Here is a 72,089-nt window from a genome sequence, read left to right on the forward strand (position 1 = left end):
AAGCTGAATGAAATAGCGTAAATTTTAAAATAATATCAATACAAAATATTATAAAAATAAAGGGGATATCAAAATAATTACGCTGGCAGTCTCAATGTGCTCCGAAATCCCAGCGGAGAACAAATGAATTGGTTTTACAAACGAAGCAGAAAGATAAGGCCGTTCAGAGACGAAGATTTCAACGAACTTTCGTACCCGCAGCAGTATTAGATTAATGAGCTTTTCAACTCGTGCATAGAAAATCATATAATAGAAGAAAATAGTTTACCCCTTTGACGCATGGTTTATAATAAGCTGAAAATATTTAATATAATATTTGATCATGCCATTGTGTTTCATGTATTTTTTTAAAGTGGAAGTCGAGCACGCTTCAACACGAATCGGGCCAGTTCGCACCGGAGAAGTACCACATTCAAACAGAAAACTGGCCTGAAATTATAGAATATTATGGTAAGTGAGAGAGCTAGAGGCCCGTTGTATTTTCTTCACCCTTCCCAATCTATTCCTCATTTCTAGTTGTCAATCCTTTCCTTATCCATTTTCTTTTAAAAGCGGGCAGCGCATTCGCAGAGGTACTAGCTCTTCGAATGATCGTGAGGGTGGTGATCGTCTACCATTAGGTGAATCACCAGCTCAGTTGCCTGCTTTTATTTTTATGCCACAGTCGGCAATGGAGCTGGTGGGACGCCTGATGGTAAGCGCTACCACCGCCCATGAACATTTATAGAGGCTTAAAATCGATTACAAACCTTACGCCTCTACAAAGGGATTGTTGACTTTAAATTGGGAAGGGATTAAGAAAGGATTGGCGAGAGGAATAAAGGAAAGGACTGGGAAGTGGAAGGAAAAGGATATGGGCCTCCGGCTCTCCCATTCACCGAACGAAACACAGCAGAATGCTATTTCACGCCGGTCTTCTCCGGGGTGTGGTACTTCCCCGGTGCGAGCTGGCCCAATTCGTGCCGAAGCGTGCTCGACTACCACATACAAAATTTATTAAATTAAACCGCAAACAGTGGCAATTATTGATAGAATTTATCTCAAATTGTTGCCCAACGCCGCTCCGCGAACAACCCGCCTATATTATCTCTCATTAGAGCGGACGGGTCGCTTGACCACAGCCGGTAATAGTTTCTGTGGTGTATTTCGCGCGTTTCTTGGTGTTGGATTTCTAAATTTATGCGGCTGTATGTATCTCGGATTATATGTATCCAAAATAAAGTCAAATGCAATTTAAAACGTTTTTGAAAATTTCATATTTAGACTATATTTATTCACACAGCAAGAATCATGAGGGTTTATGAAGCCATATTCCACCACGCTGGCCAAGTTTGAGTAAGTTAGTTAGATAGTGTCGTGAAACGTTTAATTCTTGGATATTTCGGTTTCTTCATGATGTTTTCTTTCTCCGTTTCGAGCAGTGGTGTAGGTGCATAATGTGCAGATAAATTGAAAAATCGATTTATTTTGTCACGTCTGGACTGGAACCCCCGACTTTTCGTTTAAAGTCCGAGGCCCTAGCCCCTGAGCCAGCATTGCTTTGAGAAATTGACTGTGAATACTCGATTTATAATTTATAATTATTCAGCAAACTAGTACGAATTTGAACTAAGAAAGGACTAATGTTTCAATTGAATATAAAAGAATAATAAACAAGTAACTAAAACAAAAATAATTTGCGTCAAACGAAATAAACCCTTAGCTTCCAATACAATTTAAATTAATTTGTTGTCTCACCAATAAAACGTTTATTTACACAGGAGTTTATGCCCCAATTAAACGCTGTAATAAACACAAAATAGTACCCGATAACACAATGGCAAATGTAATCTTATGTTGTTCGAGCATCCGCACATAAACAAATAAATTGATTTCATATATATAATGTAATATATGATGCTATATAGCTAGAATATGCCAGGACTGATTTAAATTGTAATGAATTTATTCGTTACAATTTAAACCAGTTTAATAAAAAGGCTTTAATAAAATGTTGCAAAAAATGTAAAAAATATATATTTTCAGAGCTTGTTACTTAAGGGGGTGGCTAGAAAATACAATAAATATAAAAAAGTGGTTGCCTGTAAAGTCGGTTTTACGGGCGAAGATTTTACATGACAACGTCTTTTTCTCGGTAGAATATTTATTTATATGAATATTACGCCAAGAACGCTCGAGAAAGACAGAGACAGAGACACAAGCACGCGCCGATTCAATGCGCCTAATACTCTAGTGCTGCGCGCGCGGCGGACCGATCATAGTTCGGTGACTCATCGTAACGTTACCGGGCGTTACACTTTTTCAAGAGTGTCTCCGAGCCGCAACCTAATTTAAGACGTTGTCACGTCAAAAAACCCGTGCAACTAGTGAAGTATGTTTTTATTGTAATACTGGCTGCACCCCGTGGTTTCACCCGCGTAAGTCCGTATCCCGTAGGAATGTCGGGATAAAAAGTTGCCTATATGTTATTCTAGTTGTTCAGCTGGCCACGTACAAAAATTATTTGCAATCGGTTCAGTAGTTTTTGCGTGAAAGAGTAGCAAACACACACACATCCTTAAAAACTTTCGCATTTATAATATTAGTAGGACTAGACGTCTATTTTTGATTTCATCGTTGACTTTGGCAGATAAAGTGTGTGATTTTACTATCACTCGTAAGTATAATACCCATGGCTATTTGACAAGCCGGTTTCTTAACAATGTTTTATTCCGTCGCTTTATGTAAAGGAACGTGGATACTGCAAAATTGTGAGGAATTTTTCAATGTAGTTGATTTTTTAATGTTTAAATTATCACGTTAGGCTAGCGTGTCTTTATTATGGTGTTATTTTACTGGTATACACTTACAATGTCTGTTTTTATGCAATTAAAAAATAGCGTGTGTGGTATGATTGAACATATTTTGGAAAGTTATATCTTAATTTATTTATTTATTCAGTTATATTTAAATTTTATTAAGTTCAATGAAAACGGTATATCTCTCAAATTTAATGTTACGCAAACAACAAACAATATTACTGATAAATTCGCGACGATCTTTTCCTCAATTTCAGTGTCATAAGACATAATAAATTGGCTTTCAAACCTTTTATTGGTATACATAAACGACACAACCTTTGCATGAATGTTGCCTGGCAATACGGCTTTGAGCCATAAGGCCGCCCTTAAATAATTTTTCTTTTATGTCTTAAGAGCTGCTTCTTTTACTGCTTTGTGATAAATTGTATAATCACCCTAATATTATAAATGTGAAAGTGTGTTATTGTGGGAGTCGAGCACGCTTCGGCACGAATTGGGCCAGCTCGCACCGGGGAAGTACCACACCCCCACAGAAAACCGGCGTGAAATAGTGGCATGCCACTGTGTTTCGTACGGTGAGTGGGGGAGCCGGAGGCCCGTTTCCTTTTCCTCACCCGAACCAGTCCTTCCTTCTTTCCAGTCGTTAATCCATTCCTTTTCCCTTACCCCAAAAAAGCGGGCAGCGCATTCGCAGAGGATCTACCTTTGCGAATGTTCATGGGCGGTGGTGATCGCTTACCATCAGGCGAACCACCAGCTCAGTTGCCCGCTATGACATAAAAAAAAAAGTTTATTTGTTTGGATGTTTGTCCGTCAATCGCGCTGAAACTACCGAACGGATTTTGATGAAATTTGTATACAGACAGGGTATGAGCTGAATTGGGTGCCCATGTTCCCTTGAGATAAAACAGGAATCTTGATATCCGGGTGGAGCCGGGACGAGCATCTAGTTAAGAATAAATAAATAAGTGAAACTACACAAAAGTAATTAAACAATGCCGCAGGTTTTCATAGTTCGTCTTCGCAAATGAGTCGTTTATATTCGCATGTAGTTATTGTGGGGGTCGGGGGGGATACGTACGTGACAGTACTGCAGCAGGCTAGTACTCAAGAATTATGCGTCATATAACATTCCCCGTCATAAATATGTGATAAAACCCACGCATTATATATTTATTGAAGTACGCAGCGTGCTCTTTTTAAGAATTCTCTCTCATTTAAAACGTGGCAAATAACCCAACTTTGTTGGCTGGTTAATTTTTTTATATCAATGTCGGCAATGGAGCTGATGACTCGCCTGACGGTAAACTACCACAACCCACGAACATTTAAAGAGGCGTAAGGTCTGCGACCTTTCACCTCTACAAATGGATTGCTGACTTAAATTGGAAAGGGATTAAGATGAATTGAGAGGAGTAAAAGAAAGGACTAAAAAGGAAAAGGATATGGGCCTCCGGCTCCCCCACTCACCGAACGAAACATAGGAGCATGCTATTATTTCACCCCGATCCTCTGTGGGGTGTGGTTCTTTCACGATGCGAGTCGAAAGAGATACATTACAAAATTAAATAATATTTTTGTGATCTTTAATAATGCTTTTGATTTATCATGCACTCCATATACACTATTGCAAAAAATAACAAAATATGAAGTAATAATATTTCATTATGAAAGATAAAAATTTGCCACTAAACAGCTGAATTTAACTATCATCGAATGATCAGTATTCTTTGTCCTGTCAATCCAAAACTTTAGAAGTCTCTATCAGAAATCGAACCCGAAACCACTTCAAGGTCAATTCTTTAACCACTGTCCCAAAAAGATTATCAAAACAGAGCAAACACTTTTTATGCAAATCTTCCTGGTATAAAATCTGTTAATTGAAGCTAGGCAAATAAGTGGTTGCAAAACACTTTTCCCTTATCTTTTGAAATATATTCTAGACTCTAGAAATACCAATTTTCCTTGGCTTGTTCATTTAGTTCACTTATTTAGGATTCAGAGCGTAAAGATTCCGTGATAGCTTTAATTATAAACCTTTGTTCTGGGAAGTAGGGACCGAGTTAGAAATATTACTTAGGTAATGAGGAAATCTGAGAGTTATTCAATGGCATGGCTTCTGTTAACTTTGTATAAAACGAAGAAAGAAAGAAAGAAAGAAAACACTTTTATTTATACTAGATAAGAATAAAAAATAAAATTAATTTTATTATAAAAACTATCTAATTAACCTAATATTAAACGTTTTGTGTATGAATATAATTAGATTTATAATAACAAAACTACAATTTTCTATTGATAGAATATTTAAGGTATTATTTCCTACTATTTATTATAATATTAAGTTTTTACAATTAAAATCTGTGAAAGGGAGTCCTATACTATAGTTTCACTGTCGGTGAAAAGACCATTTTCTATTATATTTTAACAACAGTTCAAATAAATTATGGATAATAATATAACATATAAAAATAAGAAAATTCCAAAAAGGAAAAGCTTGAGTATTTGTATTTTTAATCGCACTAACAAACTCAAAAAGGAATGGACCAATTTGAAAATTTATTCTACCAACATATAGCTACATTTCTCCTAAGCAACCTAATTTAATTCACTGTTTAATTTTCCTACTTACACCAAGGCAGAAGCGGATCGTATCGGAGAGTAGGATCGGGTAATGAGCGAAACACACAACGCACACATGATAAAACCTTCTTTCATAACACACACGCTGTTTGTGTATTAAACAACACTAATTGCATCATTTGCTTTCACACACCCGCCGTGTCACATCAATTCGTCATAGAAATAATCATTTAAAGCTACACAGAATGGTAATTTATAAAGCGTTTTATGAAAATGCATTAAAATTAAATTGGAATTTATAGCCATTAAGCAACTTCACGATAAGTGCTGTTTAGCTTGTGTCAGATAAAGTGTAAATAATTCATCAAATTAGAAGTCAACATTTAATTAAACTAACAGTGATTTAACAGTAAGTCGCATAACTAAATCTTATTGAATCATGTACGTATAACTTAATATTAAGCCAATTAGTGAGGAAATCTTTGACGGATTGAATACAACAGTCAGATCATTACTCGTTGCGACCGGCGCGTGCGCAGACGCAATGAAGACTGCTATCATCGTTTGTGCGATTTTATACTCTGTGGTCAGCAATGACGAGGATTGTGAGTGAACTTCTTTTTTTATTAATTTAATTATTATTCTTTATATCCTTTTTGTTTTTTAATGTAAAAATACATGAAATTATCAATCTGTTTACAACAAAATATATAATATCAATCTATTATAAATATATAAAGTAAACATTTTACTTAATGTGAAGTCCCTGTTTCACCGATCCATCCTTTATGGACAATTAGGTGACCAGGCCTCTGTGTTCTGCCTGACTGAGATATTTTTATATGAGTCTCAAGCGGGAGTCGAACCCAGGACCCCTAGGTTCTATACTAACGTGTTTACCACTCTACCAAGGAAGGGTCGATGTTTTATTTATGAGTGTCTTGAGTTTTGCATATGTACAGATTTATTTATGCCCCTACCGCCTGTAGCTGGGAGGAATACGATAATTATCACCGATATATATCAATGACTAGCGAACCCCCGTGTCCCCTAGTAGGGCATATGATGATACATCGTTTCTATCCAGTGTAGTATTACAATCACATAACCGTTACTGTCAAACAAACTACAACTAATTTACATCCAAACAGAACTATAGTATTACAAGCATGTACAAAATATTTTAATTGTTCCGTAACATTAACCGTATCCATGTCTTCATTTTTGAACGGATGTCGATGCCGTTTGCCATGATAATGTTAACCATTTTACCTGAATTGCAAACACACTTATCAGTAAATTTGTCGCCCTATAGTCTATGGGACAAGTTCCACCGCTTGATTATCGGACTAGACTACTTGATACTTACTAGTACTGGGTACCATACTGAGACATCTTTCTTTTCTCTACTCTGTTTTGAATACAGACTAAAATACTTACCGGCAAAAATATAATAGATATCAGTTTCACCGATCAACTTTTTTAACGCGCTAGTACTTACTAGTTTATTAACTAATCGGCTTTTGGTTCAGTATCGTGATATTTTTTTATTTCTTTTCTCTACCATGTCTTGATGCTACCTCACGAGTCTCTATGAAAGTACGAAGAAAAAAGGAGAATTCAAGAGTTTTATGAAATATTCAAACAAGCATATTATATATATTATATTTTTTTATTTAAGATTCAGAAGTTATTATTCATCATAAAGAAAAGTAAAGTTAACAGTTTATTATTGTTATTTTCTACATATATGTACCTACTACTTGCAAAACTATGCGAACAATACAACTCCAAACAGACGAGTTATCCCAATAAAGCAATTATTGACCGATGAACTGTACAGACAATTGAATAACGACTATAATCCTTATTAATGGATAAAGCAAGTACAGTCCAAGTACAGTCATAGACAGATCCATACATAAATGAGGCTTATTGTTAATTGTGCAGGGAAAAATAATTTTTAACTGACTTCAACACAGAATGAAACTGTAAACAATCATGTTTGTTACGTGAAAACTCTTAACTCAATGAATTGATTTTTATTATGATTTTTTATTTATTTCAAAGCTGCCATTAGAGATGTTTTTAGTAAGAATGTCACTCAGTGAAGTTGCAGCTGTCTAATGGCGATAGAATTTTTGAAATCGGTACTAAAATACAAATTTATGACGAACCGTGCATTAGAACACTATTTTGATAAAAATATTCCAAATGAATCATTCTTATTTCAGTTCGGATTATTGATTCCATAATTCAGGAAGGACCATGTTCGGCTGTGGGTGGAATTTGCACTGTTGCAGCCGACTGTCCCAAGGGCCATTTATCTGAGAAGTCTGACCTTTGCCCCACACAGCGAAAGCAGGGCGTGGAATGCTGCTTTGGATGTAAGTAACTGTGATGTGGTGGTCATGTTATGCACCATGTTGGCAAGAATTAAACATGCAACAATTAGAATCAATAGATTTTGTTTCTGCTCAAAATCTATTCGATTTTGCTGCAACTAACAACAGATAGGTTCAACTTTTTATTTTCTTAAAACATTAAATATGTATATTAAATCGAAACAAGGTAAATGGTACATGTGAATAAAAGTAGAGCTGGTGAACTGAGTGATCACTCGTTAGTACCTCTCGAACTAACGCGTGAGCGTAACCGAGGAGTCCTGGGTTCGAATTCTGTTGGGGACTCCCAAAAAATGTGTCGGCTTGGCTGAACATAAAAAGCTGGTACGCATTTGTCCATAAATATAATCGATTAGTGAAACAGATGTATATCATCTGCCCCATAGCAGGGGCCTTACTTTTAGTGAACTGATTGTTTTAATTTTGGAAATGTAAACCTATGAAATGCAGTTCCATCACGAGACAATATAAAGAATTAACCATGAACGAGGTTAACTATATGGAAGGTGTATAGAAAAAATATTATACTTGACAAAAATACTATAATATCGCCGGATTTTCAATGCCATTCAAAGTCAATCTCAGTATCCATATTGACTTCTACTTTCTACTTCAAAGATCTTCAAAAATGTACCCAAGTGTCACCCAATTCTTGAAGCACCTACTACAAAATAGAATAGACCTACTTGTTTATTATTCAAAAACGTACCCTGGGTACACACGTATAAGGTTCAATTTACCTTTCAGTGTCTCTCAAGGAAACTCGCTGTGAAAAACACGGTGGCACATGTAAGAAGCAATCTCAGTACTGCAACCCTCGACTTGTGTTTGACGCGACGGATTGTGGCTCGGATGAAAAGTGCTGTATCCTTATATAGTTGTTAAACAGTGACATTAATGGTCTTACTATGAAAATATAAATCTATAATAAAATAATAATAATAAAAAAATTATTGTCACCAAAAAGGATACATACATATATAAGTTGCTTAAAAATAAATGAGTTATACAATGTAAAAATTATCCGAAAATAGGTGAAAGCCTCTGCTGCCGCACTAAGCCAAGGCCTGTAATACAGCATGCAGCTCCGAAACCTCACAGACCATTTTATAATATAATATCTGTTGAATGTGTGCCTTAATAAATGTCAATAAAAAAGTGCTTTAAAAAGAGGCGCGATTTTTATGCAAATTCGAAATTTAATAGATTCGGAAATGATTTGTAAATTAATTAAGAAATAATAAACCGTGTAAATATCTGATTCAATAAAATAAAGTGGTGGAATTCATTGTTAATTATTATTAACCATGTTTAATTGATTTTTAAGCACGAACTGGTCAGATCATTAAATGTTTTATAAAAACTCATATTGTTTCTCTTTCTGCACAAACTTTGTAAAAAAGTGTCCATCTTTAGAAATATCTGATATATTATTATGCATTTTATGAAAAATAGGGAAGCACTTGACCATGAACTGGCCTGCTGGTTAACGGAGATGTGGTCTGAGATGAAGTCTTGACTTCTCAAAACGGTACCTATTCACACTGCGCTTGAAGATCCCTAGATTGTACTCTTCGGGGAACACAGTTTCAAGAACCATGTTTCAGTTTCTGACGGTGTGTTTAGCTTTTTTATTATTTTCTTTCATCTTCATTAATCATATTTTTGCCACAATTCTCTGTTGGCTGGCTCTCTCGCCAATTTATACACACATTGCAAAATATTTTTTTAAATGGTAGACAAACAATTGCAAAGATTTCAAATGTTATTTACAATTTAATTTGTCTGTTTCTTCGTAGCAGTGGTGGCATTGTGGGCAGGACTTCAGACTGCAATTAAAAAGTCGGGGGTCTGATACTAAGATTCTTTTTATTAATTTGCACATCAACCACATCACCGGTACTTGATTTCTTGAGAAAGCTCAATATCAACCTGAAGCTGGAATCTTCAAAAATCATGGATTCTCAAGGATTCTGAATAATATAGATTAAGAATGCCTATTTTCATTCACAATGAGGACGTGGACCAACAAATAGCTCGTCCCTAACTCCCCTGCGTATTAAAATAACCCAAAGACAACTCTTTCAATACCTGTACAATAAAACTGCTGACACACCAAGGACCAACCGAAACCTCTTAATCTATAACATTCAATAGACCTCAATATCAATTCATTCACGTGAAGCACATAGATACCGATATGATAAATGTTACAAGAATATAAAGACGCTTCTTTCCCACTATTCAGATAAATGACTTCCATTTTCCTTATTCGCATAGCTTTCTATAGCGTGTCGATGTATATTTGTATGACTAATTTAATGGATATTGTGATTGTAGGCATGATATTATCAAATTATTCAGTTCTTTTAATGTGGTCCTATTATTCGTGTATTTCATTGTAAAACGTGAGACTAGGTATATTTTATTGCATATTGTCTTATGGGCAATAAAAGTCCCAGGCTCTCACAACTGAGCCACTAAAGCTTAGCACACAAACCATAGTGCTTTGGTGTATAGGACACATACATTGAAATGGTGTTAATATGAACCACCACCCGTTAGTTTAAGGCTTTGCCGAAATATTACCATCTCATTTTTAATCATATGCCAAATAATTTTTTTTTATAGCGTTTTCCCATTTTTCTGACAGCAGTCTTTCTCAAATACACGTTGATGAAACCATTAAACATCGAAGCGATATAGTTATCGAGGATAGACAATAAACCACCATTTAATATCATTGATACAACCTTCAAATAAACCAATACGTATGTAATAGGGTAAACGAGATTGTTTTTTTCCGACTCAGTAATTGACGAAATTATTTTAGCTATTTCTGGATTTATTTTACGTTGATTATTTCGCAATTTCAAATGTTAATAAATAATTGTATGAAAAATATGAGCTTATGAAATACTAGCTGCGCCCGCGGTTTTATTCGCGTAAGTCCGTATCCCGTAAGAATATCGGGACAAAAAGTTGCCTATATGTTATTCCAGTTGTCCAGCTATCTACGTACCAAATTTCATTCCAATCGGTTCAGTAGTTTTTGCGTGAAAGAGTAACAAACACACGCACATCCTTACAAACTTTCACATTTATAATATTAGTAGGACTAAGAATGTAAGAGAACTTAAAAATATGTATTGTTAAACATTTATCAATTTATTCGCTGCAAAAAGGTCACGGACGTCTCAGGGACATCCCAGGGACAGGGACGACGGTGAGGTACCCCTCTAAATTCTAAAATGGGATCAAATTTAAACAATTTGCTATCAACCGCACACGGGCTTATGTAATAACAAAATAAAAGTAAATCAGTCGATTTGAGAAACTACATATTCATTTTTGGAACGTCATCTTGAAACATACTTTAAGAGTCTTTAATTCTTTTTAAAATGAAGGTGTTTTCAATATGGTGATAAGCAAAACTTTAAAAGTATTTCAAAACAAGACAAGTGTTTGATAACAAGACAGGCAACTAATACCTAATGATATATAATTATAGGCTTATATCATCATACATAAATAAAACCACCTTCAAAGTGTATAAGACAAAAATTTTGATGCCACATTCCACAAGTCATGTACCAGCTTCAAATCAAAAATGACCCAGAAACAGAATTATATGAATCATACAGAACAAATTCTGATGTGAGCCTCATCTATACACAACAAAGTTTCCCTTAACCAAAGCACTTCCACTCGATAAAAATATACCCTGTTTAATTCATTTATATCTACAGCAAAATCAACAAATAAAAAGAACTGCACTATACACACTATCTACGAATTCCTTTTCCGAGAGCTAATTTGGTGCGAAAATTCCACTAAAAATCCCGGCATTACCGAGCGTCTGAACGCTTGATATAATTTTAATTAAACCCTGCAAGTGGAAGGAAATAGAAAAAAGAGTAGACATGAACAGGCTAATAAAGTAATACGAATAGCTTATGGGGGCACTTTGAATTTTTAAGCTTTTTCAACTGGGCGTGATATTGTAATCTGTACGTAGATCTGGAAGCAGGTTCCATGCTTGCATGTATGTGTTGGATATATTTTACTTTTTATAGCAGTATTACAAGCGTACTGTATTCAATAACGTGATAGATATTAACTATGAGTGTGGTAGTCAATCACCTCCACAGAAGACCGGCGTGAAATAGTAGCATGCTACTACGTTTCGTTAGGTGAATGAGGGAGCAGAAGGCCCGTGTCCTATTCCTCACTCTTCTTAAACTGTTATTTCCTTACCCTTAGCGATTAAAATTGGGCAACGCCTTTACGGCCCTACTTCTACAAAAATCAGGGGCGGTGGTAATCGCTTACCACCAAACGTACCACCAGTTCTAATATTATAAATGTGAAGATTTGTTTGTTTGGATGTTTGTACGTCAATCACTCTCAAACTACTGAACGGATTTTGATGAAATTTGGTATATAGACAGGGTATGAACTCACTTGGGTAAAAGGATACTTTTTACCCCGATTAAATGCTTCCTTGAGATAAAACAGGAATTTTGATATGCGGGCGGAGCCGGGACGAATAAAATTTGTGAAACCTCCTAACTACCAGTAATTATTGCTATAAAAACAAAAAATCTTACACTAGCGTTTGAACAAGGACCAGAATTAACTCAGCTAAAACAAGGAGTCGGATGAGCTATAATTCTATTTTACAATTTCGAATTATTTTAATTAAACAATTATAACTGTAGGACAATATTCCCTCGCAGTGGCCATTCGAGCACTACGAAACGCTATAAAAACTTGAAAGCAATTTGCAATTTCAGTGCAATTCCCGACGTATTTCGAAATTGTTTCAAACAAGCCGTAACGTTTTAACTATTAAAACTTTGTCATGTCTTAACGATTTCCATAAATGTCTAATTAGGACAAAATTGTGTTATGATTTTAATTTGAAGTGGTTCATTTTCATCAACATTTGTTCCCACTGTAGAGGCCTTATATGCCTTGCATGGTCGTCCACGTCCAAGTCCCTGTAGTCTCTGTGCGCTCGCCTGGTCTTGATCTCCCAACTTTTCAATTTAAATTAGAGGTTCTCACAACCACTGCTGCTTTTTAATGCTGCCTGGTTAAATGGTGGTAAATAAGGCGTTCTTCAAAATTTTCGAGACATCATCTTCACCTCATTTTTATGCCTAAAGCAGTGATACAGATTGGTTTAGGCAATCCACCGCTCACATCGTATCTCGGATTAACCATTGGATACGATAATGCCTTTGTGCAAGAATTTCTCACAAAATCTACATCGTCTTTTCCCGAATACCATGGGTATGTTTGAGTATTCTTCCGTATGAAGGCTATCCATCACGCTAGCCAAGTACAGGTGTACTTATTATTCTGTGGTACAGGTTGGAAATATCTTCTGTATGCTAGTTTAATTACTGAGTTTGTTAACAATTAAAGCAGTAAACATATGCAGATAAAAATATATTGTGCAAGATAAGTTAAAAACTGAATATATTTTATATCCTCCAACTTTTAGACTATATACGTTTTTAGGTCATTTTGCGCCCAGACTCTAACGTCTACTATCCGTCACAACTCACAGAGTATTATGCCATGTATACCAAAACTGGGTCATTATACAGTTGCGAACGATTATGAAAGGATTCTTGCTGCCCTAATGCAAAACAGTCCAGTGTCCTTTACCTAGCAATCGTAGATATATTTTGAGCAAAATTACTAGCTTTTGACCTCGGCTTCTAATGCGTTTAATAGATTAAATACAGATAAACCGTCCTCTTGAATCGCTCTATCTAATAAGAAAAAACCCTATCAAAATCAGTTGTGCAGTTTTAAAGATCTTACATATATCATACAAACATAGGCACAGATGCGGGAAGCAACTTTGCTTTATACTACTGTAGCGTACTGTAGTGTATATACAATAGTAAGACCAAAATCTTTCTTCGTATCTCGAGAAACTTTTGCCTCAACCCATCTCCAGGAAGACTATGAACAACCTCAGCCCACAAACAAAACTCTAAACATTATCGTCTACTTCGGAAACTTCTGGAGTACTTGGGTTTTAAGTTCGAATATAATTAAATAGGCCTACTTAACCCAATTTTAATTGAGCCCCTCATGCTTATGCTTTACTGAGCCTGATAATTACTAAACTTTGTGATTGTTTGAAGATGCTGCGAGAAATTTTAATGATCGCGTGTGTTATGGTTTTATATGTAACTTGTGTACGGATGTCGATTTCATGTAGCTATACTCGTGTTTAATTATCTTATATTAACGTCTTACATCGTAGGGTAGTAAAAGATTAAGATAAATAAATTATCCGCCATTTGAACATCTTCATGTTACTCTATCTTTTGTGTGAGCAATAAAGTATTAAATAAATAAATCTGTGCATTGATACAAAAAGGGACATAGAAGGATAAGATTTCTAAATCGAGTCTAAAAGTTATGTACAACGAGCGCCCGCGATCTGCCCCGGCTTCGCCCGTGGTACGTATATAGCCTGTAGCCTTCTTCGATAAATGGGCTATCTAACACTGAAAAAATTTTTCAAATCGGACCAGTAGTTCCTGAGATAAATGCGTTCAAACAAACAAACAAACTCTTAGGTTTTATAATATTAGTCTATATTTAATAAATTCTTATTAAAGTAAATTGAAGTGTCAGTAATTCATAACTGCCCATTACTACTAAATACTTGAAATAGTTTATTTTTCATATAGGGATATATCTCAGTTTTTCTAATAAGATGATGTACACACTGATGACGTCATCAACTGAGGTGAGAGAAAGATTTCCGATATCGTCGTCTCATTCGGCGCAGCATGGGTCATCTTTTATATCCATATAACCTTAGTGTTTATTAGTATTATAATAACTCATAAAACTCTAATATCGAGATAAGGATCCTTATTAAAAGATTATTATTATTTGCTTGTGTGAAATCTATAAGTATTTAAGTAAAGGTTCAATTTAATTAAGATTAATTTATTGGACGTTTACTCGGTATTTATGGAATTATATATATAGAGGTCATTTAAATTTACTGATCCGATTTGGATAAAATTTTGTTTTACAAATTCCATACAAAATATAAATAGGTACACGTTAAATGTTGTAAAACAGACAAACAAACTCTTCAGCTTTATAATATTAGTGTAGATTCATTATTACTACAGACATATTGCAACACAACCTCAATATTACAAAACATAGCAAGCGGTATGGTAATAAAAACATAAATAGACGATATTATGCCCATGACCTTACTCATTTGAGCATATAAAATGCACTTTTCGCCTGTATAAACCCTCATAATATAAAGCTACGTACACATTCATTACGTAAGTACTACACAAGAGGAAATCTCCGGGAAATCTTGTGAATTGCGTCGCATTCAACTCGCGAGTCACATAAAAACATTCTTATTTCTCCCCTTATCAAGCGTTTTTGTGATACAAGTTCATAAGCGAACGAGGTTTAGCGATATTTTAATAGGCCCGTGACGCTTAGTGGTGTAGATGGGGTCAGGGGGCGGGACATGTGCGCCGTTCATATTTGAAAATTTTGATTATAATATGAGCGTTTTAATATGTCTCAACCTGTAATAGAAAGCTATTATTTCACGCCTGTTTTTGTGGGGGTGCGGTACTTGGCCAATGCAAGCTGACCCAATTCGTGCCGAAGCGTGCTCGACCACCACATTCTCACCAATGCATAGGTATATAACAACACTGACATACCAATGAACCTAAAGAGGTAATTAAAAACGCTCCTCACTCGAAACATGACGCAGACGTAAATCGTAATCAAGGGGCGCGATAAATCCCGCCTTATGTGATAGTGTAACGGATTCCGACGCGGCTACGCGCTAAAATTCTTATTTATGTCCAGACGGGTACGGCCTGAGTTATATCGCCGCAGATAAAACGTGAAAAGAAACACAAATTTGCTTAAGAATTGCGTTTATGGAACGTTACTGAAGACGCAGATAGCTCATTATTTTTATCACGATTAGAGTAAAAATATATTGTTAAAATACCTATGTATTATTTTAAGATGTTAAGATATACATGAGCTATGTGGTCATAGTACGGTAATTATATTCCAATGTTTACATGGTTCATTCCGGCACGAAAATTAAAAACAATAACCATTACATTTCTATTCACGTTTATGAAAAATTAAAAATAAAAGGAGCATCGACTTCTATTGTCAAAACAAAAAAAAATATATTACAAAAGCAAGACAAAATAGAAAATTTATATTATAACACTTACCTAGTATACATCACTGATATTAATTCTGAATCATTAGTTATTCTTTTTTATGCGTATTGAAACATATCGTTCTTTTATAAAAAGTAAAAAAACGAACGAACTACTATATGCATGCTTGATTATTTTTTAATAGTAAATTCCCAATTATTTTTACGTTATCATACCTTTTCTACAAAACAATAGAGTCCTTGTCGACAATCTACCATTAAACGTTAAAAAATTCACGTTAATAGGTTGGTTCGCTACGGAGTCATCGATTAAAAAAAGCAAAAACAAAATACAATCGAAATACTTTTGGGGACATCAGTTAAAAACGTATAATATCCCCAAAACACACATTCTATAACATAAACACCTCATGTCATGTAAAGATATATAAGCCACAATCCGTATACTCATTTGCCGCAACCGCAAGGATTAATTATATTAAATGAATGGCGACTGAATTTTGCAGCCTCGAGGAGCCGAGAAATAATAGTATAATTGATCGATCTGAATTAGTTCCAGTTGGCAGTGGGACTGTGTTTTTCTTGTAATTGAATGTAACTTTGATTTTGATAAATGACACGCTTTGTTGGGTCGGATTGATTTATAATTTGCAAGGCGTTTCCGAGACTCGTTTCGGACTTTTTAGATAGATTTTGGTTTAATGGTAAACTACAAACTCAAACATTAATTATTCATTCAATTGGACTTCTTGAAGCGTTTTTGAATCGTCACTCGGTGCGTTTTCGAATCTGTATTTATAGTCTATAATTAGTTTGGAAAGTCTATATGTAATGGAAGTCTATTGATTGATATATTTTATTGTTTTTTTTTTTTAATTATACAACCACCTTACCTAACACCAGACTCTACCTCAGGAACCGTGACAGGTAGACAGAAGAAATTTTCATAGATGATGCAACAGAACTGACGATACAACATTAAACTTCTAGTATGTTAAAAAAAAAAAAGTTAATTAGGCAACCGTTGGCACGATCAACACTGCAAACTGGATGAGTGACAACATATATAAAATAACTAACAAAACCTATTTATATTAAAATGGAATAAATTCCACAATAGCCATATGGAACAGATCGTGGACCTTACACCAATTAAAAAACCAAGGCTAAAGGGAGTTATAACGGCCGCAGAATAAGTATTATTGCCATATATTAATTACTTCAAATCACTTATTTAAACAACAACCTTGATAGCCCCTGTAATTCTCCCAAAATAGTATCTGTTTGTGCGAATTAACCTTCTATCAACCCCCATATAAATGCCGTTACTTATTAAAACAAATTGCCGCCAGGCATTGACCCGAAAATACTAAAGAAAATACATGAGATATCTATTAATTTCCTCCACAGGGGGCAAGGGGCGTGCTACTGACGTGAAGTGAATAATGGCGAACAAATTAATGGATAACAAAGAAAGCTTTATGAAATTGATCAGAATCGTGTGTGTTTTGGATTGAAGGTAGTTTGAGAAATATCACTCTGCTTTGAAATAACGTTTTATTGTTCCGATTTAAAAGTTCAAGGCTTATATGGCTTGAAGGCTAAGTAATGCACCTGGTTAAGGCGTTTCGATTCCAGCCATTATAAATCACTATCACAAATATATTATAAATGTGAAAGTCTGTTTGTTTGGATGTCTGTCTGTAAATCACAATGAAACCACTGAATGGATTTTGATGAAATTTGGTATACAGACAGGATATGAGCTGACTTGGGTGAAAGGATACGTATTTTTATCTCGATTAAATGGGCCCTTGGGATAAAACTGGAATCTTGACGAGCATCTGGTATAAATACGTTTTTCTTATATCCAATACTACCAACTGTGATTTAGCTTAGTTTACAACAAAATTGCGTTATAAAAGCTTGCCTGTCTTTTGTTTAACAAGCGTATAGCGAGTGCTTAATTAAACACCCTATCATAGAGTCCCCATTAATTTTTAATTAAAGTTATTAAAAAATAAAAGACGTCCCCACTTGTTCAGCTTGATATATCTTGGATAATTATTAGATAATGACTGTAGAAACAAAACTAAGTCATTGCTTTTAGTTCATGGGCTCTTCTCTTGAGCGCAACCTTCATTCCTCTGACAATCTGACGCTTTGAAGGCTTGTTCACACATTTAAATTCCATGATTCTTCATATACCGTACAAGCCGTAAGATTGTGGAACTCGCTTCCTTGCCTGGAAGAAATCGCTTTTAAGCGATAAGGCCGCCAAATTGTACAATCGTTATTAGTTATTAGTTTTTGTTACTTGTTATATTTATGTGCATAATACAATAAAGTGTATATAAATAAATTAAATTAAATAAATACATTCCACTCTATTCCTTTATTTCCATCGTCAATCTTTTTCCCATTCCTTATCCCATAAAGTCGGGCATTTTCACAGGCGCTACAATACGTCTTTGTAGAAAAAAATGACAATCACATAATCACCAACTGTGTCCAATTGTCATTGAAAACTCATCAACACTTCCGAAACTAATCTCCTTTCAATTAATATCAAAATTTTTGTGAGACATAAATCAGCACCATTTCCGAACAAATACAAACTACAAATACGTAGCAAAGTTTGATTTGCTTCACACTTCGCAAACCATTTTAAAGTTACCAATACCAGCCATTTCTCAATGTCCACGCTCCTTCGAATGTACAAACTTACTGGGTTTCTCGACGGTTTCATTTAAGCAATTGTTGATTTTATTCTTTCAATGCCTACGTGATTTTATTTCAGCTAGGTTATTGGGTGTTATCTAATTTGATATATCATTCTTATGACAGGCAATTTTTATTACCTGTAGGTGCGTTTAATGAGTTCAGTGCAATAGAATTTTACAGTATAAAATGATGACTCTAGACAGTTTGAGACTGGGACTGAAGTTCAATATTAGTAACATCGTTAAAGAGTGAGGTCTGAAGATGTATGTATCAACTAATATTATTTTTTGTACAATACACAAAGTAATTATGATGGGCGACTTCATGATTATGCAACTACTACCTGCGCTCCGCAGTTTCACCCGCGTAAGTCCGTATCCCGTAAGAATGTCGCCTATATGTTATTCCAGTTGCCCAGCTATCTACGTATCCAAATTCATTGCAATCGGTTCAGTAGTAATTGCGTGAAAGAGCAACAAACATTCACACATCCTTACAAACTTTCGCATTTATAATATTAGTAGTACGATAGGATGTCATCTCTTGCAAGCATTCATACAAACGATCCTAAAATTGAACTTAAATAATAAATATAGTTGAAAAAAAAAAACAAAAACTTGCTTGTCATTAAATGACAGAATGAACTTAATTGTTTCTCATGTTTTTATACAGAATACATAAAAAATTAATACATTATCATCAATCAAGTATGCAAAGTTTGAAATAAATATGTCCGTTTAAAAAAGACAAAAATCGGACCTGAAGAGTCGGTTACATACAAGCGTGTTAAAATGGTTTTAGATTAAAAGTAATAACAAGATTAAACTGCCGTATTAACAGAAAAACATACACACAATACATTTGTAATATTCCTTCCTGAATCGAATGCAGATGTCATGTATTATTATGCCATTTCCGATACTTCATCTTATTAAACTTGTACAAAACAATTCATAAATCAAACTAAGTACCCAGATGGGTTAGTTTACCGTAAGTGCTTAAGACGAACTAAAATTAATGGTCGGTGCAAGGATATAGGATATTTGTACAACACAGTCCCTTGTGGGATCATAGTATCATGTAGGATTAGGGCTATCTTGAGGGATTTTTGCTGTTAGCTTGATAACTCGAAACATGCTCGACGTATAAACCAGGTTTGCTTCCATCTTGGTGTTATCGTTTAAGATATTACGGTCATATTAGTTAATTTAATATAACATTTGAATCTGCTAGCACCATAGTTATTATCAAATTATTGTTGTTACAAAAAAATGGTCACCTTCCTTGCTGGGGGAGGTACTATACTTTATTTTAAAATATAACCAATCAGCAACAATTTCCTATCAAAAACAGAAAAATCACGTCAATAGACTGAAACTCCGAGTTTTGAAGAGATTCAAATTGCATAGTAATATGAATAAAATACAATCTAATTAAGAACCTCCTTCATGCTTGTTTGTTCAACAAACACACGTGTTGTGCGATTTCTATAATTTGGTGTTGTTCACGACATTTCTATGCTTTTTCCAGTAAGTTTACAGAATACAAGTCGCATCAGTTTATGCTTATTAACTTTTTATATTATAACACTGTGACAGTTTTTCGAAATTATTTTATCCCTTTCTTCCTTAAGACGAATATATAAAAACTGAAAGAGATACATCACAAATGAAATTCAACTGTACCAAATTATTTGTTCAAGCAGAAACCTAAATGTATTGATATTACAGGGAACACAATAAAACATAAGTAAAAATATAACCATATTCTACACTTACAAAAGGAAAGTTCACACGCTTCTTCATCAAAAAAATTACAATGAAGCGTGACATGTCAATCAAAAAAATATATGTGAAGAAATAAAGAAACGTCTGTAGAATTTTCCCGTTTATATTTTCAAGTATTCGCATAATCTGTACTCATTTCTACAGATAATCTATTTTACGCATTACGTATAGGCTTAAACTGATCCGAAGTAAATTGCTGTGTTCTTCTGAACGTAATCTTTGAGATGCCGTGATATGTTTAGGAATAAGCGGATTACGTGATTATGCCTACTTAAGTATGGAATTATGACAAAAATAGGCGTGTGTTTATTACTAGGATTGGATCTATTTAGTTGTAAGCGTGTGTATGGATATACGTGTTTGTTTTAGCAGAGGATTAGCTATGTAAACCTGCCTTTACTTGATCTTATGCCTCGTGTGATAATATTTATTTTATACAAAAAGGTCACCGCACAAAACAAGTACAAGTATTTACTTGGGGGCTACCAGAACTGGGATCAAATGTCAAAATTTTCCTATTGAACACCACAACTATCTTGCTTGTTGAAAATGTTAGTGTTATAGGCTACTGAGGTGAAATATCTCATTTTGATCGGAGTTTTTTTTTTGAGTTTTGGATTTAAAAAAAACTACTTAATTCTCTAGCCCCATTTTTATTCACGTTTTTAAATTTAATTTAATTACAAAAACTATGATAGTTTCGAAACATCACCGTCACCTTTAGTATAACTAATGCCTTTCTGTAGTATAACTTATGTTAAAGCCTTTGTCAATAAATAAATAAGACCAGTAGTTCCTGAGATTAGCGCGTTAAACCAAACAAACTCTTCAACTTTATAATATTAGTAAAGATATCTAAGTCTTTGTATTCATGAATGTTAGTTTACTCACACAATGCTATATTCAATGCTATAAATGTGAAAGTTTGTTTGTTTTGGATGTTTGTCCGTCAATCACGCTGAAACTACTTAACGGATTTTGATGAAATTTGGTACACAGACGATGAGCTGACTTGGGTGATAGGATACATTTATCCCGATTAAATGCTCCCTTGGGATAAAACAGGAATCTTCGATCGAGCCGGACGAGTGTCTAGTATACAATAATTCGTAAGTGTATCTCTCTTCAAGTATTCGTATAAAGACTTCAGTTCTAGAACTTTTTGAGTGTTTGTCGAATATTCTTAGGCTAACCGCGCAGTTAAAGAGGTTAGGAATAATAGCTGTTATGATAAGGAGCGAAACTTTCTGGGGACTTATAGTAGGCTAGTGGACGATGTTAGGGAATGGATTTCAAACAAGGCTTTCTAAATGTTTGAGTATAGTATGGAAGTCTGTTTTAGGGTTCGGGAAGTGACTCTGGAACCCTGACTGTGGAGTGTTTTTTTAACCTATAAAAACCAGTTCTTATGAACTGGTAACTGTTTAACTGATGAAACTGGGTAAATAGGTGTTTTATGTGAACTTCATTAAGACTTTAAACTAAAATCGAAGAGTTATCGAGTATTAAACCCATGTGTATGAAGTATCTACTGATATGTGTTCAAAATTATATATTGAGCTTACGTAGATATTGAGGTTTCTAATATCATTTTTTATTTATACCGAATACTTCGTGTGAGAGACACTTTCAGTGATAAAATATTAGATATATTTATATCGTTTACTAAGCTTTGTGTCCGCGGGTTCACCTATACAGACAAACAATTTGGAAATAAAAAAAAAATGATAGAACATTATAAATTTGAAATGAAATTCTCTAAAAATATGATTATTATATGAAAAATTCGTAAGTCCAGTGTCGCATATTTTGTCACGAAATTAACTCCAGGGAAAGGTAACAAAGAGCCACTGTGAAGGCTTTCTATAAAACTATTTCCACCCTTTTATGGGCCGTAAACATTACCAAGGACAGGACAGGATAGAAACTCTTTTATTTAATGAAGTGAATGCCTTCTATGGTTTACATTTGAACTCGCTAGTAAAATAATAGCTTCCTTGTTGACTAGATCTAATAAAAAGATACACCATTAGATCGATGCGTTGTATTTATGTGACAGGCTTCTTTATTTTCTATGTATTTTCCTGGATGATAATACGAGGATCAGGCACGAGCAGTTCCTTTATAATAAACCACTTATTATTGCGAATTCTAGAATATTATGTTATCGTCTAGTTTTAAATAGGTTTATTGGTTATAATTAAGGCTATCGGCTGAATGATTGTATGAAACATTTTTCAAACACAGAAGGCGGTCTAATTGTGGGCAATCTCTGCCAGGTAACCCAAAAAGAGGATAGCAACAAATGATTAATATATAGTATTTATATCTAGCGAGTGAATCACTCTCTAGTTACTAGTACATAAGTCGCATTATCTCCACAACCACGCGGAATCGCGGGCAACAGCTAGTTTCATAATAGCATACTCTCTAATAAAGATAACATAGCCTTAAGAAGCGTATAAATGTAAGGCACAATTTTCTCGCAAGACGTCTGCTCTATAAATTCATAATCCTATTCATTTGTAGGAGCAGGTGTGTTACTAGATTATTTTTACAGCGCTATGAAGAAGGACTCACAGTTTAAGAGCCAGTGAACGTTTTTTATGGTCTAAAACTGTTATTAATAACGATATTAAAGCTGTTATAAATTACCGTGCTACAATTTATGTTATGTGACGGACTACTATAGCTTATACGTTATTTTGGTGCATAAGATAGACTTATACCAATATTCATCAAAATCCGTAATCCGTAAATTCAAAAAAAGACAGCGTAATGGAGAAACTCACACTCAAACTCTTTGTTAGTGTGTACTTATTTATTCAATTTGACTTCTTATAGAAGCACATATAAACAAGTATCCAGTGTAAAACTAAAAGAGGGGAAATGTTAGACATTTTGTCGAGTTACACAGCAGTTTACAGTTGAAATAATAATATCGGTAGTCATATGACATACCACAAAACCACCACAGCCAACTGTACCATAGCATGATAGTATAATACAATGAGAAAACTACATTAACATATTTTACGTTCCCTCTTAGTAAAACTCAAAGTCTGACATTACTTAGCGCATTTGATTGTAAATATATGGATTTTAATTGGTAAAAAATACACAAAATAAGTATAGTGTCAGCAGCTCCTAAAGTACATTAATGCTTGCATACTCACATTTTTAATATTCATTTAAGCACTCGTACCTTTGAAGTAAAATACACGATTATAATTATTTTATGAACTGCTTTCAAATTGTCAGAACTAGACCACACTCGACCAAATATAAAGAGGTATCGTGCCACATGATAGGCACAAGTTAGACAGGTAGGCAGGTAACAAACACAAAAAAGCTAAATTGTTAATCTCCCTTTTTGAAGTCGTTTGAAAAAAATTAAGTCTGGAAATCAAGCACACTTCGGCACGAATTGGGCCAGCTCGCACTGGGGAAGTACCACACCCCACAAGAGACCGGCGTGAAATAATAGCATGCTATTGTACGGTGAGCGGGGGAGCCGGAGGCCCGTTTCCTGTTCCTCACCTCTCAGTGCATTCCTTCCTTCCAGTTATCAATCCTTTCCTTATCCCTTACTCCTTAAAAGCGGGCAGCGCATTTGCAGTGGTTTGAGCCTTTTCGAATGTTCATGGGCAGTGGTGATCGCGAACCACCAGCGCAGTTGCCCGCTATTATAAAACAACCATTTCTTTTACGAGCAAAGTCACGGACGCAAAGCTAGCACATACAATTCAACCTTATTTAAAACAAGGTAAAATTACATTAAGAAATAGCAGTTAAAAGATAATAGCATCTTGAATCCATCCTTGATCATAAATTGAACAAACAATTGAATATCCTATTGCGAAAACGAAAGAACATTAGTAAACCCGTCCTATAAAGGTTGATAAGAGCTATCATCGTCCGTTACACATTATTTACATTATACGGGTATATAACATACCGTAGGACTGTCATTTGTTTATTGTAAGCCAAAGCGTGAAGGAAAAATGTATAAAGTGATCGTGGTATTGGTTATCTGTGCGGTTGTGAGCGGCTCCGTTGCGGATTGTAAGTACTATTAATATATGTTTAAGCTACTGTTATACGCAGCTTAGCTAGCATGATCAATGTAAATTTTAGTAATATAAAGTTTCACAACCTGTATCATTCCCTTGGGGGTCAAGCTTATCAAAATATTTTGTTAGAGGCAACCTATATTATAGTGGCTGTCTTCATGCTAAATTTTAGCCCAATTCGTCCAGTAATTTGGCTGTGCATTGATAGATCAATCAGTCAGAAGTTAGTCAATCCCAGGCGTTTTATTTATTTATGTATTAGGATTGTTTTTGTATTAGGATTATGTAAAGGGAATATTTTTTTGTTTAAGTTTTGGTTACTGTGTCACCTTATCCTGGTTTATAAATAAATATTTCATACAAGCGATAAAAAATGGAATCTTATATTCTAATTAAGTCTCTGTTTATAAAGATGTAACTGGTCTATTACAAGCGTAGATTGAGGCGATAGGTTCCAAGGATTTTCCTTCAATATTTCAATGCTGTTCAAACTAAATTATAGCGTTGTTTGCGAGTTGTTTTCCTTTTACTCTTCAGCACATTGGACGCAAATATTTATTTATCCGTAGCAAGACGTTACTGTGTTATATAAACAGAACGTCAAGGTATTTCTTCGTAGCGTAACTATATTGTTAAAAATCCGTGGCGAATACGTAGGTTAGTAAAGAGACATAGAATTTTATTTATTGTTATTATGTCAATTGAAATAATTAGTGAGAAATGAATAAATCGATATTTTAGCAAAACAATGTTAAAGCTATTTGGTTAAATAATAGTAATTTTAAAACATTAAATAAGCTAAATACATAATTGAAATTGAAATATCAAAACTCCCCACCATTACGGTACATGGAAAAGAAATTGCTCGAAAACAAAGGTTTTTTCGCATACGTGTAAAGTGAAGAGGACTAGTAGGTGATCAGCCTTCTGTGTCCTGCCAGACCGAGACTTTTTTTTTGCGTCCCCACCAAGAATTGAACCCAGGACCCCTCGGTTTTACGCTCACGCGTTAACCACTGTACCAAGGAGGCGGTCGGTTTTATCGCATAGGCTAATCTTATTTCATCTACACAGCACTATAGCAATGCCATAAATAAATATACATTAACAAACTTTGTTCTTAAATCGACACTATAGTTTATTTTACTCTCCCATATCTTAAGCCTTTCTAAAAAAATGGTTGCCTGTAAAGTCGGTTTTACGGGCGAAGATTTTACGTGACAACGTCTTTTTCTGGGTAGAATATTTATTGATATGAATATTATTAAAGTGCACAATAGGAACAAGGAATTGAATGAAAATAAGAATTGCACAAATTTTAAGTATAGAAAATATATTTTGTTTACTAAAAAGACAGAGACAGAGACACAAGCACGCGCCGATTCAATGCGCCTAATTCTCTAGTGCTGCGCGCGCGGCGGACCGATCATAGTTCGGTGACTCATCGTAACGTTACCGGGCGTTACACTTTTTCATGAGTGCCTCCGAGCCGCAACCTAATTTAAGACGTTGTCACGTCAAAATTAGTAATTAACAGATATACATCTGGTCTTACTAACATTTGTTTTTGCTTCAGCGCATCGCGGTGAAAACTCGTGTGGGAGTCGCGGCGGAGAATGCTTTCCCAATGAATATAGATGTCCTGAGATATTAACCTACAGTGAGGCGGTAGACTGCGAGCAAGATCAGAAATGCTGTATATTAGTACAATAAAGAGTTCTTAAATAGAGGATTATTTATTTGTATGGTCGTAATGCTACGAATTCGATAATAACCCTTTGTCTAGAAGAGGCGATGTTATCGCAACGGTAAAGCCTTTAACAAATAATAACAATAAAAAAACAATGAACAAATGAGTATTTTATATGCGTGAGTGTGTGTGTGTCAAATGCATGGCAAAAAAAATAGAAACCATTGTACAATAATAATGTACAATATGACAGAAACAAAGTACATTGTGTGGGTGTGTGCGTGTGTGCGGGTGTGTTTGTGTACCAAATGCTTTTTTTATGATTTGTTTGACAATCGTTTTTGTATTTCAAGAATTGTTTACTTTAGTTTGCCTGACTCTTACATCAATTTATATACAAACGCTTAACTATGATTGTTAATCCTATCCTATCGTAATAGTTAATTCTAATAATATTATAAATGCGATAGTTTGTAAAGATGTGTGTATGTTTGTTACTCTTTCACGCAAAAACTACTGAACCGATTGCGTTGAAAATTGGTACGTAGATAGCTGGACAACTGGAATAACATATAGGCAACCTTTTACCCCGATATTCCAACGAGATACACGGGTGAAACCGCGGGGCGCAGCCAGTTCGTAATAATTAACACCATCGTCGTAAAAAACCGGCGAAGCGATCCCCTTCGTAGTTGCATCGTATATGATAGACATGATCATGCAAAAATGGTTCTTTTAATATCCCAAATTGGTTTCATTTCAAAACAATAGTGCTATCAAAGTCGTGCGAAGCATTGTTGAATGTAAACCGCAGAAACTCACCGCGAAATTTGCATTAAACGCTAATACCTCCTTATCCTGAATGCCTTGTAAATACTTTTGGAAACAATGGTGTAGCTCAAAGCGTCAGTTAAGGATAGGCTTTGTTGCGGTCTGCAGCGCGATTCTGTAATTTGTTCAACAGAGTACAATGCGTTGCATAGAATCAGGAAAAGAAAAATGATTTGTAAACTATACGTTATTTTTATGCACACCTGTAAGGTGTTTTAGTTAATATTTATATGTAGTTTAAAAATCTCACTTTCCGAAACGAATCGAGTCGTAAACATGATGACACAGGAAAACCCGGGTATCTTGTGTTTTCAAATGTTATTGATAAATTTAAAATATGCAAATAGATAACCAGTTTTATTTCACTAAATTACCGTAGATTATCTGATAAATGTAAAATTAAATAATAAATGTAAAATAATTTAATTGTCATCCTCTGTAGGAAGTATCTTAAATGAGCAGTGAATATAATATCACTACATTCTTCATACTTAATATTATAATTCGAAAGTTTGTAAGGAAGTGTGTGTGTTTGTTGCTATTCCTACGGGATAAAACCGCGGGGCGCAACTAGTAGTACCATAAAACAAAGTCACTTTCTCTGCCGCTATAATGGGTACGCTTAAATTTTTAAAACTACGCAACGGATTTCGATGAAGTTTACTTTTTTGACTTGATAGAGTGATTCAAGAGGAAGGTTTATATGTGTAATTACATCTATTAAATAACTCCAAATTAACGCGTACGAAGCCGCGGGAAAAATAGTAGTATACGATAAAGTAAACCGACGTTTTTAATAATTTGCATATAATACAGTAATATGTTTTGAATCTGAATTTTCAATTATCCTACATATATACAGGTCGAATAAAAGTAAAGCGACGCCATTTGAAAAACATAAAAATAACCCAGATAATTTCTAATCGATTAACCTTCCCCGCTGACGGAGTGTAATAGCTTGTGAAAGATATTTCTCAAACATAATAAGCAAATACCGCGAATTCTAAATAAAACATTATATGTAGGAACAAGTAATCATACTAAAATGTTTGCGAGATTCAATTTGTGCTCGTAACTACGACATGGTATGAGCCTTTCTTTCGAAGACTCGATTGTGTTTTTAAAATATATTAAGGATATATCTACAATAAAATTGGCCATTAGAAGTATCTGTAGAGTGTGAGAGTCGAGCACGCTTCGGCCACGAATTGGGCCAGCTACCACCGGGGGAGGTACCACTCAGAAGATAAGCCTGAAATTATAGCATGCTATTGGGTTTTGTTCAGTGAGTGAGAGAACCGGAACCCCTCCTTTTCCTCACCCTTCCTCACCCTTATTCCTGTCGCCAACCTTTTCATTATTGAAAGTTGGCGACGCAGAAGCAGAGCAGCTCCAAATGTTCATAGTTGATGGTGATCGCTTACCATCAGAACCTCCAGCTCAGGCCCAGTATTGTATAAAAAAAATGTATATAACCTTATTATATCATAATGATAAAATTAAGTACACTATCAGGATGATTCGCATTTCAGAAAGGTTAATGAAAGAGATTTCAAATAAAACTTCAGTAACAATAACTATCGAATTGGCATTTGTCAAAAGTTCGTGTAGGTATGTTGTAAACACACACATACTTTGACCGGGCATCGAACCGGCCATATATCTGTTGTGAAACTTAATCTACTTTGTCTATTACCAAGATGATTTGCACACCAGCTACATTTAAATAAAGAAATAACGATATTAATGATATCGTATTATCTGCCGTTATCAAAGGTTTAATACACATATACATAACGCAATATTTATGGCAATCTCTCAATAATCATAAATGATTCGTAATTTATTTAAAAATATCCAACAAAGAATACAGATTGCAATGTATTGATATCGAAATGACATATGCACTATGTATCCCACCAGTGCAGTCGAATCTCTTCTGCTCTTTCGGAGTTTCGAATATGCATATGGGTTTAAGGTGACATAAACTTAACTTTCTTTCACCCAAAAATAATTACGATTTTCTTATACTATAAGTATAACAATAAACATTTCATAAATAGATATAAACAGTCATAAAGAAACTCTTTTATATATAAAGACTTTCAGAGTCTCCCATTATCATGTCCCGCAGTCTACTCAGAGAAAGTGTTGCGTGGCCATTGTTCTATACGGGTGTACGGAACACATCATTATACAAATGAATATTGTGGGCTTCATTAGTACATTGCTATTGTTTGATACCTTAATAGCGATAAAACGGAGCGCTATGTTGTGAAACTAATATGTTTGATTTACAATGCTTTGTGTTTTATTCGTGGCGGACATAATACAGCGCGCTTTGAACGACTTTTTCATATTATCGTCTATCTATCTATCTCAATTCTCAACTAGAGTAAGTAAGAAGGTAAGCTATGTTAATAACGTGAGCGCGCTTCGCACGCTGCGCGCGCGCAGGGAAGATCCACACTCTCCGAAGACCGGCGTGAAATAGTAGTATGCTGCTGTGTTTCGATTGGAGATGAAGGCCCATTTCCTTTTCCTTACCTTACCCAGTCCGTTCCTCATTTCAAGTTTTCTATGAAAGCAGGGACATAGAATGATAAGTACAAAATTCACAGCAATGTTCACGTGGTGATCGCTTACCATCAGGTGAACCACCAGTTGCCCGCTGTAACATAAAGTCAGGTGTTATCGGAAAAATTTTTTATTTTTTATTTTTATTTAATTTCGAGCAACTCAGACTCATTTTGTTAGTAACAATTAATTCTTAAAAACTATGTTAGTATATTATGTCTTATATAAAATAGAATAATTGTGACTACTAGGTATGTCAGCCACTACTACAATGCTATAATGGAAGCAGATAGTTTGCAGCAGTGGTTGACATACCAGCAGTCAAGCCGGCTCGCTATACAGCGCATGATCTCATTGGGGCTGGCCCGCACACGGCGCACCAGGGATGTGCATCTTTTTCGCATTGTAGCATAAAAGCAGTCTATACGAGCTTCTGCAAACATTCCTGATGCGCTGCAATAACGAGGCAGCCCCATTAAGACCCGGAACGCATTGTTGTACTGGACACGAAGAGAGTTGTAAGACTGTCGAGCATGTCTGGCCCATAGACTGCACGTGTAGAACGACGTACAATACGCACGAAATAGGGTCTTTTTGACTTCTTAGGAACAACGTGCAAATCTACGAGCCATCATATTAGCTCTTACTGCCAGCGCTCTTCTTTCCCTTACAATGTCATCATCGTCCTTGAGGCTAGGGGTCAATATGTGTCCGAGATATTTGAATTTAAGGACCCTCCTCAATGCCACTCCGTTCAAACGTATTGGGGGTAAATCGTCACAAAACCGGTGCCCAGCCTCAAAGACCATTACTTCACTCTTCTTAGTATTGTAGACCAGTCCGTGAAGGGTAGCATACTCTTCACAGATGGCCACTAACTTTCTAAGACCACAGATCGATGCACTCAGCAATGCCATATCATCCGCGTAACTCACATTATTGATGCAAGCTCCATCAATATGACAACCAATCCTTTCATTACTAAGTGCAACAATCAGGTCGTTGACATAAAGGTTAAAAAGCGTAGGCGAGCTTAACCCCCCCTGTCTCACGCCGCATTGCAACCCAAATGGCTGAGACAAAGCTCCAGCCCATCGAACCTGATTGATCTGACCTCTGTACCAACATTTAAATGTGTTAATAAGAGAAGAAGGTATTCCAGCTTTCTTTAACTTATCCCAGAGTATATCATAAGAGACCAGATCAAAAGCCTTCGACAGGTCGTTATGAATTTTTATTATTATTTATATTTATAAGCAAACATTCTTGAATCCCGCTTGATGAGAAGCTGCGATGTCGACTTGGGCACACGATTTAATGATTTGATAATTACAAATGCTTACCTTGTAACTTATTACCTTGCATTTATTAATAAGGAATTTCCAACAAAGAATACTTTTAACATTTTTGCAAAGCTTGCTACATATATAGTTTTCTGTACCTTTATTACAGGAAATTACAACATTCACCTTAAAAAAGTCAAGAGTGATAAAAAACAAATTCAAGAATTAACGATTTAAAAATCTTGTTTACGTTATACGTTAATTAAAATATTGAAATAAAATTACATAATAAGCTTAATGCATTAATTGATTTTATTGTAGTTTAACAATGTGATTAAAACGGTGAAGGAAAACATCGTGAGGAAACCGGCATGTGAAAGAATCAAAAGTTCGACGACATGTGACATCTGCCAACCCGCATATGGCCAGCGTGGTGGATTATGGCCTAAAACCCTTATAGGAGGCCTGTGTCCCAGCAGTGGGAACATATATGGGCTGATGATGATGAGCAACGTGTTTGCATAAAATCACAACATCATTGTCAAAAACTGTATTAATTTAAACCCTTTATTTAATTTGCAAAAAAAAACACTACAAGCAATATAATTATTGCGATATCAGCCAAAGCTACACCTATCAAAATTTCAGAGACCGGGGTTCAATTTCACTTCCTAAAGAAGCACTTTTGAAAAATGCACATACACAAAGAATCTTTCAGTTTTTATTAGTTGATATTTGTCGAAGGTCTGTCGTTGACTCTTAGACCGGATTACGGTTGTAAAGACAGGTCAATAAACCCAAACATAATACGCATAACCTACCCACACAGAGCCTGAATACAGTCATAATTAATTCCTCAGAATGTAACTTCTGTATTGAAAAGGTCACATAACAGCCCGCTACAAAATGTATACCGCTCACATCACAAGCTTGGAGTAAAAAGGTAAGTTGAATAAGCAATTTCGCTTACATGCTTGTCCTTTTGTGAATGATTAGCTGACTTCTTTACTTGGATGGCGACAGTTTGTTTAGGTCGTATGAGCAGTGGGTTATGGAAATGTTAATTTAAATAATTGCCTTTGGGATGGATGTGGTATGGAAATACCAATGGGCCTGTTATGTTCTAATCGTGATGTGGAAATTAAAGATGGAATTATAAATAACATACATTCAGCCCGATGTTTGGAACATTATCAGATGGTGTTATAGTGTTTTAGATATTATGAATACGTAAAACGTGATTAATAGGAAGAGAATTGGAATCTGAATTCTATAAAATAATAATGTATCCTTTTAAATCCCAAAAAAGAAACAACACAACCTAATAATGTGTATCTAATGCTGAAACAATTTTAATCATGAACAGTTATTATAATATTTTAAAAACAAATCAAATAATACCTCTACGCATATATTATACCACACGAGTAGATATGTTTGATTAAATAAAACCTCAGGAAAAGATAAAGAAAAATATCTGTGAAGTGAGAGTCGTATTCGCGACAGTTAGGGTTCCGTAGAATTAAGATAAAGAAAAACTAAAAAAATTGGTTAGATTTTTTACTGTTTGCTATTTTTCGGCAGCATCAGAACATCAAATTCTGAAAATTTTTACTTAAATGTCACGGTTCGTGAAAAGTCTGGTGTTAGACGGACAGACAAACGAACAGGGTCTTAAATAAAAGGGTCCTCTTTAACCCATGGGTTACGGAACCCTAAAAACGTGATACATTGTGTGTTTAAGATACGGCAACCCGTGCTGTGCACATATTAAACTGCTTTCTTGTAAAGTAGGTCAAGTGCAGCGCAAATGTTTTTAAATATTTCTACAGAATGGAAAGTGTTATTATCGAAATATACTTCATTCGGTTGGAGTGCTTGAATGCGATATTTTAAATGTTTTTTCTTTTTTTTATTTGTACCTACCTATATTGAACACTTAACGAAGAAAAAATAGATAATTTGGTTGGGGGTTCGAACTAAAATAACTCATAATAACTATATTATAAGTTAATAGCTGCGCCCCGGAGTTTCACCCGCGTAAGTCCGTATCCCGTAGGAATAAATTATATAGTACTTAGAAATAGTCATGATTCCACGTTTATAATATTAGTAGGATACAATTTTAACATGCGCATACAAGGGACTCTATAATCCATTCAAATGTGCCTGATTTACTTCCTAGCCTTACATTCCTTCGCGTATTATTTGCCCATATAACACCCAATGACGAAACAGCGGCAACCCTTTTCCTAATCATTTATTTAGGCGAAATAAATCCCTTGAACATTTTATAGACGGCATCACGTATCACGAGGTGTGGATACAGAAAATACGTCATAAGGGTAACCCTTCATACCGATTCGATGAGATTTCGAGATTTTACGAAGTACGCTGGATTTATTATTAGGCTGTTACTTGGTACTTGATATGTAAAAGAGTTTTAGGGTTGAACCAAAAATGTTACTCTGTTAGTTTGTGTAATACCATAATTTAAATAACAATACGGGCAGATTTAAGTCGCATTCGTCAAAATCTATACTATTGATATAGCTGAAGAGTTTGTTTGTTTGAACGCGCTAATCTTTCGAACCACTGGGTGAATTGGAAAAAATATGTTTGTCTTGAATAGTCCATTAATTCGTGAAGCCTATATTATAACATTACTAGCTTTCCACTCACTTCGAGTAACCTATAGATATGATTTTCTAGCTACCTAACTATTTTAACAAAAGCAAGTACAAAGCATTAGTGTAGCAAAAATAATTCAATTGGCCAATGAAGAATTACGCTATATTCTGAAAAAACAGTCTTAATAATAAATACAAGACATACCATAATTTTGGAATTAACTTTTTTAATATTAGTGTCGATAGCCATACATGGCACTCTCCATATTTTCAGCGTCCCACGAGTCGTTAATTAAGCAGGTCAAGTGATAGCACACAGATATTGGCTCTCAGAATGCTATTAATATTAAACGATTGATTGATTACTCTAGATAGCACAATTATTGGTTGTTATCAAGTGTACCAGCAGTGTGGACAGTATCAATATTGACTGGTATCTGTAGGTGGTGAATCATTAATGTACGAAACGGAAATATTTCTGTAATTTTCAAGAACTTTTTTATGTTATAGTCGGCGAAGCTAGTGGGTCGCTTGATGGTAAGCGCTACCACCGCCCATGAACAATTGCATAGGCGTGAGGCCATTTGAAGAGGCCTTATGTATCTCCAAATAAATTTCTGACTTCAAAAGATGTGGTTTAAAACAAAGATTCATGTGGAGAATGAAGAAAAGGACTGGGAAGGGTAAGGAAAAGGATACAAGCATCCGGCTCCCAAACACACCACACGAAACACAGTCGCTAATATTACACGCCGATCTTCTGTGGGGGTATGGTACCTTGCCCGATGCAAGCTGGTCCAATTTGTGCCTAAGCGTGCTTGACTCCCCCACACAACCACATTCACCTTAGCAGTGTAACGTCTCTTACACAGCTGTTAATCTGTGCTATAAAATTATCATACTTACGTATATACACATAAACACCCACTAGCGTTATTATCATTTCAAACCAATGTTTTCTTAAATTCGAAGATAGAAGAAGTCTATTTGCGGGAGTTTATTCATTCATCAATAAATGTACCGAAAGATAGCTTAGTCGGTATGCTAACGCGTCGCTAAATTAACTAAACTCTTCTATAAATAATGTATGCGAGTCTTTATTACTAAAGCTCGATACTCCTACGTTTTTAGTCTGATGGCTCAAAGCACTCTGAAGCAAAAGTAGGGCACATAAAAGTTGCAGAAAAGGGATAGAGGTTTTAAATCATCCTTGGAGATTTCTTTGTTTATCTAGTACAAATAAACTGAAGTGTCTTTTGTAATGTCAAATAGCTTTTTCAAGGCTATTGATTAAAGGGTGGATGCATAAAACGAAACGTGTACGAATTTCTGTCAGTGTGACGACTACTTTCCAAAATAACTGTTTGAATTTTAGCGTTTTCGTAGACAGTATTTAAGGATAAACTTATTCTACTATAAATTCTGAAAATCCTGTACAACTAGGACTACTTCTATATTAAATAAGCCGATATTTAGTCATCCTGGTTTCAACTCACTAATTTTACTATTCCCTTATAATGGGTCAGTTAATACTATATGAATAGCATGCTAAATAATAGTATACATGTTATAAATCGCGTGGATTTCTGGGACGTTTTGTAACAGTAATAATTCCAGTGTGGGAACGCGACAGAGCTATATACATCCTCTAGCGCCATCTCTTTCCCACACTGCATACCACTTTAAGACATCACGGTAATCCTCCAGAAAGTTCCAGAACGTTCCAGAATAATCACTTATAAAAATCGCAAAGGCTCATCTACTGTTCCACATGCTAACCCAATACTTCCTTTGATCTAAGTGACTTGCCGAATATCAAAACGGGTTAACAATTTTTTCAAAATTACCGCACGGATATACAAAGGGAAAGTGAAAACGCCTCGCAATTGATTGAATTCCGGCGCGACGGAATATTCGAAAAGAGATTCGAGCGAAGTGTTGGGAGCGGGTGTGCGGGATTATTTCTGATGATGGGACAGCTTTCGAGACAATTTTTAAATGATTATTATGATGCAGCTAAAAGGTCTTATAATTCGTATGTTATATAAATCATAATATTTTATCCAAGGCTGGGTGTTCTCTAAAACATATGCTAGTCAATCCTGCTCGTAGAATGATGATAAAAATTCCTTAGTTTTACCTTAAAAAATATACCTGGACTTGCTGTGTACGAGATACACGGTCTTACTATAATGATATGATTCCATAAAATATACCCATTCCAAAGTTAAATCGGTACATACAGAACAGTGAGTTAACTTTATACAGATTGGCCGTCGCCAGCATGAATGTGTGAGTAACGGTACCCATGAAAGTTTCACGCACACTCGCGCATAATTTTGCCTGAACTAGACTAGATGCAGCACGGGCCGCCTGCGTCCGATTTCATTCAACGCAAGAGTTCTAAACACAGCCTAAATGTAAAACAGTATGGTAACTAAGCGTAGTCGATAAAATAACGTACGCACCAGATAAGCAATGGGGCTTATACTTTTTTGTAATTGTTTATTTTTTTATATCAAATTCGAACAATTCTATTCATAATAAAGTTTTATATTGAAATAAAATTATTTTAGCGCGTTATATATGTTTGACTATAATGTTTAGCATATCACAAATTCAACGATAAGTTATAAACGTTTTGACGTGACAACGTTTTAAATTAGGTTGCGGCACGGAGTCACTCATGAAAAAGTGTAACGCCCGGTAACGTTACGATGAGTCACCGAACTATGATCGGTCCGCCGCGCGCGCAGCACTAGAGAATTAGGCGCATTGAATCGGCGCGTGCTTGTGTCTCTGTCTCTGTCTTTCTCGAGCGTTCTTGGCGTTGTCACGTAAAATCTTCGCACGTAAAACCGACTTTACAGGCAACCATTTCTTTTTTACTTAGCTATTAACTTGCATCTGCCTGAGTTATTCTACTGATCTGTATGTACTGTGGCTATAGTTTAGGAGTACATTTCAATTATGTGTTTTTGATCTATTTTAATAAGAAAAACAAGAAGCTCTCCAATTCATGTAGAATATAGGTTCTTCTTATTAATTTAAGTATTAATAAAATAATCATAATCATAACGATAGATACAAAGATTAAAATACAAAAGAGCTTAATCAGGAAACGTTAAGAGTTCCAAGATTTGGCGGGAGATTAATTTTTGCGATAACCACTTGAGCAGTTGATGTTCGCCACAATTTTATCAAATTTCCTGTTACAGCCTTCGGCATCCATTGAACCTTAATCTTTTGTCGAGGAGATTGCATGATATTGATTTTTAAATGTATTTCTTAATCTTTCCATACTTTTGCTTCAAAGTAAACAAATATGAAATAGACAGGTCGCAAACCGCGATTTTAGTATAATTTTTGTTTAATCATTCAACACGTAACATAAATTTCGAGAATTATCCAAAAATACTTAAACACTTTCTATGATACATATGGGTATACATATAATACATCCATAACACGATACATATTTGTATATTTAATTCAGATGTTAGTCCTATTATGGCCTGTTAGTGTAGTGTGTGTATGTGTGTGTGTGTCTTCTTATCTCTATTAACCAAGAGGAACTCATGTATAATGTAGTAATTTCAATATTGCTGTCTGTAGGGTTCTGCGAACTTTTAAATAGATTTTTCTAAATCGATTCACCGATATAACCTGGTAAATAAACAAACGACGCTTATTCAGCAAATAAATAGTCAAAATACAAATATAATCGTCTTGAACTTTTCCATGATCCTGTAGAAGCAAGCACAAATCAACAAACAAACAAACAATAAAAATATACACAACAAAACTTCATATCGAAACGGTCGGCCGTAAAGTGCTGGCGGAGTGAGTTAAAAATGAACGAGTCGTCGGAAATTAAAAAACTTATTTACGAGCCAACCTCCAAGTAAATGTGGATATTTTTTTCGAGTATCAAGAATAAACGAATGAATACATAATTTAAATGCAACAGGTCACTTTATGACGTGCGGATTCAACGTAATAATAAAATATAGTTTAAAAAAACTAAAAAACACGCTTTTCAAGCACATCAAACTAAAAACTATAAAATAATTTTTAATATAAGCTGAAAACAATAATGAACGAAAAATACTAATATTGTTGTGAATAATTTTTAATATAAACTGAAAATAATAATGAATGAAAAATACTAGTATTGTTGTGAAAAAAGCGTGGGGCGCTTTGTGCCATATTTTTCGTGTATTGAGCAATGGAAAGAAAGAAGAAAAAACATTTATTTGACACAGACATACACACACACAACAGATCAAACAGAAAAAACAGAAGCATACAATAAAAAAAATATATAAGAGGAAAAAAAAATAAAAATTTACACTTAACAATTATGTGTGGCTGCGTGTGCCAAAAAGGGATGCCACTCAGGAAACCTCAGGCTTAACGCCTCAGCTCTGATTTTCAGTGGCACCCTTACACAAATGGACCTGGTAATTTTTTATATTAACTTTGATGATGAAACAAACTACTTCATAAAACTGCATTCCCGTATACGCTTCGCTCGGTAGCACGCCTCACTGGCTCTCACGGCTAGGCAGCAATGATAGGCTATTTTTATGATTTATACACAATTTTTTGTACTAAAATAGATGGCCTGGTAAACTAAGTAACATAAATAATAATGCATTAATTTTATAGAGGTTTTGACATTACAAACATTGCTAAATTTATAATAATTAATAGTTATATTACTTACTTATTATGATCTAATGTATTTTGTTTGCTCACTTTTAAACAACACACTAGACCTCGTTATGTATAATATACTTATTGTTTTTAATAAAATAATTACTACTTTTTAAATGACAAAACTAATTAAAGGAATCACGCGAAAGTCATTCGTTTTCAAATAAAGAAAAAATCATCAGTGGAAAGTTCTGACGTAACAACCCTAATAAAAACCAGTCAAATTCCTTTTTTGAAATCAGTTGAAAATCAATCATTTTGCAATTTTAATAGCACACAAACAAAAGCGTTCTAAACACAACATCAAACAACACTACAGAGCTATTTCAACTAAGTCCAACTAAGACATAAAACTACCCGCATTTTCCACACACTGACCCAAGCTCCTCAATCTTGGCGGAACATAATCCTATCCAGCCCATTAGTCCTAGTTACCAGCTAAATGAAATAAATTCGCATTACCTCGCATCCTGAGTATAAACACCGACGATTTTTTCACATTTGCCGTGCACACTGAGCTAGGGTTGTCGCAAACTAATATTATAAATGATTAAAACGTTTATTCACGGGTGCTAAACGGCTTAGGCGAAGAAAATAGTGAAGAAAAATATGTCAACTTGAAGGCATTTTAGTATTGTCACTTTGTTTTGATTTAATGGTAAAAAGACCGAATAGGTTCTGATTAAATGAATGTTAAACAATGGTCATGTTATAAATCTTAATGCTTTTTAACCGAATTCAAGAGGTCAAGATGTTATATGTATGCGCTTTTAACCAAAATACAAAATCTTTTTTTTTTATTATTTGCAATAATGCAGCGCTTGGCCATCTCGCCTGATAAGTTACGTAAGGTGAGATGTGATCTTAGACGGAGCGCGCTCCCCTAGAAGGTACCTATTCACTCTTCTCTTGAAGACCTCTAGATTGCACCCGTCGGGGAACACAGACTCAGAACGCATGCTCCTATCCCTTGCGGATCGAATAAAGAATGTGATAAACCCATTTTGATGAAATGCAGTTAAAGAATTATTGCAAATATGGGCTATAGTTGTCTTTATACGATTGAAGAATTTAAATACAATAAGATGCAGTTAAAAGCTAGTTATCTATATCGAGGAAAGTTTTACAATAACAAAGAAGAATAAGGTCTATAAAAGCTATGGCTCCCAATGGTATGGTCTATAACTTAAACGCGGGAAATTGCAATTTAAAAATTTACACGCAGATTGCATCAACGTGAGACTGAAATCACTTGTTCTGTAAAAACGGCGTAATATTTCACCATTTGATATGTTGATTGTATTTTTTAACTATTTAATGCTTTTTTGATACTTTATAAGAGACCAGCGTACATTACTAGTATGGAACTTTCGCCTTTGCGGCTATTTAATACCAGCTGTGCCCCGCGGTTTCACCCACGTTGCACCTGATGTTATATAGCCTAAAAGCTTCGTCAATAAATCGGCTATCTAACTCTGAAAGAATTTTTCAAATCGGACCAGTAGTTCCTGAGATTAGCGCGTACAACCAAATAAGCAAAGAAACAAACTCTTCAGCTATACAGTATTAATTATGATAGCATATTTTATTGGTATAATAGTATATATTTAGCATTGAGCCGTGGTGGATCAGTGGTTAGACGTGGGGTGCAGGAAAATGTCGTTAGGAAACCCGCATGTTGAAGAATCGAAAGTTCAAAGACATGTGACATCTGCCAACCCGCACTTGGACAGTGGTAGACTATGGCCTGGACCTTCATAGAAGGGCTATATAAGTCAAAATCTTAAATCGATAATCACATTAAATCATCCACAAAAATTTCGCCAAGCAATCAAGTACAGTCGGGTAAAAAATACTCCTCCGGCGAGCGAAATATCTGTAATATTCATTCCCTGTTTACAGACTCCGATATTAGTTCGCGCGATCTTGTTTATTCACACCAGAAATACCCGCAAGATAGTGTGAAATGGCTTTTTCACTCGAGTGTAGTTTTTGAGCTTCCATATGGGGTATTCATATGTAATGTCGAATTTTGTAAAAATTGTTACAGTGTGTTTTAATAAAATATTATGAATTTTAATTAATAAAATTGACATTAGCGAGATGCGTAGTGCCGATCCCTTACATAAGCGAACACCGGGTATCAACGACATTCGCCAACGATTTTATCGGGCTGAAATTTGACAAACGGATCGCCATATAATGAAGGCATCTGTTGAGAAAGGATTATAATGCACCGGTTTTGCCCCGTGGTTTCACCCGCGTAAGTCCGTATCCCATAGGAATATCCGAATAAAAGTTGCTTATAATATGTTATTCCAGTTGTTCAGCTATCTACGTAACAATTTTCATTGCAATCGGTTCAGTAGATTTTGCGTGAAAGAGTAACAAACATACACACATCCTTGAAAACTTTCGCTTCTATAATATTAGTAGGATTAGTAGGATTCTGCCCTCAAGGGATAATATAGTGGAAGAAAATTCATGCAAAACCAAGACCCGTCCCAAGAACACAGTGCACATTTGTCTCCTGTGTTTTTCCTCTGTGTGTTCCCATTGTTGTTTTAATTGATTTTTGTATTGTAATTGTCGTATATTTTGTGTTCTTTGTATAAACTTTTAATCTATCTATCTATCTATAACGACCAGACGAGCGAAGCTGCAGGCTTTTTTTGTAAAAATTTCATATCCTTTTTTATGTTATTATTTGTTTGTCAAAAAGAGGTTATTTCTATCTTTCAAAAATTTTATTAATATTCTTTTCAAAGATCCTTTTCACGTTCGAAATATACTTCCCCACGCTGAGTGGAGCGACGCGATGTCGCGTCGTACCGTATGTCCAACTTGTATGCGTTCAGATCGGCTTTCTCGAAGAGGTATCGACTCAGTTCACGCGGCGCTCGCGATCCGATATACTGTATAAATAAACATGTATAAGTAAAAACAGTTAGTTATACATAGTAGTAATAAAATATAGATCCGTAGGGAGAGGTATTGTAAGAAATATAATGGATATAATAGCATCGCGGTCCTCTATCCGTCACTATTTATTCGTCGATGATGTTTTTTACTTGAAATTTAAACGAAAAATAGATACCTGTCTAAATTTCCTCATTTCACATCCATAATACGGTTAATATACTGTTCTTTTCAATAAATTATCGTTTTTCAATAATTACGTGTTGTGTGTTGTGTTCTGTGTAGGCTAAAATAAGTGTTTCTATTGTAACCGTTCTTCTAAACTGCAATCAGTAGAATATGTATACTATGATTGATATGACTTACAACACGCGAATCATATTGTTTCCTCAGTCGCCTCGCAAGAAAATCCCTCGGACCCCAGCTTGGTAGCGGCTTAAACAATTGTGAAAAACCCTGAAAGATACATATAAAGTATTATTTTGGGTGCTTAACATAACCACATCTATCCAAACTATGTAAAGTTTATTTAGAAATTAAAAACTTTTTAACGGATTTTAAACGCGATTTATTCATTAACCCGACGATTCGAACACTTTACAGCGAGCGTGCGTCAAATTCCGTTAAAATCCGTTAAAAAGTTTTTAATTCTCTCAGTTAAAAAGTCTTAAATACTCGCGTGAAACACAAGAAAATACTATAAGTAAAGCTTATTCAAGATGCAGAAAATTAAAACCTATCTTATACATATTGAAAAATACATAACGGACCGCTCTGAATCATTAAGTGATAGAAAAAGTGCATTTTTTTGTTTGTTTTAAAGATTAGTGTAAAATCTTTAAAACATCATTATCGATTTGAATGCGGTAGAGATAAATGTGATAAGATCATTCGATGTCTACATAAACAAAGTCGCAGGAAACATATCAGGTCTGTTACTCACCATTTTAAATTTAAACACATATTTATAAATCGCATACAAAGCTCCCAAAACCATTGGTGTCGCTAAAAAATAAATCAGGTGGTAAATAAACGGATATTCATTATCAAGACGAGTCCGGTTCATAACTCGAAAGTATCCCTTCATCATGATATAGATCTTTATCTGAAAATAATTACTTCTTATAATATCACTGTCTAGCCTAAAGCTATACCCCGCGGTTTCACCCACGTACATGATGTGATATAGCCTAGCCTCCATAGTGGTCTATCTAACACTGCAAGAATTCTTCAAATCGGACCAGTAGTATTCAGGTACTACTGGGTATAAGCGCGTTCAAGCAAACAAACACACTCTTCAACATTATATAAGTCATAAAGGCTAATTTTGTTAATATAATACTATATGTACTGGTAATGAATTCAAAATATATCTACATTACAACTCAGTCAAATTATGTCAATTCCTTATTTATTTATGATACATTCATTAATGTTACATTGAACACTATGCCAAATTATATATAATGAATTATATTACCACCACCTCTAATAGGTCTAAATATACTGGCCTATTATATCATGAATAAATAAATAATCAAGAAAAGGATGTATGTCAATGCGAACACCACACACCACCAATTACTAACCGTATAAAATACAGGAGTAATCCAAAAGGTTATAACTCGCAACTTGGTTGGACGGATGCCTGAGAAAAATGTTAAATCATCCACAAGCCTGCCCATTGGGTACATGTAGAATATGATCAAAACCTCAATCAGAGTCGCTACGGCAATGCAGAAGAAACACAGGTAGGAAAGCAACTGAAATTCATTATTAATTCAAACAATGTTGCTTAACATTTGCATAATACAGCCTGCCTTATTGTAAAATTGGAGGACATAGGAGATATATAAAGATAGTCTCAGATATCTTTCAAAATTGACAACAATAGACAATACATTTTATTATATTCTGTACCCGACTCGTCAGGGCAGAAGAATATATTTTTTTCATTAGATCATACTTCATGCCTTATTTCTGAATCACGATTAGTGGCGTAGACGGTTTGCTTGTCGTTTTTCATTAATTCCTTGTTAATTTAAATAAATGAAGTTCTTGTAAAATTTTAATAATGTAAACGTGTTGTAAATTCAACATTTACCGCCCGATAAATGAACATGAACACAATAATTCCGACGAGAATTAAAAAGCTTATGACCATATATGGCTTCAAGGATCGCCATTCGTTTAAAATAGCTTCTATTAAACACTGCATTGTTATGACCTGTAAAGTAAAAAAATGCTAAAGACTTATATAAAGTATACAATCATTTTTATTATTATACTAGCTGTCCCGGCGAACTTCACAACGCCACAGAATATTGTTTCGACATATTTTCCTTATTGTTCCTCACCTTTTAAACCTTCCCTAGACCACGGACATATCAAGACCAAAATGAGATAAATCCGTTCAGCCGTTGTCGAGTTTCAGCGAGACTAACTAGTCAATCATGCTCTGGCACGAAGTGAGTCTTACACCGGGACAGGTACAACACCCCCACAGAAGATCGCAGTCCAATAGTCCATATAAATGCCTCCGTGTTTCATAGGATTAATTGAAGAGGCCAGAGGCGCGTATTGTTTTCTTTATCCCGGTAATTTCCTTCACAAAGGGCAAATATTCGTGGTCGGTGGTGATAGCTTACCATCGGCTGAACTACCAGATTGTCCAATTATTCTTACTCTCAAGAGATAGGGCATTATATTGTTTCTTTACTTTTACAAAAAAGTTTAGATTATGAAAACAGTTAAATATTGTTAGAAACACTTACGATAATCAAATATTCGTTTACGAAATTGAGTCCAAAGAACAAAATTCCGAAAAGATCACCCAAATAGAACTGAGAGAAATATATTGGCCACAGATAAAAAAGACTGAATGGACCTGGAAATCAAATTTGAATTATGATGAAAGCTACATCTAATCGATTTTTTTTTAATATATAATGTAACTTGTATCTAAATGTCATTAATTGTAATTATGTCATGCGTTTAATTGTTATTATATAATATATATTATTTATATATTGAAATGAGATGTTACATAATGTAAAAATTGAACGTTAAAAATTAATGTTATTGGGGTAAAACATTTTTTTCTTATACTTTTCTTATCATAATGTACTTTAACAAATCTCTGCTTATGTTAATTTTAACACGATTTCGAATTATAAATGATCAAGAAAGGCAAGCGCATATGGCACAATGCTTGTCATAATTCGTTTTCAATATATATTAAGTCTGGCCATTCAATAGTACATATTTTGCCAACCATATAAAAATTGGTATTTAAACAATTTTCTTTATTCTCATCTGGATGAGATTTTTATACCAACTATTAGCTAGTTCTACACATAGAAAATTCTATTCGACAAACGTTTTTCGTCAACAGTCTAGGCCAGAAATGACAAAAACAAGCGTATAAAATATAACAAAGAAATATTTACTATAAACACTTTCTTGTAATGACGCCTTAACCATGTTATCACAGTACATCTTCATAAGATAGGACACAAATCCTCTGAATATATTGAAAATCACATTTGATGTTACAATAATAGAACTGTCTTGTATTGGTTTGATCTGAAACAGAATTAATTGATTCGGGAGTCTTAGATGTGAACCAAAACCTAGAGTCGCGCGTGCGTGTGTTTTCTGTGCATACATATACTTGAATGAAGAGGGCATTTGATATTAGCTCATAGGCTTTTCATCCGGGTGCCACGCGAGTGACGTCGCGGTTTATCTGACCAGACACATCCGATGTGAGCTTTTTTGTCTCTTACGAGTCGTGGTCTTTTTTCTCAACCAGGATCGGTCGGCTTGGGGAGGTAGTTCCGTTTCTGTATTGCTTTGCTTCTTATCTAGTTGATGTTTCCGATTGCCGGTTCCGTCTCAATATTAGTTCTATAAATCTAGCAAAATATTGTTCAAACTCATAAATTCTAAGCACACCTCTCTAATGGATCTTGATGATAGAACGTGGATTACAGGTGGCGCCGTTGTAGATTCAGATAATAAATCTATATCGGTTACCTGAAATATAATTATTTTTCTATTATGTTATACAGTCAAGGCCATTGGATTTTTATTACTATTGAAAAGTTTATTTAGTATTTACACGTCTGATTTCGAACCCCCGACTTTTCGATTTAAGACCCGAGTTACTAGCCAATGGTTCGCCACTGCTCGTGTAGCATGATAATATATTATTATAATCGTGAAGGTTTGTAAATATGGATGGATGAACGAATTTTTCTTAATATTTTATTTTTACTAACACAGGCTTTAGTTTCAACCACTATAATTATACGATTTTAATAGTTTTAATTATGACTTATTATTATTATTTCACGCATAAACAGCTTATCGAATTTATTCGATGTTTGGTTCAGCATTTTGGTACAGCACATAGGCTATTTTTCACCCAGATACGAGTGACAGCGCGGGTTACAGCTAGTATTACATAGAGCTGTAATACATACCTGCAATAAGTCAATAAGTTCGCCTCCATATGATGGATAACGTTTGAAACCCGACTCAAAGTAGACTGCCGATAAATGGACAAAACTGACGAATAACATAAACGTGAGAGCTAGCTGAGACAGTTGCAGGATCTGTAAATTGGAAAGCTGTTATATTTCTCTTATATGATCTAGTTTTTTTGTTTTTCATTTGGAAAATCTTGCATAGATACCAACCGCAACCGGGGAAGGAGCTGTGGGTTATGCCGGACTCCCACCGACTAAAATTCCACTGTGTTCCGTCGAATGAACGGGCCATGGGACAAGACGAGCTGTCTCGTCCACAAGTCAAATTCCAAGAGACGCAGTTTTGTAGGTGAGCTAATTTAAACATTAAACCCTTACTTGCCATATCGGTCGTTTAAAGAGAAGCTTGTATGATAATGCAGCTATTGTCCACAGTACAACAAAGTATCCACAAAAATAAATGTTCCAACTATACAAATTTGTATTACATAATCTGAAAATCAACATTCGGTTTTAATAGAATAGCCGCTGAGATAAAGGATTTAATTATTTATTTATTAAAATAATAGTAATCTCAGTGTTCTCATTTTTAATGCTCGCCTCTGAGTATCCATTCTTGTATTAATTTTAAGTTACTATCTAAAACAAATAGCATTAACTTCTAAATTGTAGTATGCATAAGACCGTCTAAAAGCGACCAGAATAGTAAGTATAATGAGCCACTATCTTTATATTAACTAAACCGACAGTATAAAGAAAATAACATGCACCTATTGACCAGTTTAAACGTCGACGGACCACATCCCTGTAAACCACAGGCGTGAAATAGTAGCATGCTAATGTGTTTCGTTCGATGACTGGGGGAGCCCGTCTCGACACGCTTTCTCTCTTTATGCTTCCGTCATAATCTTTATTTCTTAAAAGCGGACAGCGCATTTGTAGAGGTACCTATGCGATTTTTCATGGGCGCTGGTGACAGCTTCTCATCAGCTCAGTTGCCCCCTATGACATAAAAAAGCTCCGGTGGTCGTGGATATGCATAAAGATTGTCTACTATTAAAAAAAACAGTACAAGAATATAATTATAGATTACTTGCATTTGCCAGCGGCTTCGCACATGTTAAATGGAGTCGGAGTATCCGTGCGTGGAGAGTTCATGCGTAGTTTTAAAGATTTAAGCATACATAGGAACATAGGGAACGAGGAAGCGACTTTGATTTATGCTATGTAGTGACGTAGATAGTAATCTTACAGATAATGTAACATTGGTGCCATTTGGAAATAATCTCCGGTGGGGGTGACGTATACATTGACATAAAACCGTATCGTTGTGTTGACGAACTGTTGAGCAAATTCATTGAGCTCGTAGCATTTCACTGGAGTACCTCGAAAATGATATGATCTTGTACACCTAAAAAGCAATAGGTATTTAAAAGCGTAGCTACTGTTAGGCAAGAAACGCAGGTTCGAATCCTGCCTCGTGATCAAATTTTTTGTATTCTTTCAAAATTTCTCATATATAAAGCATTTCAATGCTATAAAACTAAAAATTAAATTTAGGTATTTAAAAGCCTAATTCTTTGTTTTGCCATATAAAAGTTTATTTATTCAGTTACAGTCTGATATACATTTTATAGATATTGTTGATAGTCGATAGCTAAACATTGAATGCTTGTTGTTTCATTGTTGTAAATACTTCAGCTTATATAGTTTAGAACTTAATGAAAACCCCTTTCATCATACTCAAGCAAATCTGTTAATATAAAATAACTTGCCAAATTTCCTAGAGTATTATAGGCCTGAAATAATCTTGCAAATAATAGATAAATTAGCAATGAAATAAATTTATAGTCCCGATTATATTATAGGTATATCTTCTAACATTATCTCTGACGGGAATATTTATTTGAAAGTATGGGAATCGTACTTAATAAATATCGAACAAAGTTAAACGTAACAAATTCATTATTCAATGACATTTTTTTTATTTAACACCAACTATCCGCCCGCGTTACGTGCGCTTTTTTAAAGGAAAATTAGGCAGTAGTTTTCTTGCATAGTTCCTCTGTTCTCGTGGGATTACCGGGACAAACACTATCCCTGTATCAAGCTCTCAATACCAAATTACACCCAAATCGGTCCAGAGACTTAGGCGTGATGTATAGAGGGACAGACTGACAGTTACTTTCCGATTTATAATATTAATGGGTATTTTAGTTTTAACATTACCTATTCCACGGGCTCTTAAACAATATTCCACGAAGAAGGTAGTCAAAATACACAGTTATATTATGCATTAATATGATCAATTGCAGAATAGCTGTTATTATAAACGCCACAGTAGAACCTTAAAGAAATATATAGATACAATAATCTTAATCTATTTATATGAAAATAAATCCCTATTTCTCTTGGTCACGCCATCACTCGTTAACGGCTGGACCGATTTCAAAAATTCTTTCACCATTAGAAACCTGCAATTACACTGAGTGACATAGGCTATATATGTACCACGGGTGAAACCGAGATGAATAGCTAGTCTTTAAATAAAAATGTATTTGACGGTCACCACTGTTCAACCCACCATGGATCACAGCTGACGGTCACAGCTTCATTGTACACTTATCTTCCGAGATAACAACTATGTCCTTACTTGGGTCTCAAGCTATCCTTATGCCAAAATTTCATCTGAATCGGTTCCGTGATTTAGGTGTGAAGAAGAAATAATTATGGACATTAGCAGCTCGGAAGATATAGAAATTTGTATAGATATGGATCTGGATGGAGTTTCCGATGGAATAAATTTTAGATGAGATATGATGGGTTTGGATATGGGATAAATTAGATCAAATTATTTATTTGCTGAATTAAAAGATTTTTTTTTTCTCGAATTCGATAGAATGTATAACTATTCAGGGATCTGAATAGTTAAGGAAAATATGAACGTTTAATGAAATACAATGCTTTTATAAAGCTACTCATATAAACTATATATATTGTATGTTTGTTGCATATCGTCTTATGAAATAATTGAGTAGACGTCAAAAGCAATTACCGTAAGCTATAGGCAGCATCTTGGAAATGAAGAAGTGACTATCCGGAGCATACACACTGAGGAAAACATAGACGTACGTACTGGTCAATGTTTTACAAAACACGTTGGACAGATAGAACCAGAGGTACCTGAAAATAAGAAAAATGCACCTGAAGATCGACTGCTATGCTGCGTCAGCGGCAACAGCCTCACATAAGCAATAGCTTCGTGAATGCTACTGGACGGTGGCGATCACCTCATCAGGTGCCCCACTTCTTCAGTAGCCCGCTCTTCACACTAATATTATAAATGTGAAAGTTTGTTTGTTTGGATGTTCGTCCGTTAATCACGCTGGAACTACCGAACGGATTTTCATGAAATTTGATATACAAATAGGGTATGAGCTGATTTGGGTGCCCATGCTCCCTTGAGATAAAACACGTATCTTGAATGGGTTTGAATTGAATCTTGCTGATTTGGGTGATAGGATACGTTTTATCCCGATTAAATGCTTGGGATAAAACAGGAATCTTGAAATACGCGCGGAGCCGGGATGAGCGTCTAGTTTATAATAAAAGTTAAGCCATTATGGTGAAATAAATTGGCTCACGTTTTAAAATTCTCCTGTTGCATACACAAGAACTGCGTCTTTGTGGGTCCAGTCGCGTATCCTCTGTAGTATGCGAGTAATTCCCATTTCGTCGCATGAACCGTGGGCCGATCTGACTGGATTTCTTTCTGATATAAAGAATATTTATTAATAGAGGGCAGATGATAAAATTTATTGTCATCTAAAACACAAACGAAAACCGTATATCACTATATAGTATAAAACAAGGTCGCTTTCACTGTCCGTCCCTATGTATGGGAAAATCTTTAGAAGTACGCAATGGATTTTGATGGAATTTTTGGAATTTTACGCGTGCAAAGCCGTGGGCAAAAGCTAGTAAACAATAAACTTAAACAATGTAAATAATTGTAATTCTCTCTACAGTTACAAAAATTATAAATATATTTATGGCTTCTACGTATTATTTCTATGACGAGTAGAAGTCATAAATAACTATCTATGCTACGAAAAGATAGCAATTGAGGTATTTACGTAGTTAAGCTTATAACAATATTTTATACCTAAAATAATTTAAATTTAACATCTCACACTTTAAATTTTTAGTTTAATACCATTGAAACGCTTTAGAAACGAGACAGTTTTACTAATGGAAAACATCATCATAAATTGATCACGAGGCGTAATTCGAACCTACGTCTTTCTGCCAAACCCATGATCCCGCCGCAGCAATCTAAATTCTTCTACTCTTTCGATTTGATGTACCTAAGGGACACCCCACGCCATCTATTGAGATGATTAACAACCATCTCAAACAATATGAAACATTCTTTCAATCATTACAATATTGTATCGATGGGACCCGGCCTTTGTCTTATAGCATTGAAAAAGTTCCTGATCCCAATCTAATATATAAAGTTCTCGTGTCACAGTTTTCGTTGCCATACTCCTCCGAAACGGCTTGACCGATTTTGATGAATTTTTTTGTGCTTATCCAGTATCTATAAGAATCGGCCAACATCTATTTTTCATCCCCCTAAACGATAATAGTAAGGCAGAACAGCGTTTGCCGGGTCAGCTAGTATTAAATAAATTTTTATCGATTAGGATGGATATGATCAACATCGCACTTTACGTGTATTATGTCGTACATTCTAAGCAACATTATAAAATAACTATGAATAAAACCTCGCATAGAAGTTATAAAACGCTGAGGTCACATTTGTGGAGCAGTTACTTTGAACTCGTTAGCACGCATCTAAACTATACAACGCTGACCAAGTATTATTGCCTGATGTGTAATTATAGGGAATTGAGAAATAAATCAAGCAAGTTATGGCGTTAGATATCAAATCCCTACTGATACCATAAATACAAAAGTAACTCTGTCTCTTTCTCAGTCTTTTATTAACACCTAAGCCTCAGAACCGAACCAGTACAGGGTACAGTTTCAGGATAGTTTTTATCCTGGAAATCCAAGAGAACACGAACTATATGAGGGGAATACTGTCCTGTCAATTTTACCCGTTTACTATGCGGATGAAACCGCGCGGAATGCTAGCTAGCGGTATGTATATTTAGCTTATTGGAACGGCATAAAAACTTGCAAAAAAAAACACATATTTTTGCTCCATAAACTAAGCAGACATTTCCATTAATAAATATACTCTCACCTTCGATATAACCTGCAAATCATGGTTCTGCTGAAAAATCCGCGATGTTGACGATACAGATATTGCGCTATCCTCTGTGTCACCAAATATCCAGTCGTCTGACTTTTTTTCCTGTTCATTAAAACCCAGAGTATCGTCCATTTTATAATTACTTATTAGAGACAAATTATCCTGCAAAATTATAAAGACAATGTCAAGAAATCTGCCAAGTGAACGTAAAACATGCATAAAAAATTGTTTATCTACGCCATATCTATTGTCTACGCATACATTATTTGAATATTGAGCAAAATCATAGCAAAATACGTGGACAAAATACTGTTATTTTAGTATAAATATATTACTAGTACTATTCTATAAAAATACCAAACGGGAAGTTGTGCCTAATTTAATAAACCGTCTAAAATACATAAAGTGATAATGAATAAAAACATTTACGACTTATTTCTATTTATTTAGCCTATACTGTTTCACCAATCGATAAAGGACTTATAAAATTTCTCCAGGGAGCTTATCAGTCCTTTAAAAGAAAGAAATTAACTCACTCGCACTCTTTCGCTTTTCGCACCCCCCAAAAGAAAAGTATGTCATGCCGTATGTAACAGCCTAATATTGTACATACAAACCCCTCCACTTATAGGCAACTCAGTTAAATATTTATTTATTTTTCTCCTCTATTATATTCAATTATAATTTTTAATAATAATGCTGTCAATATGTAATGGCTCAAATTGTGAATTTGCTTTAGAAGCAAGCTGTTTCTCCTAAATACAGGTTGCCCTGCAATCTAGCTAGGGAAACATCGGCTTTATATATTGTAAACTTTAAAAATATATGTAAGACAAACCGTTTGTATAAACTAAATTGTAATTGCTATAAAACTGTTAAAAAAATTCATGTATGTATGAAATAAATATATAAATAAAAAATTGTATTTTCATAAAGCGCCGCTAAATTCCCACAACCTCAGTAGCGTTATGAAGTTACGATCATTCATATGAAACAATATCTTGTTAGCATTACCATAATGAAATTAGATGTAAATGTTTATGCGCATAATACTGCAATATAATGTCCGCCCAAGGGGCCGAGAACTACATTGCTACAATTTGCAGCTAAATAACAGCGAAGGTAGACAATTTAACATTAAATTCTGGGAAGCAATTATTATGTCCACAACTAAATAAAGATAAAACTGGTTTTAACAAATTTTCATTTGAAATTTAAGAGTTAGTTCGAAGTTTTGTATTTTCCGTTTTGTTTTCATAAAAAATAGTAGTAATATTTGTCTGCAACTTAGCTTGTAGATGTCTTGAATAAATAGACATTACTTAACGTAATTTCTGCATAAAGTATTTCAAATCTTTTTGTCAGTTTTTCATGTGAAATAGCATCTACATTCGTCGATTATTTTTACATATAAACCGAATGTTCATTATCTTTGATAATATGTTAAATGATATACCTGTGGTTAACGCGTAGGCGTATAACCAAGGGCTCCTGGGTTTTAGATACTAGATTTATGACATTATTTGGGACTCACAAAAAATGTCTCAATCTAGCAGGACACAGAAGGCTGATCACCTACTTGTCTATATAGAAAATAGATAAGTGAAAACTATGTCATCGTATATCATCTATCCAATAGAACTTCGCTCACCTAAGAACAAACTTATAAATGTTAATCAGAATCTATTTTCTTTTTAGTAAAGAAGATCGAAACTCGCTTTAATTTCGCTGTTCAATCTATAAACTTTTATTGAGAAAAGTTATAAATATTAAACTGCTTTTGCTCACAGTATAAATGTGGAAGCCTATATATAGTGAAGTCCCGTGTCCCCTAGTGGGGTATGGGGCAGATGATGTACATCCGTTTCACTGATCAATTTTCTTTAGGGACAAGTAGGTGATCAGCCTTCTGTGTCCTGCCAGACCGAGACATTTTTTTTTTGTGCGTCCCCACCGGGAATTGAACCTAGAACCCCTCGGTTCTACGCTCACGCGTTAATCACTGTACCAAGGAGGCGGTTCGGCGGTGGAAGCCTATAATTAGTGCAAATTATACCAAATAACATATATATTTATATTATTTTTTAGTTTGTAATTATGAACGGATGTATGGATTTCTTTCAAGCGAGAACAGCTTACAGTATCTATATGAAATTTGGTACAGAGATAGATTATAGCCTGGATTAGCACATAGGCTACTTTTTAACCGAGTACCACGCGAAGGAAGCCACAGGTTACTGCTAGTATAACTATTCTTCTATCAAAAGGTTCACATGTAGTTACATTAAGACATAAATTATTCTATTTTACTCAATTAATTAACACACAGGACAAATCTCTTCCAGGAACTAAACAAATGTATTAAAGAAACACTTAAAATTTGGTAATAAAATTAAATTTTCTTCCAGTAGCAATTTCAACTCCCCATTCGGAACCTCGATCAATCATAACGAGTTGTCGAATTAAATTTATATTTTACAGCTGTTCGGTGCTCGCTCCGGCGGTTCGCTTAATTTTATGGTCGTCGAGATTTTATTCAATTAATTTGCAATGTTTGTTTTACCATCCATCATAAGTATCTTAATAATTGTTTGAAATATATTGCTACTTAAAAAAAAAAGTGAAGTCCCGTATTCCCTAGTGGGGTATGGGGCAGTTGATGTACATCTGTTTCACTGATCGATTTTTCTTTAGGGACAAGTAGGTGATCAGCCTTCAGTGTCCTACCAGACCGAGACATTTTTTTTTGTGCGGGAATTGAACCCAGGACCCCTCGGTTCTACGCTCACGCGTTAACCACTGTACCAAGGAGGCGGTCATATTGCGTCTTACGAATATGTTATATTTTTTATGCACGATGTATGCACATGTAAATAGAGTTCCGTGTTTGGAAGCCATTGAAGATATCTTCAGCTAGATTTTTGCCCGGAGCTTTGCCCGCATAGTAAAAATAGTCTCAAGGATTTCCCCGCATAAAAGCAATCCTATATCGCTTCATGAGTCCCAGACTCTGCCTGTGGATGGATAGCTCGGTTACGTAGCTCGCTTCGTTAGTGATGCACCAGCTATTGTAATTCTATAAAAATCAATGCACCTTATTTACAGAATAACAAAACGTAAAAAATTGCTCTAAGGTTTCTAAATTATATAAAGGTCCAATTTAACAAACATATACTTACTAAAATATAGACCACACGTTTTCTCGTCCAAGGCGTAAAGATTCAGTTAATATTTCACATGGATACATTCTGTGGGCCCCCGGGGGCCACTCGCGTAGCACACCGTTCAGGGCTATCTAGCATGATTAAGGGGTCCTACGTGGAAATTCAATTATTTCCCGCTTGTATTTTAATATTAATATGCTATGTATAATAATAGTACGTCTTATTTGTGGACCCAGAATAAGAAGGCACAATGAACATTTGATGAATTTCGTCATTTTATGGGATGGTTGCTTTTGTCATCAGCCTATTTTGAGGAACTTCAGGGATGTAGGCGTCTATGCGAGTAATCTTCTTTCAACTACCAGACCTTGTATAAAAATGGTTGGTTATAAAGCAAAATCCCATCATGGTGGCCGATTAACTCAAAGACTTGTCATTTTGGCGGCATGTGACATGCCAACGGTGATCAGCCTTCTGTGTCCCGGAATCGAACCCAGGACCTCTCGGTTCTACGCTTACGCGTTTACCACTATACCAAAGAGGCGGTCAAGCTCCGAGTGCGAGTCAATAATTCTTTGTACATAAACTCAATCCTTAGTACAAATAGCGTATTAAACTTAATTCCATATAATATTCAAATGCCTTCACACAATATATTCTACGTTCACATAACAACGATATCAAGTATCAAAAACATTCACACGCCAAATAAAGCGAGGAACGGGGATCACAAACAATATATTTTACGTCCTTACGGCACTTGGCTGATAGAAAGCGATATTTTCTAGCAAATCACACACCGTACACATTCAACGGTGAAAGAATTTTTAGTCAATCGAAATCGGGCCAATGGTTCCCTGATATTACCGCGTTCAAACAGACATAAACACTCTTCAGCTTTATATAAGTCTCAGAAAAGACGCCTTTTAGTAAACAAGTATTAATCACGACAAAGAGAATATTAAATATTTTTTTGAAAATAATAATACCCTTCATCCAAAAACGACCTATCTCCAAATACCTGAATCTAGTAGTTCCTGCCACTTTATTCTGCAGGGTTACCGTAGCGTCTTGAAGTAGTATTAAGTAAAGAGCATTACTGAACATATTGGCACTCTTATTGGTGCGTTTTTATTTATTTAGTTCAATATTTAGCTTCACTATCAGACAATATCTCACGAGTAATGTAACCGCAGATACGGGGGTCTACCTAATGGCACAATTAAGGTGACATCGCTGCAAATTTTGACTGCTTTACGACTCGGAATTCGTGTGCTTTCATAGTCGAGTTTTTGTTTTATTGCATCGTGGGTTAATGAGGTTCGCTGTGTTTTAATAGCTGGACGGACAGATGGTTCTCGAAATGAATAAATACCCCCCGAAACGTTTATGTTTAATTCGAATTTCGTTTGATTTCCCTAATGTAAGACCGTTTCATTTTAATGGTTATAAACTCGCTTTGAAATAATGTCACCTAAATATATATGGTTTGTTATTTCTAAAAAGAAGCTTGCATTCACGAGTGGGTTGTATATAAACAGATACTAGCTGTGACCCGCGGTCGAAACCGCGTAAGTCCGTATCCCGTAGGAATATCGGTATAAAAAGTGCCTATGTGTTATTTCAGTTGTCCAACTATCTACGAAGCAAATTTCATTGCAATCGGTTCAGTAGCTTTTGCGTGAAAGAGTAACAGACGCACGCATACATATGCATCCATCCTCACAAACTTTCGCATTTATAGTATTATTATTCGCCAATAGATGTCAGGAAGAATCATAATAAATTGGGACTGCTCAAACGCAAGTAAGTTTAAGTCGATAAAACACGAATAAAACACGAATATGACATTTTCTAAAAAAAAATCCTAGCTAGATCGATTTATCGCCCCCGAAACCCCCTATATACTAAATTTCATGAAAATCGTTCTAGCCGATTCCGAGATTCCAATTATATATACATATATATATATATATATATATATATATATATACAAGAATTGCTCGTTTAAAGGTATAAGATATTAGTGTCGTCTTCATCTAAATCTCTCTTGCCTTTCTTCATGATGCGTTTCCTTATTGAATTTGGATTGTAACAATTGTGCTGTGGATAATGCTCGTAAATTCAAACATCTTTTATATTTTACACGCCCAAAAAAACACGCGTCAAAAACAAAAACACCAAAATATAGCACAATGAAATAGTAATACTCGTTGAACCGTCGTTTCATATCCGTCAAATAATGTCAAAGTTAATAATAGGCAGTGTAGAGAAATAAATTCGTTTTACGACGTCTAACGGCTGCAATGGCTGGATATGAGCATCCACGATGGATCGCTCGCGGAATGTGAGGTTTTTCCCTCGAATATTCCATAAAATGACGTTATTAATCATTGGACAGTGAGAAAATGGAGTGTTTTTTGGGTGTTGTGTTTTAGGTATTGGTTGATAGGATTGATATTTAGTTGCTTTGGTAAACAATGCTCTGGATCAATTTAATATGTATGAAAGTCCTGAGTCTATTCAGATCATATTTTTAAGAACAGATATTAATGATATTTTGCGTATTGGGGAAATATCCGAAGTGAAATGTCAGATAAATGTCAACTTTTTCACTGCTCAAGAAATGAAACCTTGATGTAAACGCTATCATAATCTTATGATGACGTTCTTTGTATATTTTAAATTCCTTTAATTTTCAAAACTCAGTATTACTAATCAACTGAATTACAATCTATTGCGTTAGCAATTCACATTCAATATAAAAGCAAAAATAAAATACGTCCTCAGTACACGGCGAAATAATTTTGAGTCAGTCCCAGTAGTTTAGAGCTTATGATAAGCCCTTAACTTCTGGGGCAAGCATTGAAAAAGACAAATCTTTCTCACTTTTATACTCAACAGATCCAATGAGTAAATGCCAAACAAAATAATTCATAAAGTTTCAACTCGAGCAGATAGTAGATAGATACTAAAGCTAGCGCCCTGCTCTCATAATGTTCAATAATATTTATTCCCGGGCTTACTGTCCCGGTATCCCGGCGACACTAATGGATGTTATATTATTTCGCTTTCTGCTAATGGAACTAAATTTCGGGAAGACGCTAGCACACTAGTAAGTGGAAATGTCACCACGGTTGTTTACGCATTTTTATTGCTATTCTCGGGTAGCAATTCGAGGAAATTTGGTGTTGTATTTAAGTATGACAGCATTTTGGGTTGGTCTGGGAATTTTTTAAGATTATTTATTACTAGCTTTCCGCCCGCGGCTTCGCCCGAGTAAAATTCGGTTATATCGCTTTCATCTCCCTTTTTCAACTCTTCTACCCTTTTTTTCGCGATAAAAATCATCCTATGTCCTTTCCCAAGTTCAGTTCTACCTTCATACCAAATTACATCAAAATTGGTTCAGTGGTTTAGGCGTGAAAGCGTAACAGACAAACAGACAGAGTTACTTTCGCATTTATAATATTAGTAGGGATTGTTAGTAATGCAGCCCGCTGATCTGAATCTGACCACATGTCGGCACCATCTTTCCATATATCAAAAAATCATCAAAATCGTTTTCACTCATACGAAGGTTCTGAGGTAATAAACACAAAAAATACAGTCAAATAGTCAAACCTCCTGATAAAAATAAGAAATGTTAAGGACTGAATTATTTCTTGATGCATGAACAAATATCCATTTGTTTCATGGTTTTAAGTTAGTTAATGTTATTGAAACCAATGAATTACCAATTATTATCAACGTACCATATATTGAACCGATGTCGGGACGTAGGCCTCATTTGAGGGTCCAGGCCATAATTCACCATCCTGACCTACGCGGGTTAACAGATGTCACACGTCCTCGAACTTGGACATGTTGATTTCGTCACGATGTTTTTCTTCACCTTTTTGAGCAGTGGTGACGTTATCCCCATGCGCAGATAAATCAATCTATTTCCTGCTCGCTCACCTGATCTAAAACCCGTGACTTATCGATTTTAAGTCCGAGGTCCTCACCACTGAGCCACCGTTGCTAACTGTAAGCTGAAGAGTTTGTTTGTTTATTTGAACGCGCTTATCCGATTGAATTATTTCAGTGTTAAATGGCTCATTTATTGAAGAAGGATATATCATAACGTACGGAGATAAAACCGCGGCGCACAACTAGTTAATTAATATTATCACCAAGTGTCTTTTAAAAGCAGTAGTTAAAAAACGTTTCGAAACAGATGCGGGTGAAAAGAATAAAATGATCTCAACATAAATAGTTCTGAGTGCAGGAACAGTTAACAAAAATTACTCCAACCTCGAAACGCTTTTAGCATCTTTACAAACCATTTATTCGGAAACAATGGTCCCGCATGTTTATCATCTTGTTCCCAAAATACGGCTATGTGGATGTAGGAAGCCATATTATTTTGGAGGAAATTTCCTGATTCAATTTAATATACCCGTAGCTACATTGGAGAAAATGTGTTAATATGCAATCTTTGGAACAATTAACCATGTATGTGAGATTTATGAAGGCGTATATGCTTCTAATTTAGTTAAGATCTTTCTCGAAAATATCATGAAGATGGTTCTGGTACTTTTCCTAACTAATTTCTATTTGTGAAAGTGTGTTTGGTTATTTTTATATCACCTTATTGACTACTGAAATGTCTAATTCCCTTTGGGAAGACCCACTATTTTGTTTATTCGAATAAATTCAAATATTATTGTCACATATTGTTAATTTATTTTGACCTGCCGGTAATGCCGCATTATCCTATAAACCAGTAGTTTACAATATTTCCAGATCATTAAATAGTGCATTCAATACCTCATACTAATACTATTCTTATGATAATTTTAACATTCAAATAATATAGAGATAAAGACTAATCACAAATTCATCAGGCGCATACTAATTTCGCGCGCCAACCTCAAGACCAATTGGACCTTTAAAATTCAGCCATATTGTGTTTTATCTCGCTCACACATTAAATTATATGCATGTTTTATCCTGTTCAATGTTTACAACTTTTTACGTACTTTGGAAATTCACGAGCTTCCGTAGTGAAGGATGATGAAATTCGCTTCATTTTCGCGAGGAATAACGTTAAAGTTAGTGCTTCTTTGCGTATTAACTGCTGTAATATTGTCGCGAAATTTTAGAGAGGAGATATTAATATTGCAGTATAGCTAAAGACTTTACAGTTAATTGGCGCAGCTTTTGAAGCGTTAATTGGTGTTAATTTCTAAATATCTTTTGTTTTAAATGTATGTTTATTCGTTCAAAATGTAAATAAATCAATGGTTTAATTATTGTGTCATGATAACTGAAGAAAGCGATTGTGTGATCGTTTGTTTTTATTTCTTTCATGTCATGTCTGCAAATAGTTTGGAGACTAGAGAGTGACATAGGCTACCACGGTCAAACATCTCATTTCCATGGAAATTATCTTATTGTCATAATTGTGCCAGCAATGATATTGCATTGTTATTTTATTGAATATTCGCACAATGATCTGCAATAACAAATAACTCCATAGAATTTTAAAAGGATTAATAAAATGAAAGCTTTTATTTGAAAATATAGTTAATTAAACCTTTCACAGCTCCGCTTCAAGTGTCTCTCCGCTGGAAGCGCTCCTAGAAACGTAAATACTTAACGAAAATTGCCTTTTAATAAATTGATTGTTAGTGTTTCTGAAACTAGCGTTTCGAATTATGAACCTTTTATTAAATTTACTTTTGTTGAACCATCTCACGTGAAGCGCCCTTGGAATGTTTCAATTAATTTTTTAAAGGGAAGTTTCTTCCATTCTATGTACAAATTACTAGCTGCGCTCCGCGGTTTCACGCGCGTAAGTCTGTATCTCGTTGCCTATGTGTTATTCCAGTTGTCCATTTATCTACGTACTAAATTTCATTGCATTCGGTTCAGTAGCTTTTGCGTGAAAGAGTAACAAGCATACATACACATACACCCATCCTCACAAACTTTCGCATTTATAATATTATTAGGTAGGACATAATCTTTAACTTCGTCGCAAAGAATATATGTATTCTGAATGTGTGTTTTTATGTATTACATAATAATATAAAGCAGGCATTTAAGTTAATGATTGGCCTGATGAAAAGCGCCCATGAACATTTGCAAATGAAGGGCTTGCAAATGTCACCCGCCGTTAAGGGATAAGGGATAGGAAAAGGATTGACAGGGGATGGGGGAGTCGAGTATGCTTCGACACGAATTGGGCCAGCTCGCATCGGGGAAGTACCACTCGCCACAGAAAACCGGATTGAAATAACAGCATGCCATTATGTTTCGTACGGTGAGTGGGAGAGCCGGAGGCCGGTTTCCTTTTCCTGACCCTTTCCAAGCCATTTCTTCTTTTAAGTCATCAATCCTTTCCATATCCCTTACTTCTTAAAAGCAGGTAGCGCATTCGCAGACCCACTAAATCTGCATATGTTCATGCGTGGTGGTGATCGCTTACAATCAGGCGAACCACTAGCTCAGTTGCCCGCTATGACATAAAAAAGGAGGATAAAGGGATTGACTTGCAATGTAGAGGCAAAGGATGCGGGCCTCCCCCTTAGCCCCTAGTAGCATTTACATGTTTCTATTAATGATAATTTAAAATAAACATTTATTTAATATGCAAACAAAAAAAAAACAAATAAAGATTTCTTTCTGTGATGAGATAAAATATGGTGTGCAGTATAGTGTACATCTCCAATCAATGAATACCCAAAACCCTTCCTTTGCCCTTCATTAAAACAAATCTTAAAGTAACAAACCTATCTAAAACCTGATGAATAAACGTTGATAGAACTGCCACATTTATCCAACTACCCTGCATTCAACACACGTAGCACTTTATTAGTTACCCTGAAGAATTGCACCCATTATGTATATTAGTGTCGATTCAACTCTCGCTTCGATTAGACGTTTCGTGATTTCTCTAAATGCGACGTAAATGATTAAGGTGAAATACACGTGGTGTACAATGTATCCTAGGTACTGGATATTGGAATACTTGAGCACGTTTTCAGTATTTGTTAATAGCTTTTTGTTTAGTAGTAAAAGTGTTAAAAATTAATGCATAATGCGTTGAGTCAGGGAGCCAATTTTGATAAGGACTGCTCTTTTATATGTGCCTTTTTGTTTGAATGAAACCGACTTCATTAGACTCGATATTGACCCACTTTAAACTGACTGATTTCATTTAAACTTTGTACACTTATTAACGATCGGTGACAACAGAAATTTCGTGAGTTTTTTTTATGCTGATTAAGATCGCCAGGATTAAACAGATTCCTTGCATTTGCTCTGTAACAGATCAAGTGAGACAATTTAGTTGCTTCTGTGATTTGAGTTGTTGTTTCTGTCATTTGATTTGAGTCTAACAGTCTAATGATATGATATAAAAATGGACCCTATATATAAGCAGTATGAGCTATATTTGTTCTTAGTATTAAAGCTTACACCGACAAACCAGCTTTGGAAAAAACTCATCACTTCATGATGGTAGAACGAGTTAACAAAGAGCAAAGTCACAATAAAAAGCATGTGTTACCTTTACAAACACTCATCATACTCAGAATCTAATTATGCACTATGAGTGTTGATACTTTACCAAATGGTTCATCCATCACCTAAACCTCAAGGCGTCTATGATTGGAGGTGACTAATGACTAGACACAATTCGCGATAATGGGAAGCTAACCTTGAAATGATCATAAAACGCTTATACGACACCTGGATCGATTTGATTGTGGATTTAGCAGTTTTGATACTTGATAATAACAATAACTTTTGTGGGATGGATATTTTTTTTGTCATGGCATCGTTGGCAATGGAGCTGTTGGGTCGCCTGATGGTAAGCGCTACCATGAACATGAACATTTGGAGAGGCGTAAGGACGACTGCAACCTTACGCCTTTACATATGGATTACCGACTTCAAATTGGAAAGGAATGAAAAAAGGATTAACGAGAGGAATAAACGAAAGGACTGGAAAGGGTAAGGAAAAGGATATGGGCCTCCGGCCTGACTAAGTAACAAACATGCGGTGGCTAGGTAAGACTAAGACCAGGACAGTATATTATAGACCAAATAATTAACGATGGTGTGAAAGATATACCAGAAATATCGGTTCGAACGTAGCCCATAAAGTTCATAATGAAAATATAAACATTGAATTCCGAAACATTCAATTAATAAATTGTTCGCTCTATATTTACAAATAATAGTATACTATTTCGTATAATTTAAGCAGTGTACTGTGCCATACTATATGTTGAAACAAACAAACAGCTTTTTTCCAATAATAGAGAGTCCCTCTTTAGCCCTTATAATGTGTAATTATACTGACAAACTTATATCACTGCTACAAACACGATGTGTATAATCAAAACCTTATAAACTACAGCATAAATCCTATTTAAAGCATCAAGACATGTCCGTCACTGTATTATAAAAAGAAAAGAAATTTTAACGCCATGTAAAACTACATATAACAACACCACTTCGAACTTCGTACAGTTCAAATTTTTCGCCGCAGACGGTCGGTCTTATTATGCTTGGCTTGGTCTTTGCATATAGCACTAGTAAATAGCATACATAGCATTCATATACATAATGGCGCAGAGTGTTGATAAAACAGAGTCGAATATCGCTGACGTTTCATTGAAAATGAATACAGGTTAGTGAGCTTGCTTAAAAATTACATAAAACCATTTTGGTAATTTTATGAATCCTCACTAATATCATGAATGCAAAGGTTGTTTGCTTGGGGGTTTTTCTTTCACGTCGCAACGGAACAGTATTGGTTAATATCGTGACTAATTCCGCAGCTTCGCCTGCTTCCGCACCTTGACTAGGCGTCAAAGAAAAAGACAGTACCAGGGTATCCTTCGCATGGTTCTCGTTCTCGTACTATTTACGGGCTAAAAACTATCCTCTATCCTCTTTAGGATCACAAACTGTGTCCAAGACAAATTTCATCTAAATCGGTTCAGTGGCTCAGTCATAAAGACTAGAGAGACAGAGTTACTTTCGTATTTGTAACTGATAATTATAGATAGGGATTGTAAAAGATAATAAGCAAAAAAAAACACTACATAAAAAAATATTGTCTTTATATTTTTTTTTGTATATATTTTTTTTTATATTTATTTATTTGCATTTGATATAAAATATAGCAATAATATATATGATAGAGAATTCAATTCAATTAGCATCATAAAACAACATTGTTGAAATTTGTATCAAACTAAATTGCATAAATAATATAATAATTGATCAGCGTTTTTAAAAACAATGAAATTATAAACCAAAAGATTCGCTCATATTCCTGTAAAATAACATTTATTTATGAAATAAACTGGTAAAATTACAGATTTACCACTGAATATTGAAAGTAATTAATTAATTTAGGATTAACAACAAAATGTACATTGTTCACTTATATATTTTATAATACACCATTTAATCTGTTTGCAGAAAAATGCGTTTTTTTTCACAAAACAAATTAAACTATAACTGTATAGACAGTGAACAACTCTACTAACATAAAATATATACATTATTGGGTACATAGTTCCCTACATTTTCATTACAGAAGATCCCTTTTATCGTTACTTCGATATTCGAGTTTTCGTCAAAAATATTTCACGACCACGAAATCTACATAACATGGGCGGAGAGTGCAAAATGCGATAGAATTTGGGACATTTTCTTTCGGCTACAACTAAGGACGAAGGGCTTCGGTTATGAATTTCCCATTCATGTATTTTCCTATATCTGACAAGCCTCATAGATATTTCGTAAGCAAATGTATCTTTTAGACGGACAATATGTTCTGTTTAACGTATTTGGTTTTTTAGTCTGTCTATCTGAAATTTGAGTCCTGTCTCTGTCATTTATTCAAAACTTGTTAATTGGGTTGAAACATTATATGTAAATCAGTTCAACTACAAAAGCTTATGGAGTATCGAAGCACAATCGCCTATCAGTATGATGGAAGGCTATAGGCTATGAACACCACAAAAAAAGCTATAAAGTAACATGTACTACGAAGTTAAAACCGCCAGACCTAGTCCACGTATAACCTTAATCCAAATTTATAAGTTTTTATGTTTGTAAATCCTTTGGCATAAAATAATTTTTTTAATCATTTCGATAGCTGCATACCTATGATAAAATGATTTAATAGTTGTACGCTGATTGTACTTACATTCATTGTGAATTCATTTTCAATATTTATTTATTTTTTTATTTAAAAACACATGTAATATACACTATCAGTACAATTATTTCCAATTTGATAGAGGTTTTTACATTTATATAACATTACAATAAATAGAACGAAAAAACAATTTAGGCTAACTTATTCTTATAGCATATAACATACAATGCTACTCGCGTGAATTCACCCAAAGTGCAACAAAATATGTCCGTTAGAAAAGCTATCTCATTAAGGGAACGAAGTGTATGCGTCATATGTGCTTGCTGTGATCGCGCGGACGGCACCACCAGCCAGGCCAGGTCGGCGCTGACGCCAGAAGTTTCATGAATTTTTTATCTTTATATAGCTAAAAGATATTGAAAGATAGTGATTTTAAATTATTATCTGTGTATTTAGGTTAAGTATCTGAAAAATAATTTAATATCTCTTCAAGCGTTATAATAAAGTACGCACACATACCCTCTCCCACGTACACACAAAGAAACACACGCGCGAATTTCTTTTCATAGTACGGTCGTATTTGTTTATTTATCAAACAACAATTAGTACACAGGTGAACTTTACTTTTCAAAGGTGATATAATGTTATTCAACTCTGAAGTTCAAATGCAATCTGCACGATGCATTCGCACGTGCACTTTTGGCGTGTTTTATACCAACGAAAACCATTATCTTTATGGTCTCTAAAAATCGCTAGAAATAGCGTATCGTCTTCATTTTAACCTTTGGAATTATGTTTATTTATTTAGTACTAGCTCTTCGCCCTGACTTCTCCCATGGTACATATACTGCCTATTTCACGCAATGAAGTTGCAGCTTTCTAATTGTGAAAGAATTGTTGAAATCGGTCCAGCCGGTCACGCGTAATGGCGTGACCAAGGGAAGTAGGGATTCATTTATTATAAATGGATTAGTAGGAAGTTAAACTAATCCATTTATTTTTTATATTCTTTCTATATTTTACAGACATTACCAACCCCCCTGGCATGGTAAAGCGCTCTATACAGCTAGTATTTGATAAATATATATTTCAACATTTTGCTCATAGCCCGCGAAGTCCATGGACACTCCTGGGACTTTGGATAGCGAGTGACATGCCTCATAGCTTCCCGACTAAAATAATCATATCAACACTCCGTTGCGACGTGATGACAAACAAACACTCTTTCGCATTTATAACATGAGAAGGATTTAACTTTAAGATATTACTACTTTTTTAGAAAAGATAATAAGAGAAAAAACAACAGTGAGTCTCACTACTTGTGCTATTTATTTATAAATAGGACACAAATAGATAGTTATGTATATATAGAAAAAATAGTTTCCTACAATTCGGACTTGGCCAGTTTTTAAGACATAAAAAGCATTCATCAATCACCTAGCTTGCTTAATTTAGAAGTTACGTAGCCTAGATTTCAATGAGATTACATTTTTTGTCTAATGTGTCTAATTCCGCCGTTAACTTAGCCTAGATTTTAGTGACTTGATAGATCACTTATCTTTATTAGAACACTAGTTTTTGCCACGGTTTTGCTCGCGTATTCTACACGTCTTAAACGTACGTCGTACTTAAACGAGTCTGTCATCCAAAATCCACTTCGTATAGTTTTTCTTATCACCATATAAACTATCCAATATTTATCATTAATTCTTTGTCAATTGAAACATAATACAGTGTGACTGGACAAATAGCCATGCAACTCGAGACTGAGATTCTTGGAGATTATATATAATGAAAGAAATTAATATTACTACTAGTATACAAAGTCGGTGTCCGCCGTCTGTGTGTCTGTTGGCTAAGATATTTAAAATAACGCAATAGATTTAAAAGGGGTTTCTTTTAATAGACAGAGTGATTTGAGTGGAAAGTTTATGTATATTTCATGTATTAAGCCACCCGTGCGAAGCCGAGGCGAGTTGCTAGTGATGTATAAATAATGATGAGTAATTTAACCGACTTATACGAATGCACAGAGCGGACAGCTCCCTTGCTATGACTGCCACCACTCCGGTATCTCTTCAACGTGATTTGTCTTCGGTAGCGGGAGTTCTTATCCATATAACACTATGTAAATTTTGGGGATTAGGACATATATTAAGGATCTACTTTAAACACACAATTATTATGAGAATAGAGTGTCTTATCCTACTAATATTATAAATGCGAAAGTTTGTAAGGATGTGTGATTTTTTGTTGCTCATTCACGCAAAAAATACTGAACCGATTGCAATGAAATTTGGTACGTAGACAGCTGGACAACTGGAATAACATATAGGAAACTTTTTATCCCGATATTCCTACGGGATATGGACTTAAGTGGGTAAAACCGCGGGGTGCAGCTAGTCCTATATATATACCTTTCAGTTTAAACATCTCTCACTAATCTTCCGGTATAATTAATATCTACTGAAACAATAACCTTTATTATAAGGCATTATTCACAACAATAATACAATATATACAACAATATGTCCATTCCTCTATTCCCCATGTCAATTATCCGTTCTGCGAAGATGTGGCAACGCATTTGCTGAGGTTTCACTGCACTGCGATCTCTGCAATGTTCACTGTCGGTGGTCATCGCTTACCATCAGATCAGTTGCCCGCCCTGGCATAAATAATATATTGTAATAGTTAAAAAAACTGAAAAACACGCTTTTATCATATTTTGCAAATTGAAAAATGGAATAATTTTATCAAATTAGTGTATTGTCATCGGTCCTCAATAAATCTACAAAGTTTGAACGAAATCTGGTCGTTTAAAGTGAGTCAAAATCGCGCCCAAAGAAGTCGGTTACAAACAAACATACAGGTGAAGCTAATAAAAAGCGTGTAAAAATCAGTAACTAGAACACACATTGAGTTGATATTTTCAAATAAAATAAAAATATTAAGAAAAAAATAACAAAAAAAAACCGTGTGCCGATTTGTAACGTTTTTCTTTACCTCTTTGTTATTATCTCTATATGTATAAAATTCTCGTGTCACAATGTTAGTTACCATACTTCTCTGAAATTGCTGGACCGAATATCATGAAATTTTGTGTGTATTTCGGGAATGCCGGAGAATAAGCCAACATCTATTTTTAATACCCATCAATAATAAGCGTAAGGCAGAACAGCGTTTGCTCGCTCTCGTTTTAGCTAGTTATTACATAAAAGTTAACATGGACACTCCAGACTATATACGAATATAAGTATGTAAAAGTTAAAAACTCTGAGGATAATGTATAGTTTTATGGAATATCTAAGTGTTATTTAATTACCTTTTACTATGAGAATAGATAATTTTGAAAGAATAGAAAAAATTTGATCACGAGGCAGGATTCGAACCTGCGTTTCTTGCCTAACCGTAGCAACGCCTAGCCTCTCGGCCACCCGTGATCCTGCCACAGTAATCGATTTTCTTCTACTCTTTCGGTTTCATGTGCCTAAGGGGCACCCCACCCCTTTCAAAATTTCTCATTTATAAAGCATTTCAATGCTATAAAACTAAAAATTAAATTTACCTTTTAATATTTCAAAATTCATACCCAAATCAGGCAACCATATTATATTTACCTCCTCCTTCCCTACTCCTGAGTGTATTATTAACTCTTTGAGGACCAACAAAACGTTTTATTTTAAAATTATTCACACAATCTCCTTTTGTAAGTATCAAAATATATAATGAAAAGATGGTTAAAAGATTATAGCTATAAGATTAAAGCATAATTTTTTTTCATTATTCGTAATTCGCTTTTACTTCAATTTAAGTAGATTCAATGTTTTAATTTAAACTTCTGCTGTAGTATTTATGGACAAAAATTGTATATATCGCTTTTTAGATTAGCTAGATTAGAATGGACCAACTAACAAAATTTCTTGTGTACAATAAAACACCGACATCTCATAATAATATGAAATATGAAGCGATAAGAGACGATAAGAGTGTGAAAAGCGTAGAAGTGGAAAAGAGATTGCTCCTCTTGTCACCGGAGCTGGGAAGAGTGAGTGACGGTAAGTTTTTTATTTATTACTGAATGTTTAATTTGTTAAGCGTGAATTTGTGGTGATTAAGATATGCCCAGTTGACTGTTGAATCGCCCATCTGGTCTTTTTACTATTGTTTAAAATGTTTGTTTAAATTTTAAAACTAACAAACTTTATTTTTACTGGAACAAAATGATTTTATTATAATAGGTGCATTGATTGTTTCTTGCTACATTTCTCGAACTGTGTAATTACAAAATAAAATTCTGTCCGTGTGGGACTCGCTACAGCCATACTGTTGCGTACAAATAAGTTACCCATCCAATTCATGACCATGCCCACCGTTGCTTAACCTCAAATCTTTGTTTTTTTTTGTTACATCGGCAAAATAAATAAACGTCTCTCGTAGTTTCATCTGTCTGTCTTCGTTGATGAGATATCGTCTGGTGAAATAGGGTCCCTTTTTATCCTTCGGGTAAGGAATCCAAAAAAAAGGATTTAACAATCAATATGATATTATTACAAATTTTACGTTTAGAGATGTTTGTACAAATTCAAAGTCAACCACAGTCTTTCAGGAATATAGTAGATTTGTGCAAAAAAGTTTCAAAGATTCCTATCATATACTAGCTTTTGCCGGCGGCTTCGCACGCGTTAAATACGGAGTAGCTTAATAGATTATATATCATATTTAATTTATTTTACATATAAACCTTCCTCTTGAATCACTCTATCTGATAAAAAACCGCATAATCCGTTGCGTAGTTTTAAAGATTTACATACATGGTGATATAGGGACAGAGAAAGCGACTTTGTTTTATACTATGTAGTGATGAAATTATGATAAGAAACTCATTTTTACATCAACAACATTATTTTACAAGGACAAATATATTTAGAAATTAAAAACTTTTCAACGGATTTTAAACGCGATTTATTCTCCCGCGATTTATCCAGTCTCCCCGTGACCACGCTCGCTGCAAAGTGTTCGAAACGTCGGGTTAATAATATAATGAATAAATCGCGTTTAAAATCCGTTGAAAAGTTTTTAATTTCTAAATGTATAATACTCGCGTGAAACCAAACACAAGAAAATACTAGGACAAATATAGATTGACACTTTCAGAAGGCGTATCATACACAAAACCTATAAAGTCCCTTATCTATGCTTGTTCATTTGCAAAGAATAAAACACAATTATAATGAATTGCCCTCCCGGCTTATCGCAAATCGCTGTGTCCACGGGCTGACTGCCAAATTAACGTAGCGATAATAATTTTACAGCCCTAACCTCTTATCTAGCTAAATTGTATTGTTTATTTGATTACAATATATGCATATTGTTTTGAAACAGAATGCCTTCATATTTCACTTAAAACAAATAAATATTGTATAATAAAAGCAGCTTTAGCTACCAGCTCATTGGTGAAAACCTCGGACTTAAAATCGATAAGTCGGGCATTCATGATGGAAATAAATTGATCTTTCAATTCATATAAGTACGCATGTGGATAACGTCCAAAAATCAAAAGTTCAACGACATGTGACATCTGCCAACCTGCACTTGGCTAGCGTGGTGAATTATGGCTTATACGCTCGGAGGCTTGTGTCCCAGAAGTGGGAACATATATGGGCTGATGATGATGATGATGTGATGATATGACAATAGGGAAATATTGTAATAATAATAACGATGTCCCCCATCACATTAAAACTCTCTAAAGGGCCTCTGCGTGTTGGATCTGTGTCCCCACGTAAGCCTTCCAAAGGACTGGGTCTTTCTGGTGGTACCCGTGTATTGTAGGAAAAACGCAGTGGTATTTCATGCAGATTTGACGATCTTCTGTGAGGGTTTCCCCAGTTCGCCCCAATTTGTGCCGATGCGTACTCCACTCCCACATTCAAAATGTAAAGTTAAAGCGTAAACATCTTAAGTTCAAAACAAACTTTTACATTTATCCCATCACTATAAAACTAGCGTGTCCCGTTATTTACTTAAATTTTTATCTCCCAGTGATGATATTAAACCACAGTCCATAAATAGTTTGTGTAACAACGCGCTCAGGAAGCTCATAAAGATAAATTGTTCACGCTGTTCTAGTCTTTATTGAGACGTTAAATGTTATAGTACGATCATGTGCAATTGAGTTGTCATTAGGTATATATTCCCGTGCACCATGCATATTGATGCAGGCAAACTTTATAGGCTATAGATTTAGATACTATACATTTGTTTTATGAGATATACGCTTATTTTTAGAGTTCCAATTAAAGCACTGTTTAATTCCAATTTAGACACCTATCAATTAAACCATATCATATATAATATACAGTTAATATTCACCGACTTAAAAAATTTTAAGGTTTGTACTTTGTACATTGCTTTCCTCAAGTAAGTACTTTTAACTAGGAGAACTGATTTTGATGACTTCTAATAATAATATAATTTGATCTAATTCGAAAAATAATAGGGTAGCTCAGTTTTTGTTGAAGACCACTATTCCTTGCTTCAATTATGTCAAAAATTATTGGGCATTATAATATAAATTTAATCGTAATATACTTTAGACTAGCTATGCCCCGCGGTTTCTACGAACTATGCCAGTATTTCTATTGCATATATTATTCTGGAACTAATGTTTTAGAATCAGTTTCCATATCATACGTAATCTATAAAAAACCTTCATAATCGTCCACCTTAACTAAACTATACAACGGATTTTGTTCCGGGCTTTTTAGATAGATAAATCTAATGTACATGGACAATTGCACCCGTGAGAAGCCGAGCAGATTGCTAGTATGCTGAAGCATCTGTCAACAAAGCTGAACTGAGTGACCACTAGGCTGGCGTAGAGCCAGGTTGGGAAATCGGTGCTGCCCTGATGTTAACGAAATTGTATGTCTTCTGTTTTCAAACGAGAATAATATAGTATACTAGCTGCGCCCCGCGGTTTCACCCGCGTAAGTCCGTATCCCGTAGGAATATCGGGATAAAAAATAGATGTTGGCCGATTCTCAGACCTACCCAATATGCTTACCAAATTTCAGAGGAATCGGTCAAGCCGTTTCGGAGGAGTATGGCAACGAAAACTGTGACACGAGAATTTTATATATATAAAAAAGATTATAACAGATGGATGATGATGTATGAATTATGGCCTGAACCCTCATAGAAGGCCTGTGTCCCAGCAGTGGGAACATATAAGGGCTGATGATTGTAACAGATTATTTCAAATGCCATTCTGTTGTTGGAAAAACGTTTCTAGACCTTGTGATAAGAAGAATAAGAACGTGTTTGCCATAACTGTTTCAAACAAAAAAATACTCACTTCCAAATTGTCAGAATTAGCACAAATTTAAACGGGAACCTATGGGAGGCATCGGCTTTTAAAAAAATTCTTACGGTTATGTCTTTAATTTCTAAACTATCATATAATTTGACAATAATTTTAGATGTTTATTTGTTCCATTTTTTTTATTCCAGGAACAAAAGAATAATTCGATTCAACTTTTCAAACAGCACACTCCTAAATTTTTCACACAACGCCATCTAGTGACAACTAAACGAACTATGAACTTGAGATATATTTAAAACTCGAAAAGCAACATCTCAGTTGATTTAAAATATTGATTTATTGGGAAATTCAAACATTTTTGCGCTTTTAACAACAAATAACGAAAAATAAAGAAAAGATTA

The 72,089-nt window shown here is 34.9% G+C and overlaps 3 protein-coding genes and 1 long non-coding RNA gene across 4 annotated transcripts in view; 3 read left to right on the top strand and 1 right to left on the bottom strand.

Annotated features, from left to right (window-relative positions):
• Nucleotides 1-5,836: 5,836 nt before the first annotated feature.
• Nucleotides 5,837-9,051, top strand: LOC119830200 (U-scoloptoxin(19)-Tl1a). The gene is made up of 3 exons (XM_038353112.1): nt 5,837-5,989; nt 7,619-7,771; nt 8,537-9,051. The coding sequence occupies exons 1-3, from the start codon at nt 5,929-5,931 to the stop codon at nt 8,665-8,667; spliced, it is 345 nt and encodes a 114-aa protein (XP_038209040.1). The 5' UTR covers nt 5,837-5,928; the 3' UTR covers nt 8,668-9,051.
• Nucleotides 9,052-24,388: 15,337 nt separating this feature from the next.
• Nucleotides 24,389-26,329, top strand: LOC119830180. Its single transcript, XR_005287832.1, has 2 exons — nt 24,389-24,592; nt 26,177-26,329. It is a non-coding gene; the product is annotated as an uncharacterized LOC119830180 (long non-coding RNA).
• Nucleotides 26,330-41,092: 14,763 nt separating this feature from the next.
• On the bottom strand, nt 41,093-51,158 carry LOC119829862. The gene is made up of 12 exons (XM_038352560.1): nt 51,018-51,158; nt 49,387-49,514; nt 48,798-48,925; nt 45,737-45,801; nt 45,207-45,287; nt 44,699-44,834; nt 44,024-44,136; nt 43,354-43,476; nt 42,839-43,012; nt 42,193-42,354; nt 41,616-41,705; nt 41,093-41,245 (listed from the first exon to the last, which is right to left on the bottom strand). Exons 1-12 carry the CDS (start codon nt 51,156-51,158, stop codon nt 41,093-41,095), a joined length of 1,494 nt encoding a protein of 497 aa, XP_038208488.1.
• Nucleotides 51,159-62,812: 11,654 nt separating this feature from the next.
• Nucleotides 62,813-72,089, top strand: part of LOC119829863 (inactive ubiquitin carboxyl-terminal hydrolase MINDY-4B) — a 26,919-nt gene continuing 17,642 nt past the window's right edge. The window contains exon 1 of the mRNA XM_038352562.1: nt 62,813-62,876. Within this exon, the coding sequence (XP_038208490.1) occupies nt 62,813-62,876 (64 nt within the window). The remainder of the gene's footprint in view (nt 62,877-72,089) is intronic.

This window comes from Zerene cesonia, chromosome 11, assembly GCF_012273895.1.
Source record: "Zerene cesonia ecotype Mississippi chromosome 11, Zerene_cesonia_1.1, whole genome shotgun sequence".
NCBI classification, from domain to species: Eukaryota; Metazoa; Arthropoda; class Insecta; order Lepidoptera; family Pieridae; genus Zerene; species Zerene cesonia.

Bases quoted from the DNA above. Each gene is read 5' to 3' on its own strand.
- LOC119829862 (XM_038352560.1), bottom strand. From the start codon at position 51,158: ATGGACGATACTCTGGGTTTTAATGAACAGGAAAAAAAGTCAGACGAC. The intron at 44,835-45,206 runs GTGTGCTTAGAA...ATTCTGTTTCAG, and splicing joins CATCAAGATCCATTAGAGAG to ATCAAACCAATACAAGACAG. The intron at 42,355-42,838 runs GTTAGTAATTGG...AATTATTTTCAG, and splicing joins TTACTCCTGTATTTTATACG to ATAAAGATCTATATCATGAT.
- LOC119830200 (XM_038353112.1), top strand. From the start codon at position 5,929: ATGAAGACTGCTATCATCGTTTGTGCGATTTTATACTCTGTGGTCAGC. The intron at 5,990-7,618 runs GTGAGTGAACTT...TTCTTATTTCAG, and splicing joins GGTCAGCAATGACGAGGATT to TTCGGATTATTGATTCCATA. The intron at 7,772-8,536 runs GTAAGTAACTGT...TTTACCTTTCAG, and splicing joins CGTGGAATGCTGCTTTGGAT to TGTCTCTCAAGGAAACTCGC.